The sequence below is a fragment of the Mixophyes fleayi genome, chromosome 3, assembly GCF_038048845.1.
Source record: "Mixophyes fleayi isolate aMixFle1 chromosome 3, aMixFle1.hap1, whole genome shotgun sequence".
In the NCBI taxonomy this organism is placed as follows: domain Eukaryota; kingdom Metazoa; phylum Chordata; class Amphibia; order Anura; family Limnodynastidae; genus Mixophyes; species Mixophyes fleayi.
This window is the reverse complement of record NC_134404.1, coordinates 160,875,170-160,947,258: the sequence shown is the minus strand read 5'-3', so window position 1 is coordinate 160,947,258 and position 72,089 is coordinate 160,875,170. Positions and strand designations below refer to the sequence as shown.

Genomic DNA, 72,089 nt, shown 5'->3' with positions numbered 1-72,089 from the left:
AAAGATGCAAGAGCTCACATTGGATTGTGGTGGTAAAAGAAAATAGTGAACAATGATATCAGGGGGTATTTTATTTAATTAAACTTTATTTAAGGAGTTTTAGGGACCACATTCCCATTATACTGCAATTGAGATGGCAAAGTCTAGTGGTCCTGATTTTTTTTTTTCTGTTACCCCGATACCCTCAGCACAGGGGTGCCAGGAAAACCCTCAGGACTTTTCAATACAGGGCTGGTAGTCTTTGGGAGGGCGAGGCCTGCTTTTTGCAGACATTCCCTATATAGGCTCCAATGCTGACCAGTCTGTTTTCTGATTCACATTATATTGGTCACCCCACACTGACTAGACTGAGTCTGGTTCATACTATGACAGGGGGACCCCGTGCTGTGGGTTTCCCTGTTTATAATGTGTCAGCCGGTCTAACCTTATGCGAATTTTGACTTAGTGGAACCAACCCAGGCTTTATAGCACTGATCCTGGCTATGGGTTTTATGGAGGGAGCATTCTTTTTAAAAAAGTAAATAAATATTTACTAGTGGAGAGTCTACCATTTATTTCAGTGGCCCATTCATGACAAGGGGGTTTCGACACGCTGGAATACCAATTAAAGTGAATGGGCTTTTGTCATACTGATAACGTCTCTATTTAATAGATTAGAATGTTTTGTGAATTAATGCACTTGATAGTGGTCCTATATCATAAGAATAATCCATCGTAAGGGGCATAGTATTCTTGCTCATAAGTATTGTAATCTCACGTTGGCAGAGCCATCTTTACCTTCTGTTTATTGTATGTAATTTGTTTGTAATATGATCCCCTCAAGTACAGCTCTGTGCAACATGTCAGTTTGTTTTTTCTGCTTTCCTCTCATGGTCCAAAGACAATACTGGGTTAGGTTAATTGACTTCTGATTAAATTGGCCATGATGAATGTGTGTGTGACCGTGGTAGGAAAATTACATTGTACGTTCCACTGGGAAAGGGACTAATGTAAATAAATAAAATTCAATATCTGTACAGCTCTGCAGAATATGTGTGTGTGTCAGTGGTAGGAAAATTGATTGTAAGTTCTATTGCGAAAGGGACTAATGTGAGTAAATAAAATTCAATAACTGTTCAGCTCTTCAGAATATGTTGTTGCTTTATAAATTAATATCAGTCATTTTGTTTGTTTTCCGTTAAATTTCGTATAACTGCCTTACTTTTCTTTGATGCACATATTGCTTTACTTCTGCAAAATACAAGTTTTATTACTCACCACTAGATGGCAGCATTACATATAGGATAAATTGGAAAATATGATCAATACGTCAAGATTTCAGGGGACAGAAAAAGACTGATGAAAGGTGTAGTAAAATGGTTTAAATTCTTAGACACTCTTAAATGGTCATAAAATGATCTATAACGCTTGAATATCTCTTGGGGCACAACAAAGAAACAAGATAGAACTAAACAGTTTATAGTTGTAGCACATTTTTCATTCTATAGCCCCCATGTACTACAACATCTTCCTGTTTTCCTACTAATGTGAGGAATATGCAGTTACTTTTTGCTGTATTCAGGAAGTAGTGTATGGTATTAAAAATACTTTGTATAGACGTTGAATGTACGGCAAATTTGCTTTAGCTGTTTTTGAAATTAGGAATAAAATTATACATGTTTATGTGAATTCTGTATTATTATTTTTTTAGCAGAATCTGTATTTTCTTTGGTAAATACAATCCAAGTCGGACAATTAAAATGTCTGTAAAAGGTCTCCAGGCAGTGGAGGGGGGCTTGACGGCCAAAATCGCGTCATTTTGGCCCCGCCCCTGTGACATCATGACGCAAACGCGTCATTTGACAGCGGGGGGACCAAACGCCACGATTCGTTTGGGATCTAATTCTGGCCACTTCCTAGTGAAATGGGCAGAATTCGGGAGATTGCCACACTCGCCCGGGAGTACGGGAGACTCTCGCAAAATGCGGGAGTCTCCCGGACATTCCGGGAGAGTTGGCAAGTATGTGGTAGGAACATGTCAGAAAAGTAGCACACAAAAATAATATAAAGGTATACTAAAGATTTCTCACATCAGAGAGCATAACAAAAAATATATGAACAAAAGTAGGGCATGAAATCTATACAGAGGGTGTTCATGGAAGTGGTGCAGCAGATTAGAGGTATACAGGTCTCTCAGTCTTTACTGATAAAATAACATGAGCAAATGAACAAACCAAAAAAGATAAAACCCCAAATAATAAAGTAGATTTAAATCCATGTTTCTGTAACACCAAATTTGTCACCTTTTTAACTTATTATAAATTCATGCTGTATATCTGAAATACATACAGCATGTTGTACTCTGAATTGATAGTAGTCACACTTATATGAGATTCTTTCTTTGAACGTCCGTGTAATGCAAGACTGGATGTTTTTAAGGCTCTATCCTTACAATGGTGGTAGAGATTGCAAATGATCGTATAAACAAGTATAAAATGTAGGAATGTTCCAAAAACTTTTAAAAATGTTGCTTTATTAAAAATAGAGTTTGATATCTTAGAGTTGCAGTATACACCGCTTGAAAAATTCTACAAACATACGTATAAATTATTTAATTAGCAAAGACAAATGTTGCTATTATAGCTTCTGTATAGATATAGTCAGATATAGTGGTATGTATAATTTAGATTTCAATACATAGCAAAAGGTTGTGGAATATAAATCTGTGTGGTCAAATTAGAACAGGATAATTTGCACAGGATTATCTCTTTCCTAGGCTTTTATCCTGTAGTTTTAGACATAACTACTGCTGACCTGCTCCTTTCTTTGTTTCATGTTAACCTCTGGTACAGTTGTATATAGTTTCAGTAAGCATTTCTAGGCCATTTCCTGATAAGAGACTCATAGGGGCACATTCAATTCTCGGCAGTTTCCACCGCGTAAAAACTATTACCGGTATTACGGCGCGAAAAGTACCGTAATACCTGTATTTACGCGCACTATTACCGTAATGACGGTATATATATATATATATATGTATATACAGAACAATAATAAAGTCCAAAAGGCAGGAGCTGCCAGGCAAAGCAGCATGCAATGCAATGGGCTTGCAAGTAGATCCTGACAATGCTCTTTGGGTTATGCAATGTCCCTACTGTTGTTCAAGGCTTTATGAATGAACTCTTTTAAGGCCTTCTGTATCAATTCGTAGTCTACTTAGAGGATATCCTCATCTTCTCCAAAGATTTAGTATTGCATTGCAAATACGTGTTGGAGGTCCTGTCTCGTATTAGGAAGAACCATTTATATTGCAAATTAGAAAAAGGTATCTTTGAACAGAAACAAGTCCCTTCTTTGGGGTATATAATTTCTGGTTCTGGACTGCAAATGGACCCCACCAAATTGAGGGCCATTCTGGACTGACCTTAGCCCTCTGGCCTTAAAGCTACACAATGGTTCCTAGGATTCTCCAATTATTACCGCCAGTTTATTAAACGTTACTCTACCCTAGTGGCACCCATCACTGCCCTGACCCGTAAGTCTGCGAATGCCAAAGTATGGCTACATTAAAATCTCTCTTCTCCTCAGCACCCATCCTCCAACAACTTGATTGTTCTCGTCCGTTAGTCCTGGAGGTGGACGCTTCCTCCGTAAGTACAGGAGCAGTGCTCTCACAACGGGATTCTGCTGGTAAACTTCGTCCTTGCGGATTCTTTTACCGTCTCTTTTTACCTGCTGAGAGGAATAATGGTATCGGCGACAAAGAGCTCCTGGCCATAAAATTGTCTCTTTTCGAATGGGGACACCTCCAAGAAGGAGCACATTTTCCCATTACCATCTACACTGATCACAAAAATTTGCTATATTAGCGTCTGCCCGCTGTCTAAATCCTCGGCAGGCAAGATGGTCCTTATTCTTCTCCTGCTTTGATTTTAACATCTTCCGTTCTGGATCTAAAAATATCAAGGCAAATGCTCTATCTCGCTCTTTTGATCCTGCTGACTCGGAACCCTTGGAGGAGAATAAATTTATTCTGGACCCTAGACGAATTTTGGCAGTAACACATCTCGAAAGGTTGTCCTCCGGGCAAGACCTTAATTTCTGCTCCACTCCGCATCAAACTCTTGAGATGGGCTCATCGTTCTCTCTTCTCCGGTCATACTGGCATTCGCAAGACTTGGGATTTGTTATCTCGCAACTACTGGTGGCCTTCCCTACTGGAGGATGTAAGAAGATTTGTCTCTTCTTGTTCTGAATGTGCCCAACACAAGACCCCTAGGAGGAGGCCTTATGGTCATTTACTTCCGCTTCCAGTTCCTGAATACCCTTGGTCACAGATCTCCATGGATTTCATCACGGACCTTCTTCCCTCTAAGTCATGTACTGTAGTCCTAGTGGTCAGGGATCGCTTTTCAAAGACTGCCCACTTTATTCCTCCTGAGAGGCCTTCCATCTTCCTCCTCCTTAGCTCATATTTTTATTAAAGAGATTTTCCACCTTCATGGTTGTCCTCATTATAATGTCTCCAATCGAGGATCCTAGTTTATATTCAAGTTTTGGAGATCCTTTTGTCACAAGTCTGGAATCAAGTTTGATTTTTTCTCCGCATATCACCCCCAGTCTAACGGCCTGACAGAGAGAACCAAGTTGGAGAAATTCTTAATAATATTTGTTTCAGCTAATCAAGAGAACTGGGTGGATCTCCTTCCATGGGCCGAGTTTGCCCACAACAACATTTCCAATTCCCCTTTTTTTGTCATTTATGGTTGTCACCCTAGACTACCCACCTTTTCCCAAATTTCTTCTTCCAAAGTTCCAGCAGTGGATGTATCTTTTCGTAACTTCTCGCACATCTGGGAACAAACCAAATTGAACCTTGAAAAGGCCACCATTCGCTCTAAAAAAGCCTACGATAGGAAGAGAAGAGCTGGCCCTAACCTGACCATCGGTGACAAAGTATGGTTATCAACACAAAATATTCGTTTAAGAGTTCCCAGCAAGAAATCCGCCCCCAAATTCATTGGACCATTTGCCATTTCTAAGATTATCAATCCAGTAGCCTTCAGATTAAGCTTGCCACGTTCTCTACATATACTAGACGTTTTTAATGTTTCCTTGCTGAAACCGGTGGTTACTAACAGTTTTCCACTCCTCCTTCTTCCGTTCTTGTGCAGGATCAGGGTGACTATGAGGTAAAACAGATTCTGGACTCCCGTAAAATCAGAGGTGCTGTACAATTCCTGGTGGACTGGAGAGGAACACTCCTGAGTAAGAGCTGTTGACCTTCATGCCCCCCCCCCCCCCGTCTACTCAAACTCTTTCATAAAAAATTTCCCTTGAAACTGTTACGAGCCGCGACTCCCCTGTCTCCATCCTGGCCGTCGCTATGGCGACCGGGACGTCACTTCCGGGGGCTTGTCAGACGTTGCCATGGCAACGGTAAGAAGCTCTCTCGTCCAGCGCCGCGTCCCGGCATTACAGAGCAGCCGGGCACGTGCGCAACAGCGGGGCAAGCCTGAAGGCTAATTAGAACAGCTTGTGGGCAATTAGAGAGCTAGGCTCTCATTGGTCTGCTTCAGTATTTAGGGCAATGAGGCCTGCTGCCTCATTGCCGGTTATAGCGTTCTGTCCTCAGTTCTGCTGCCTGCTTGTGCTATCCATTTTTGGTTCCTGCTACCTTAGATTTGATCACCCGTGTTTTGACCCCTGCTTGTTATTAGACCAGTGACCCTTCTCTTCTGACCTTGACCTTTTGCCTGGAAATCGGATTTTGCTTCTCTGCCTGTGAGTTTGACCCTTCGCTTGCCCTTGGATATTGCATCTGTGCCTGTGACCTTTTGACCTAGGATTCTTCTTATACTATAGTCCACCAATCACTCCTCTCCTGGGAACTCGTTTAAGTCAGTATACGTTACTCGACCCTTGGTCGGCCCGCAGCCCAGTCTGTCCCCACCACTAGGGGCTCCAGCGAACACCTGGCCTTCTGAGTAGTTCCCGAGTTTCACTGTACTGACTTGGGAGTTCCTAACAATATAACCGGCCAAGGAAGATTGGTATCATACGGCCATGGACGGAGAAGAATCGAATCTGTCCCCAGCCCAGATTCTGGCCAACCAGATACAGGCGGTTTCCCAAGTGGTGCAGACTTTATCCCAGCATCTGGCAGTCCAAGAAGGGGTTTCCAGAGACCGGCAGCTCCAGCAAGTTCCCGCTGGTGACGCACCGGAGCCTAAAATGAATTTGCCTGACCGATTCTCTGGAAGCAGGCCAGCCTTCCGTAATTTCAAAGAGAGCTGCAAGTTGTACTTTCGACTGAAACCACGTTTCTCTGGTTCCGAACAACAGAGGGTAGGGATCATCATCTCTTTACTCCAGGGCGACCCTCAGTCTTGGGCCTTCTCCTTGCCTTTCACAAGTCCAGCCTTACAGTCTGTGGATGCCTTCTTTCAAGCTCTGGGGTTATTGTACGATGACCCGGACAGGGTAGCCTCAGCTGAGGCTCATCTCCATACGCTAAGGCAAGGACGTCGCTCAGCGGAAGAGTATTGTGCGGAATTTCGGCGATGGTCCACTGATAGGGCCTGGAACGACCCAGCATTGCGAAGCCAATTTCGCTTAGGACTTACTGAGCAGATTAAGGATTCCTTAGTTCAGTATCCGATGTCCGACACGCTGGAGAACCTGATGCAACTTGTCATAAAAATTGATCGTTGGATCAGAGAGAGAAAGGCTGAACGGGAGTCCGCTGCTCCGATGGACGTTTTCACAAGCTCTGATAACACCTTGCCCGATTCCTCTGAACCTGTGCAATTGGGCGCTTATTGCTTGCCTCCGGAGGAACGCTCCAGAAGACGCTCAGTAGGTTTGTGTATGTATTGTGGTCAACCAGGCCACTTAGTCCGTTCATGTCCCAGCAAGCCCGGGAAACTCCAAAGCCTAAGTGCAGGTGAAGAGGTGCGCTTGGGTCTTCAGATTACCTCTTCAGACAATTCCTTATTAGTCCCTGGACGTCTAACTTTCCGTGGGAGATCCATGGACCTGAAAGCTTTTCTTGACAGTGGTGCGGCTGGTAATTTTCTGGATATGCATTTGGCTCAGACACTTAATATTCCACATATCAGGTTAGGATCAAGCATCACCACGTGTGGTTTGGATGGTAACCCCTTGCCTGGGGGAAGGATTCTCGCCAGGACTCCAATGGTTCGGTTGTCTGTAGGAGTCCTCCATACGGAGGAGCTCTCCTTTTATCTCATCTCTTGTCCCTATGCTCCTTTGATATTGGGGTATCCATGGCTTCGCAGTCATAACCCCCTTATTGATTGGAAAACAGGGGAGATTGTCCGTTGGAGTCCCGGGTGCTCTACGTTATGCTTGACCTTGCCTCTTAGAATTGTACAGCCTAGTCCAGAATTGTTGCCGGTACCCTATCAGGACTTCAGTGATGTCTTTTGCAAGAAGAAAGCTGATTCACTTCCACCACACCGGGAATACGACTGCGCCATTGAATTGGTACCCGGTTCTAAGTTGCCCAAAGGGCGTTTATATTCACTATCCCTTCCTGAAACTCAGGCCATGGAATTATACGTAAAAGAAAACCTGGAGAAAGGGTTCATCCGCCCTTCTAAGTCCCCGGTTGGTGCAGGTTGTTTTTTCGTTTCTAAAAAAGATGGCAGCCTGAGGCCTTACATCGATTTCCGTGGACTAAATAGTATCACGATTAAGAATATGTATCCGTTACCCTTGATCTCTGTTCTGTTCGATCAATTAAAAACAGCTACTGTATTCTCCAAAATTGACCTCCGAGGGGCCTACAATCTTATCCGAATCAGGAAGGGGGATGAGTGGAAGACTGCCTTTAATACCCACTCGGGACATTACGAATATCTTGTAATGCCATTCGGTTTGTGCAACGCTCCGACAGTCTTTCAGGATCTGATTAACGATGTATTACGTAAGTTCTTGGGAAAAACAGTGGTTGTTTATTTGGATGACATCTTAATTTATTCTGAATCCCTATCTCAGCATCGTCAGCACGTCCGCCAGGTTTTACTGAGATTGCGTGAACATCATCTGTACGCAAAACGGGAGAAATGCGAATTCGAGGTGTCCACAGTGGCATTCCTGGGTTATATCATCTCCTCATCAGGATTCGCTATGGATCCCGCCAAGGTGCAGGCAATTCAGGATTGGGTCCTACCTACTAACTTGAAGGCGATCCAAAGATTCCTTGGCTTCGCCAATTATTACCGTAGGTTTATTGGCTCATTCTCCTCGTTAGTGGCTCCTATCACTGCCCTCACTCGAAAAGGAGCAAACCCAGCGGAGTGGTCCGCAGAAGCACTGGCGAGTTTTTCAGCTCTCAAAGCTGCATTCATTTCCGCCCCAGTCCTTAGACACCCTGACCCAGGACTTACGTTTATTGTGGAGGTGGATGCTTCGGATGTCGGTGCTGGTGCCATCCTCTCTCAGAAAGACTCACAGAGTAAAAAACTACATCCTTGTGCATTTTTCTCGAGAAAATTTCTGCCAGCGGAATGTAATTATGACGTCGGAAACCGTGAATTATTGGCTGTTAAGTTGGCATTGGAGGAATGGCGACATTGGTTGGAGGGGGCTGCACACACCATTACCATCTTCACAGACCATAAAAACCTCCAATATATTCAGACTGCAAAAACTCTGAATCCCAGGCAGGCTCGCTGGGCCCTAGTCTTCACCAGATTTAGGTTCATCATCACATTTCGTCCAGGTGCAAAAAATATTAAGGCTGATTCTTTGTCCCGAATTTTTTTGGCTCAGCATCCTCAAACTCCTGACTTGCAGTCTATTATTCCTTCCACTTCAATTCATCTCGGACTCACCCAGGATCTGGGAGCCACTATCCAACACTTCCAGAAAATTGCTCCCGTTCAGACACCTCTCAACAAGTTATTTGTCCCGGTTCATCTAAGGAGACCTGTCCTCATAGAGGGTCACAACAACCGCTCTGCTGGTCATCCGGGAATTCATAGGACTATTGAAATCCTTTCTCGCTGGCTTTGGTGGCCCACCTTATCGGATGATGTGGAGACTTACGCTCGTGCCTGTCCTGAGTGTGCTAGAAACAAATCTGCTAGGAACCGTCCTGCTGGTCTACTGCTACCCTTGCCTGCTCCAAGCAGACCTTGGTCCCATCTCTCGATGGATTTTATTGTTGACCTTCCAGTATCTACAGGCCATAACACCATTTGGGTAGCCGTGGACCGATTCAGTAAGATGGCACATTTTATATCCTTACACAAACTACCTGATGCCAGGACTTTGGCTACGTTGTTCCTGACCCACATCTTTCGTCTCCATGGTCTTCCTGAAGACATCGTCTCGGACAGAGGATCTCGGTTTATTGCACGATTCTGGAGATCTTTTTGTAAGTCCATTGGGATCACTATCAGTTTGTCCTCAGCATATCACCCGCAGTCGAATGGACAGACAGAAAGAACCAACCAGTCCTTGGAACAGTTTTTACGCATCTATGTTTCAAAATTTCATGATAACTGGTCCTCTCTCTTGCCCTGGGCGGAATTCGCTTACAACAATTCCTGCCATTCCACAATACACACATCTCCGTTCTTCTGCAACCTTGGATTTCACCCGAAGTCTAACTCTTTCTCTACTGCTGTTCCCAGTGGGGATTCTGGAACACCTGCTTTTACGGCTAGGTTGAGATCTGTCTGGAAAAAGGTGCACTCTGCCCTGGGTCAAGCCTCGCAAAAATCCAAGGCTTTCGCTGATCGCCATCGTGTGCCATGTTCTCTGAAGGTGGGAGATCGAGTTTGGTTGTCCACACGCAACATCAGGTTACGGCAACCTTGCAAGAAACTGGGGCCCCGATACATTGGATCATTTTCAATCGAGAAAAAGATAAATCCAGTGGCGTTCAGGCTGAGACTACCACCTTCCTTAAAAATACCCTCAACATTCCATTGTTCTCTTCTAAAGAAAGCTGCGGCTCCCAGCAAATTCAGTCAGCCTTCCTCTAACAGGCCCAGGCCTTTGATTGTGAACGGAGACCAGGAATACATCGTCGAAAGGATCCTCGACTCTAGGATGGTTCAAGGCCAAGTTCAATTCCTAGTCCACTGGAAGGGTTACGGCCCAGAAGAGAGATGTTGGATACCACAGAAGCGTCTCCATGCTGAAAGGCTCATTAAAGAGTTTTTTAATAAGTTTCCCACGAAACCTGGATGTTGGGGTTCCTTGACCCCTCGTCAAGGGGGGGTACTGTTACGAGCCGCGGCGGTGCCCAGCCGCCGCGACTCCCCTGTCTCCGTCCCGGCCGTCGCTATGGCGACCGGGACGTCACTTCCGGGGGCTCGTCAGACGTTGCCATGGCAACGGTAAGAAGCTCTCTCGTCCAGCGCCGCGTCCCGGCATTACAGAGCAGCCGGGCGCGTGCGCAACAGCGGGGCAAGCCTGAAGGCTAATTAGAACAGCTTGTGGGCAATTAGAGAGCTAGGCTCTCATTGGTCTGCTTCAGTATTTAGGGCAATGAGGCCTGCTGCCTCATTGCCGGTTATAGCGTTCTGTCCTCAGTTCTGCTGCCTGCTTGTGCTATCCATTTTTGGTTCCTGCTACCTTAGATTTGATCACCCGTGTTTTGACCCCTGCTTGTTATTGGACCTGTGACCCTTCTCTTCTGACCTTGACCTTTTGCCTGGAAATCGGATTTTGCTTCTCTGCCTGTGAGTTTGACCCTTCGCTTGCCCTTGGATATTGCATCTGTGCCTGTGACCTTCTGACCTAGGATTCTTCTTATACTACAGTCCACCAATCACTCCTCTCCTGGGAACTTCTTTAAGTCAGTATACGTTACTCGACCCTCGGTCGGCCCGCAGCCCTGTCTGTCCCCACCACTAGGGGCTCCAGCGAACACCTGGCCTTCTGAGTAGTTCCCGAGTTTCACTGTACTGACTTGGGAGTTCCTAACAAACCCTTGTAGGTGTCCGGAGTCCAACTTTAGGGTAGGGGGTACTGTCACGAACTTACCTTATTTCGCTCCCCCGCCGCTCCGTCGGTCCCGGAAGCCGCACTTCCGGGTTCGGTGGTCACATGACCGCAAAACTCAGGGTGGGGAATTTGAACAGCGCTTCTATTTAAAACCCACTTACCTGATTCCTGGCTTCTGTTCCTTTGGATAATCCTTGTGCCTGCTCCCTGTAATGTCTCCCCTGTGTATCAGTCCCTGTTAGTCTCACCTTCCTGGATCTCCTGCTCTCGCGTTCTGACCCGACTTGCTGACCATTCTGATTGTCTGTGACCCTGACCTGGATTGTCTGACGCCTCTTTGCCTTCATGTGTACCTCTGCCGCCAGTCAGTGTACCGAACCTGGATTCCTTCACACTGCATCTACCCGCTGCTCCATCCGCTATACTACATCTTGAGGCAAGCCTGAGGACCACAACCTGCGTCTCCCGGCAGCTATGTCCATCCCGCCTTGCATCGGTTCTTGGTGAACACCAGGGAGTGCATTAGACTGCACGCCTCAGGTAAGCCAGCGCTAATCAAGATTAGTACTGAATCCAGCTAAATCCGTTACAACAAAACAGGACAAATTGGAAAATCTTACTCTACATGTCCCTACTTGGATGTCTTTGTCCGGGGTCTCCTGTGTAGATTGTTTGGTTTGTTTAGTCCTGGTAACGGACCATGCTGAACGTACTCCCATTCTACCACGTATGGAAAGCGGACGTGGTCAGTGAAACGCAGAAAAGTACGGTGGCCATCCAGTGTCAAGTGCAAATCTTCCAACGGGTTTCATCCAGTAATTCGGACTGTTTCAATGACAAATTGCCGTATACTGGTGGGGACCATATTACAAATCAAATACATGGCCCCCACCCCCCAAACAGCTTAAGCCAGCCTTACTGTCGATAATACAGAAAAAAAAATAAAAAATTAAACTCAATGTTAAAATAGCACAAATACATTCCCCCTTCAAACCATAGGACAAAAAGCACGTGGTTTCCCCCCGATTTTACTAGTACCAGCACTAGACTGACTTTATTTGAAATAATCAAAAAATCCTCTGTAGTACTCGCCTCTATCCAGGGTCTTCATCTGTAATCCATTCAACTATCCTTGCTTGTCCAAAACAATAAACCAAAATATATCCAAGGACTTCCAGCTTTGAAAATATCCCACCTAAAAACATCCATGGGATCCAGGCTCGGCAAAAAACTGGAGGATGATGCTACACTAGTGTGACTTCCGGCGCATAATTAACACTAGTGTAGCTTCATCCTCAAATTAGTTGCCTCCTGCTGACTAGTGCAACTATATACTGAAACAATACTTGCTATTGTTATGGCTCCCACTGGAAACTAGACAAGTTCTTAGAACAAGGAAATTAGCGGTCTTTACCTATAGCACGCTGCCTTTCCCGTAAAGAGTGATGTTCTTACAGGTACCAAGAAGTCCTGCGCTCAGAGTGTTAAGAGTTTATGTTCATAACCAGGTAGCAATGTATTATGGAGGCTGGGAGTAGTAGTACACCAGGTGGTATACACAGGAGAACCAGAACTGATGCATATGGTAGAGGGCGGGCAGCAAGCAAGAATAGTCCAATAACAAAGCCAAGGTGTCGAGACGGGCAGCAAACAAGGAGAATCCAGGAACAAGCAGTGGGTAGACAATCAGCAGGCATAGAATGGCATAGAACCTTTTCTGAGGTTCTCTTTGATGTACTCTTCCATGGCTTTACTCCCTGGAGAGGACAGATCATAAAGTCTCCTTGTCGGCAGTTTAGCCCCAGGAATTAAATTCATAGCACAGTCTTGGTCTCGTTGCGGAGGTAGTGAATTGTCTGCCTTTTTAGAAAACCTTAAGAAAGGCATGGTATGGATAAGGAAATCTTTGTGGGATAGACGGAGCATCTGAACAGGTAGAGGCAAACAGGTGACTGAACATGTAGACCCCCAAAGTGTGATTTCATCATTAGCCTAGTCGATTAGTGGATTATGGTATTGTAACCATGGATGACCAAGATTAAGAGATTCTGTTGATTAATGAATTATTATGATTATTATTATTATTGTATATTTGTAAGGCGCCACAGTGCTTTGCAGCGCCTTACTGTAGGGAAAACAGGACATGTCTAAAACAAGGATGCACAAGGCAGACAAAATAAATGCAAACATGAAAACAAATTGTATAGTGGGGTCTGCTCATTAGAGGGCTTATAATCTAAGTGGAAGAGGGCACCACTGAAACAAGTGGAGAGAGTGTGGCTTAGAGTGAACATTGGAACAGCTGTGAGGGTGTATTACAATAGTATCATCAGGGATAAGGTAAGCTTTAAAAAAAGAGATTGGTTTCTAGAGAACATCTAAAGACTTGAAGGCTTTGGGAAAGCCTGATTTATGTGGTGGGAAATTCCATAAGTGGAGAGCAGCAGAAAGTAAGTCTGGTAGGCGTGAGTGAGAGCTGGTTACCAGAGACGAGACAAGGCGCAGGTCAGAGGTAGATCTGGGAGGGAGAGTATTTTGAGATTTCAGATGTATGAAGGGGTGGTGGTGTTGAGGACTTAGTAAGTAAGGGTGAGCAATTTGAATTGGATTCTGAAGCACACAGGGAGCCAATGTAGGGATTTGCAAAGTGGTGCAACAGTTGTGGAGTGAAGAGAAAAGAAAATCAGTCTTGCACCAGCATTTAGGATGGATTGAAGTGTGGCCTTATGGGTGTTGGGAATGCAAGATAGCAGGAGGTTTCAGTAGTTAAGACAGGAGATGAAGAGAATGGATAAGAGTTTTGGTAGCATGTTAAGTAAGAAAAGGGCGTATTCTGGCAATGCTTTTATGGGAGAATCTTCATGACTGGGAGAGAGTCTGGATTTGAGGAATAAAGCAGAGGGCGAAGTGAGGTGTGACACCAAGGCAGCGGGATTTGAGGGGAGGTGGTGATTCTGAAAGGAGGGAATATAATAAGCTCTGTTTTGGATATGTGGAGCTGTAGGTAGCGTTGGGACATCCATGTGGAGATAGCTGAAAGACAATTGGTTACATTAGATAGTACAGAAGAGGAGAGGTCACGAGAAGAGATAGATTTGGGTGTCATCAGTGTAGAGGTGGTACTGGAGGCCGAATGAGCAAATTAGTTCCCCACATGAAGAGGTGTACAATGAAAAAAGTAAAGGGCCAAGAACAGAGCCTTGTGGGACCCCAACAGATAGTGGGAGTGCATGGGAGGATGTTCCAGAGGTAGAAACACTAAAGGAGGAGTTTGATAGGTAGGAAGTGTACCAGGAAAGAACTGTGTCATGAAGGCAAGTGGAGTGAAGGGCTATATCTTCCAACTTATGGGCCGATTTGCTGGATATCTTGGAGGGATTTTATTGTTGTTTTTATTGTTATTATATCTTTATATGTACTACCAGATATTTACTAGTTACATTGACATACTCATCAATTTAGTCCGTTTATAGCCACAATTTGTGATTTCATTTATACAGCTTTTAGTCCTAGTGTTTTTTAAATGTTTGGTTTCAGTTACCAATTTATGACGCCTATGTATTATATTTATTGAGACATTAAAAATATATATTTTTATATACTATGATCTCTGGTTTTATGTATCCTGCCATGGTTTTCTTTGATTTTTCTAGTTAAGGCCACACCTATGTATTACTATCCAGCGCTGCTTTTTCTTTTTGGTCTGCAGTGGAGTGAAGGGTGTATAGGAGAAGAGGGTGATCAAAAGTGTCAAAATCAGCAGAGAGGTCCAGGAGAATGAATATGGAGAAATGACCCTTAGGGCTAGATTTACTATCAGGCGTGATGCATGGCGGCTTCAATCCGCCATGCATCGCGGCGGTTTTCCGGCGGGTTTGCATTGCAAACAGCCGGATTTACTAATGGGCGCATTTCGGCTTCAATTTGAAGCCGCCGGCGATGTCACGGCGGAATGTAATGCTCAAATCCGCCGGCGGCTTTGAACAGAACATGGTGCTTTTGCTTTAAATGACGTCGCTTTTGTGTAAAGGCGGTTTTTTTGAAAATTACACCTGTCTCCTGGCCTGTTACTATTGGCTATTTTCAAACTCAGGAGATTTGACATCACAAGCCCTATATAAACCACTGGCCTGACACTTTTTTCTCTGATAGGGTTTAGAGGAGTTTTGTGAGAGGAGTTTGGAGGATAGTGGTTTGCTGAGAGTTGGTGAGAGTTGGAGTTTGGTGGATTGGTGGAGCGATATCTGATTGAAGTGTGAGTAGTCCTGTGGTTTTTTCCTGTTTTGTACATTTATTTTCTCATTTATTTTCTGTCTTGTATTTTTTGTATTTGACTTGTCCTTTGTCTGTGTTACTTGTGTGTGACTGTGTGGAGAGTGTGTCTGTAGGTAGTGTAGTTTGTTCTTTGTGTTTGTCAGTCCTTCAGTGTTTTGTGTTTTTCTGTCTTCTGGGTAAAAATGTCCAGAGATAGGAGGGGAGAACAGGCTGAGGAGAGGGAGATGGAGGTTGAGGGGTCAGAGGAGGGAGAGGGAGAGGTTGAGGAGACAGGACAGGGCAGGAAGACCAAGACAGGGAGGAATGTGCGCTTCTCACATGATGAGAATTGTGTGTTGGTGCACAACATCATTCCCTGCTACGAAGTCATCCTAGGGAACCTGGCAGCCCAGACTCCTCTAAGGCGGCGTCACCAACTGTGGGGGAGAGTCTGTGAGGCCATGAACGCGGTGGGCCAACTGAAGCAGACAGTGGCGCACTGCCGCAAGCGCTTCTCTGATATTAAGAGGAGGCTTAAAGAGAAGATGGCCCAGGAAAGGAGGTCTACAAGGCGCACGGGTGGTGGCCCCCCACTTTGTATGGAGTACACCACGTACGAGGAGGAGCTGCGCCAGTTAATGCCGGCTGAAATTGTAGAGGGCATAAATGTGCAGGACACAGATTCGCCCTCTTTTGGCCAAGTAGTTGGTGAGTTATTTGTTTTTTTACCCTAAAAGTTTTTTTAAGCTGCTTTTCTCTTTTTAAAACTGCTTTACTCTTTTTAAAACTGCTTTTCTCTTTTTAAAACTGCTTTTTTCTTTGCAAAAGTTTTTATTTTATTTGTTTAGCATTTTTTTTAGTTTTTCAAAGTGTATTTTTGACTCTAATAGTTTGTAAAGGGTTTTTTTTTCTCATAAAATAAAAAAAAAAATAATTGCAAACACATTTTTGCAATAAACAGTATATTTGGAAATTGCTTTTTTCTGGAAATACATTGTATGCTTTTTCTTATACATCCAGATTCGCCAGGACCGCAGGTAACTCCCAGTCCGAGGTCTACACCTCCACCTTCAATGAGAGATTCAGGCTCTGAAGAGCAAGCAGGTGCGTGGTCTCTGTTTGGGGAAGAAATAATGGAGTTAGATGTTTTTCTGTGCAAATGTTGGTGTTCAAGTTATATTTAGTGATTTTTATATGCTTTCCAATGAGAACATAGGGCTAGATTTACTAAACTGAGGGTTTGGAAACCTTGAGATGTTGCCTATAGCAACCTATCAGATTCAATTTTTTTTGTTTTTGGTACAGTTTCCAGAATTCAATTGACAAACATATTCGTTCCTATATACTTACCTTGCTTATTTCACCACAGGAACCTCATCATCTCTGCAAGGCCAGCGCCAGTCTGCGCAGATGTCACCTTCTGACGACACACAGGAAGACACAGTCATCACTTTGGAGATGGTAGATGTCCCCGTGTCTATGCGCCAGGAAGAAGCAACTGCCCCTGCGGAACAGTCATCCGAGCAACAAGCTGCAGCTCCTCGGATGGATACAGGGCGAGAAATGGCCCAATCCATTGCAAATTTCCAGGCACAACAGTGTCAGTTTATGGACAGCCAAACGAGACACATGTCACAAATTGCGGCCCATTTGAGGCGGCTACACCGCTCAAATAGTCAACTCCCTGCTGGAATCAACCGTCTGGCAACTGCTTTGGAACAAACTAATGTGCAGCTGGCACAAATGACTGGGGCTGTGGAGGCCTTACACGTACGTGAGGGGAATGCCAATGTCACCCGGCTGGCAGGGCAACTACATTCTGAACTTGTAGCCCGTTTACCGGCACCTATGTCTTCAGCCACCACCAGTGCCGCTAGTACGCCTACCACATCTCTACAGAGTACTCCTCCAAGGAGAGGTGCTCGCACCAGGGGTGGGCGAGGGAGGGGAGAGAGTGGCACCAAGCATAGCGATATGCCTGCAAAAAGGCTTCGCTAGTACAATGTTTCTTATTGCTTAATTTTTTGTCAAGTTTCTATAACCATTATACGTTATTATTTATTGTGTTCTGCAATAAATGCTGTTAAATTTCTATTGTGTCAGTCTTTCTTTTCTGCACATTAAACAAGAGTATACTGATTTTTTAACAACTATGCACTATGCTTCAGGCAGAATTCTTTTTTTTCACATGTGGATTGCATTAGCATTAAAATAAGGGTTAACTATGTAATGCAACAATTCCCATCCTAATTTCTTTGAGGCAACAGTATTCTAGTGGTTTTTTGGAAAGTACAAAACAACTAGAAAAGGAAAGGTGAAATGAGATTTTACTATGCAATCATACTGGGTGAAAAAATAATGGAGAAAAAAAACCCCAGTAACCTGAAATTTCATGACACTTTGGCCATTTTCTATACACAGTCCTAATGGGTCATTGGACATGAAATAGGCCTTTCTCTTATGGTCTGATTGCCAAAATACCTGAAACAGCACACTGTTTGAACCATCACGCCGCTCACAAGCAGCGCTTTCATTTTGGTCTTTTGAATGGCGGTTTTCCGGCGGCTTTATAAACCCCCTAATAGTAAATCTGGCTGTTTGTATGTTGAACATTGTTGAAACCGTCATGGCGCTTTATACAGAGGCGGGTTTGAAAACATCATTTCTGGTCGTTTGGACGGCGGGTTTAGCCTTAGTAAATCCGGCGATGGCTAAACCGCCGCCAAACCCGCCGAAAGTCGGCGGGTTTACAAACACGCCTGATAGTAAATCTAGCCCTTAGACTTTGCAGTTAGTAGATCATCGATCACTTTTGTGAGATCAGTTTCAGTGGAATGTTTGCGACGGAAGTCTGCTTGCAGAGACAATGGAATGAGAGGAGAGAAAGTGATACAGGCGTTTGTACACTAATCGCTCAACTAGTTTGGAGGCAAAGGGGAGGAATGAAATAGGACGGTAGTTTGAGAGAGAGAGGCTGGATCAAGAGATTATTTGTTTAGAATTGGTGAGATGTGTGCATATTTAAAGGAGGGTGAAAATGTGCCAGTGAAGAGAGACAGGTTGAAGAGGTGAGTTAGCAGTGGACATGCAATGGAGGAGAGAGAGCAGAGAGGTTAGGAGTGACTAGGGTCAAGGGGACAGGTTGTAGGGCAAGATGATGAGATGAGTGTCGATACTTCAGTTACTGGAGAGAATGAATTGGGCAATGTAGGTGAAGGTTGGTGGAGTGTGTAGAATTTGGCATGAGGAAATATCTTGTCGAATAGTGTCGATTTTTTTTCTTTAAAGTAGGTGGCAAAATCATGGTCTGCGATGGAGGAATGTGGAGGGGGTGCAGGTGGGCTGAGAAGTGACTTGAAGATGGCAAAGAGGTGGGTTAGATGTGGGTTAGAAGACTGGGTGAATAGTAGATATTTGAAAAATGTTTGTTTGGCAGTTGAATATAAATCAAATAATAGGACAAGCTTTCTGAATGCAGTGTTCTGATTGACAGATGAACAGGTGGGGTCTTGTTCAGAATACTACCGCCTACTAAGGGATTACTATCAAGAAAACAGACCATAATGACAAGGTCATTTTTAAATAAAGAAATTCTTAAGATTTTTGCAAAACCAATGTTCAGAAAATTTCCAGCTGTACTGCTATCAAGAAATGCAGACATCAGTAGAATGGGCATCAAAAAAAAATATGAGCATAAACAAGAAGATCTTTTTTGTAAGCCTAAGTGGACACCTTTCAAATTCACCAGGTTTGGTCTTTTCCCGGCTTATTGAGACAAGAGCGAGCCATGTGGCCTTTGTTCATATTGCGGTGGCAAAGTTCCATAGAGTGTCTCTTGGATTTCTGCTCTAGAGAAAGTCTTTAAACTGCAAACTGCATGGGCTCAGTGGAAAAGAGACTGCAGATTGGTTAAGGGAGATAATTCCTTTTTCATCTATGTCTCCTCTATGCGCATGTTGATCTTGATTACAAATTACATGGGTTTCTCCAAAGAACTGGGTACAGAACCAAAGTCCTGGATTTGTTGAGACAGAAATTTGCTGTGTAGTACTTTCCATTTAGATGAAGACTGTTCCATGGCCATGGTAATACTGGAGATAATGCAATGGATCCTGGAGCAATGTTTCACTCAATATCGGGACCAATAGACCGGCACATCCTAATCTGAAGCCTCTGCTGAAACCAGTACTCAATCCTCTTCAAAGCTTGAGGCATTACATTAACTTGCCAATCAAAAGCTAGGAACAGGAATAAAGAGCATAGTCATTCATCAGTAAAAACCTATCATGTTAAGGTATAGTTATTGCTTTCCAGCAAGGTTAGGGCTAGTGCAGAAGGGAGGGGAGAATTGGAAGCAATTTGTGTGCTGCAAGTAGCTATGTTTTCTAGTCTCTGGTTGACAGGATTATTCATTTTAAGTTGACCTGGCAGGTCCACTATGTCAAGCCTACCATAAGGTAGGCTTCACATAGCTGTTTTTGTCATGTGAACTGGAAAGACGGATGCTCATGTAGCAACTATTGATCATTAAGGCAGATGGTAATGCAAGGATGGGGACAAAGTATAGTATCTCTATTACATCATCTGTTTTGGAAAGGCAGGCGCCATGTTGCTCAGTGGAGAGCAATGATAAGTATATGTCCTCTGTTCATCTGTCAAAAACACAACCATGGGGAGACAGAATTGCCCATATGCACATAGCTCATTTCAGAAATTCACTTTTTTGAGATAGTTAACTATACTGTATATTTTGCTTTGTATTTGGTGATCTGCAAAGCAGAACAGTGTGTGATTTTTCTGAGAGAAAATGGGGTTTTAATTTGCACATTCTAAATATGATTTTTGTTCAGAAAATAAATAGAACTATGTTGTTAAACATTTTAGTTTAAATGATTAATTATTCTTGGCAATAAAATATTTAAATAGCATTGTTTATTTTTTTTCAAACTTAATTATTGGGTAATGTATTTTTAACTGAACATAACATAAATAAAATAACTGACGTACATTGCATTCAGTGCTATTAAAACATTTTGCAGTGTGTCTTCAACATATTTTTTTATGTGACAGTAGTTCTCACAGTAATGCTATGCTTGACTTTGCATAATATGAAATACTCAGAGATTGTACAAAATATATTAGAGTTATACTTATTATAGTAAACCACGACCTTTGTAGTAATGGAAATGGTGATAGGAACTAACTCAACCTTTGGTATAGAGTAGCCATGCCAATGACATGCAAAAAACGTCTGAAGATGTATTTTTATTAGATAACATTAGCATTTGAAATATAGAAGAGCTGGTTAGAAATCAAAACATAAAACTAGATACATTGTTTTCTCGTAAATCTAAAATAATAAGAATAACACATGGTAAGTAATTTCTGTCTTGACACCAAATCTGCACAGATTAATTCAGGTTAATTTAAGCAGTGGTGTAGCTAAAGGCCACTATGCTGGTCCCACTGGAGTTGGGCGTAGTGTCCAATGTACGGCTAACAAAGACACCCTTTGAAAATGGTGTTTTAATCTAGGTACGTATATCAGTTATGACTGTATTTCTTGTGTAATGGCAAGGGCAAATATTTCTTTGTATATTCAAAATGAGCATTCTAAATGTTTTCTCTGATAGTAAATACATATAGTCTAAAATAATAGATGAGAGTTAGGCAACCTATTGCTCCCCAGCTGTTGTGGAGCAGCTGGACGAGTATGGTGAAGCTTGTTGCATTATTTGGGAAGCAATTGGTTGTCTAACTTTGTACTAGAAGTTGTCAAGGCATTGAGGCACAAGAGCAAATGACAAGTGCCATTCATCAGGGTATGTGTTTCTGGGGTTACTTCTCATATCCATGTATTCTATAGTTGGGCTATGTAGAATATAGAAATAATTTAATAATATTAAAGTGATATATGATAAAAAAAAAATCCTTCTAGAGGGATAAGCTGTGTAAATCCAGTTGTCATCCTGCAGTGGTCAGCTTGGAATATGCTATGGATTTATTGAATGGAATGAGTTTAACACAATACTATCAGCACAGTCTATTCCATTGTGGAAGTCCTAGTAATGGTATGACCAAAACTGAGTTTAGTAAATTTTTCAAAGTGATATTGCAGTATTGCAAATGATACCAGGAACCTGAAAAGGTTAATATTAACAATTCTGATTTTCTTTTTTAAAATAATTGCAACTTTCTTCCTTTAAGAGCTGAAAATAACTTTAACATTCATGCAGTACTTCAGTTATTTTAATGAAGCAAAGTATGAAATTGATGTGATCTAAATATACAATATAAAATGTAGCTTAAATATTAGAGGTGTTTGCATAAAGCACATCAGCAGTCTTTAGTAATGTTGGCAGAAAGCTGATACAAGCAAATATGTATTATTGCAGGATATCGGTAGTCTCCATGTTATGACAGACTGTGCTCGTACGTGTTCTTCCGGGTGTTATGTTACATAAAAAAATCACTGCTTTTTGTTCGCAAGCCTATTAACAATGTTTGAGTATCCTAACAAACCACAGAGTCTCATCACGTGAGGCTCCAATGGAACTTCACACTTAATTAAATCTCTACCAATATTTTCAATTGAGTGCAAGGTTTTTTCTCATTTATTGCTTAAACTAATCATGAAAATAAAGGGACATCGGACTGTCTTTACTACATGTGAAACGTTAGTGTATTTGAAACTTTGATTTACATTGGGCAGAGTGGGCCAAAAGATGTGCTTCTATGCCAAAGTGCAACTGGAGGTCACAAAATGTATCCTATTAAAAGTATAGTTTAAGTGGCCATGTGCTTCTCTGCACACCGAAAAATGCCTTTATCTCATCTCTATAATCTCACTCTGTAAAATAACATATCACTTTTGCACTGCTTCACAAAACAAGATGCACTGGCTGGTGCATCTAAATGCACTTGCAAAAATCCAGGGACATTAGGTCTCGTGTGTCTTTTTTAAAAATATTCATTTTGTAAATAAAATGGAAGTAAAACATAGTTTAAAGACCATGATCAGCCTGCTTCTTGATTTTCTTAACGAAGTCTGATTCTGTATGTGTCATAAGTAAAAATAGCTTAATGACATAACATAATAATAGCCTAACAGGATGGACATACTGTTCCTTGAACTCTGTATACCAAACTAATTACATGCAGGAAAAAGGCTCAGGAAATCATTTGAATATTACTCATTGATTAACAGAAGTATGTCATTAATAGGGAGCTATGAATGAACTAATATTACAGTACATGAATTCTATACATCAAAACAAATTGCCATTTCAGAAATGCAAAATCTTATATTGCTATAAGCATTTTTGGGATTGCTACTCATTTTTCACCAAAAATGTTTCCTTTTTTGTTGAATACATAAAAAAATCTGTTGTGTCCTGTTTTTCACGTCAGATTAGACTTATCAACTTTTAGGATTTGGTGAGTATTATTTTTTTTTTTTATTAATTATGTTCTAAAAATCACACATCTGTGATAGGGTGTACTTTTTTTTTCACATGAGTATGCATACAGTGGAAAGAGGTGCATTGTATTAAACGTGCCTGTGCCATCCATCGATCCAGTAATGCAGTAAAGGGATGTAGTCACAAAGACATTGCACATTAAAAATATAAACCACTGTGTTAGATCCACTTTACAGTGAATCATTTGGTGCTTGTAAGAGGGAAACAATGTAAACAAATGTAAAGCAAAATATACAGCGCCTCATTTTTCAAGGAATGCAAAACGGACCTATGTGTGTTTTACTTGACACATGTGTACATTGGACATACGTATGTCCATATTCAACAAGTTGCGGATCTGAAGAAACATCTATTAATATATAGGTATTCAAGCTTATATAGGCAATACATTGCTTGTTGAATACGATACTAAATCACTTACGTGACGTAAAAACTGGTGCATGTAGCAGTGCGTTATTATTTGCCCCTCTAACTAATTCACTGGCAGACGTATCTTTGTGTTTGGGCAGAACGGCGGCTTAGTGGTTAGCACTTCTGCCTCACAGCACTGGGGTCAGGAGTTCGATACCCGACCATGGCATTATCTGTGTGGAGCTTTCTATGTTCTCCCCATGTTTGCGTGGGTTTCCTCCCACACTCCAAAAACATACTAGTAGGTTAATTGGCTGCTATCAAATTGACCCTTGTCTGTGTGTATGTGTGTTTATGTTTTTTAGAAAATTTAGACTGTAGGCTCCAGTGGGGCAGGGACTGATGTGGGTGAGTTCTCTATGCAAATTAGAGACGCTATATAAATAGCTGCTGGGTCATTCCATGTCAGTTCAACCAGGGTTGTGTACCACCCATCTCAGATTTCGATGAAATTTTTTGGGTTAAGAGAGGATGTCAACTATTTCTGCCAAATATCTCGACTGTCTGACAATTAGTTGATTAAATATTGATTTTTCAATTTATTAAATAATTTACTAATCGCAGCTTCTTTATCATCATCATCATCATCATCATCAACATATCTTTATCCAGTTTATTTGAAGTACCGTGGGTGTTTATTAAGGAATCGCCACAAAATTTGGACCCCTAAGGTAAAACTCCCATACAGGAAATGAAACAATCAGAAACTGATGGGAAGGGGATTCCCTTTAGAGAGACCAAAACTAAAACTTTCCAGAGAAAGAGAGGGAGACACAGAAAGAGTCAATTATGGCAGCTGCTCATTTGATAGTAATATGGCAGTCTGTATTTAAAAGACTATTTACTCAAAAACCATTAAAGTACATAGCTGGGACCACTTTACAGATGAAGAAAAAGAACTTTTGATTCTGAGAACTGAAGTTTCAAATGCAGTAACCAATGATCCTGAAACCTCAGTCTGCTACCATCATGAAAAGCTTCTGCTGCTAAGATATGAAGAATTTCAGGAAACATGCTATAATCCTTTCTTGTCTCACAAAAAAGGCCAGAAAAAGCTTAAAAGTTATGTCACTGAAGTGGACCAAAGAACATGTTGACTGTCAGCTTGTTGTATATTGTAGGTGTTACGAGCCACGGTGGTGCCCAGCCGCCGCGACTCACTCACCGCGTCCCGGCCGTCGCCATGACGACCGGGACGTCATTTCCGGCCATAACCCGGCCGTTGCCGGGGCAACCAGTAGACGCTTCAGAGCTGCGTCCCGGCAATAGGAGGAGGCCGGGCGCAGCGTTCTACAGCCTCTGGGCTAATTAATATGGGCAGATTATAGGAGGCAATTACAGGCATTAGCCTGCAACTGTGCAGACCAGGGGCAAGCCCTGATTGGCTCTGTTAGTGACTGCTTTATTAACCTGCAGGAGTGTGTTCAACCTGTGATTGGTTCAGCTGGGTATTTAAGGCAATGAGGTCTGCTGCCTCATTGCCGGTTATAGCTCCTGTGTTCCAGTCTGCTAACCTGCTAGTTCCTGTCCTGTATCCTGATATCTCTATTTGACTCCCCGTGTATGACCCTTGGCTTTGATTTGGACCTTGCTCGTGTTTCCTGTGACCCTGATCTCTGGCCTGTTTACCTGTTCTGCTATTTGCCTGTGACCCCTGACCTCAGCTTGTTCATCGATACTCTTGTCTGCTGCCGGCCCTTGACCTCTGCGTGGACCTGACTCCTCTTGCCTGGGTTCTCCCCAGCTGGTACGCACTTCACGACCCTCTGTCAGTCTGCGGCCCAGTCTGTCCCCACCATCAGGGGCTCCAGTGAACACCTGACTGGCAGAGTAGATTCCGGGTTGTGTTGTGCCGGCCGGAGGGGTTCCTAACATTATAACCGGCCCACTCACGGAGACAGGGTTAGAATGGATACAAGTGGATCCACACCGTCTCCGGCACAAACCCTAGCAGGTCACGTTGAGTCCTTGTATCAGATGATGCAGGGATTGGCTGAGCGTATGTCTGTTCAAGAAGAAGCCACAAAAGCTTCACAACTGACTCCAGGTCCCATCTGTGAACCCAAAATGAACTTACCAGATCGGTTCTCCGGAAATAGAACCCTGTTTCGGAACTTCAGGGAGAGCTGCAAGCTCTATTTTCGGATGAGACCCCGCTCCTCCGGTTCAGAGCAGCAAAGAGTTGGGATTATTATTTCCCTTCTACAGGGTGACCCCGAGTCCTGGGCGTTTTCTTTGCCGCAGACCAGTCCGGCCATGCAGTCCGTAGACTCCTTCTTCGAGGCACTGGGTCTACTGTATGATGACCCGGATCGAGTGGCCTCCGCGGAAGCTCATCTACGGTCCTTGAAACAAGGCCGACGGTCGGCAGAAGAATACTGCGCTGAATTCCGTAGATGGTCACCTGATAGTAGATGGAACGACCCTGCCTTACGAAGTCAGTTCCGTCTCGGCCTATCTGAACAGATTAAAGATTCTTTGGTGCAATACCCGTCTCCTAGTTCTCTGGAGGATCTGATGCACCTCTCCATTAAAATTGACAGGAGATATAAGGAGCGGAAAACTGAAAAGGAAACATCATCACCTCCATCCGCCTTCGTTCCTGTTTCCCAGGATGGTGAGGAGCCTATGCAATTAGGAGCATATCGTCTCTCTTCTGAAGAGAGAGACAGGAGACGTTCGCAAGGTCTATGTCTCTACTGTGGCATAAAAGGCCACTTCTCCCGTTCTTGCCCAAATAAGTCGGGAAAAGACCATGCCTAGGAAATGAGGGGAAAGTTCACCTAGGTCTGCAAATTATCTCCCCGAAAAATGCTGTATTAATCCCTGCACAGCTCACCTTCCGGGCTCGCTCTGTGGACCTGTCGGCCTTCATTGATAGCGGAGCTGCAGGCAACTTCCTTGATATTGGGTTTGCCCGCTCTGCCGGAATTCCGATGGTAAAACTCAACTCTGCCATTACTGTCTGTGGCTTAGACGAAGGTCCGTTGCCTGGTGGCAAGATTTCCTGGGAGACCCCGCCACTACAGTTGAAGATCGGAGCTCTCCATTCTGAGTCAATCACCTTCTTCCTGATCGATTGTTCGTCGGTTCCTATGATCTTGGGCCACCCATGGCTTTCCTGTCATAACCCTGTCATAGACTGGGTAAAAGGAGAGATTGTCAAGTGGAGTACTTATTGTACACAGTCTTGTTTGTCACTGTCTCTGCGTATGATTCAGCCTATTCCGGAGCGGCTTCCCTCACAGTATCATGAATTCTGGGACGTGTTCTCCAAGAAGGCTGCTGATACCTTACCGCCACATCGTGACTTTGACTGTGCCATCGAACTTATTCCTGGTTCCAAGTTACCTAAGGGGCGTTTGTATTCCCTTTCTGCTCCAGAAACAAAATCCATGCAGGAGTATATCGACGAAAACCTGGAGAGAGGCTTCATCAGGCCATCTAAGTCTCCCGTAGGAGCAGGATGCTTCTTTGTATCAAAAAAGGACGGAGGGTTAAGACCTTGTATTGACTACCGGGGATTGAATCATATCACAGTCAAGAACACCTATCCCCTTCCGCTCATCTCGGTATTGTTTGATCAGCTAAGAGGGGCTACTGTCTTCACTAAAATCGACCTTCGCGGAGCATATAATCTCATCCGTATCAAAGAAGGAGATGAGTGGAAGACGGCGTTCAATACGCACTCTGGCCACTACGAGTATCTGGTCATGCCGTTTGGCCTCAGCAATGCGCCTGCAGTGTTCCAGGACTTGATCAACGAGGTCCTCCGAGACTTCCTGGGTGGTTTTGTGGTCGTCTATTTAGATGATATCCTCATCTATTCCAAATCTTTACTCGCACATCAGACTCACGTCAAACAAGTCTTACAAAAATTGCGGGAAAACCATCTCTACGCCAAGCTGGAAAAGTGTGAGTTTGAGGTGCAGAAGGTATCCTTTTTAGGTTACGTAATCTCTTCTGAGGGATTTTCTATGGATTCAACAAAGGTCCAGGCTATTGTGGATTGGGTACAACCCAACAATCTAAAGGCGGTACAGAGGTTTCTGGGCTTCTCCAATTATTATCGAAGGTTCATTCACAACTTCGCTGACATTGTGGCTCCCATTGTGGCTTTGACCCGTAAAGGAATGGACCCAACTAATTGGTCGTCTCAAGCAGTAGCCTCATTCAAAAGTCTGAAAAAGGCCTTTATCTCAGCTGAGGTCCTTAAACATCCAGATCCAGCTAAAGCATTTGTTCTAGAGGTCGATGCCTCGGACGTCGGGGCCGGCGCCATTCTATCACAGAAGGATCCTCATACTAATCGTCTACACCCATGTGCCTATTTCTCCCGTCAGTTCTCTTCAGCAGAAGCCAACTACGACGTCGGTAATAGAGAACTATTGGCAATCAAGTGGGCCTTCGAGGAGTGGCGGCATTGGTTGGAGGGTGCTTCGCATCAGATCTCTGTCATTACTGACCACAAGAACTTGCAATATATACAGTCAGCCAAGCGTTTAAACCCTAGACAGGCCCGCTGGGCATTATTTTTTACCCGGTTCAATTTCCTGATCACCTACAGACCAGGTTCCAAGAATGTCCGGGCAGATGCCCTGTCCAGGAGTTTCATGGCACACCATGTTCCAGTTACTAACCCAGAGTCTATTATTCCTCCTTCCATAATCCATGCTGGGTTAACCCAAGATCTGAATGTCACACTGCAGAGATTCCAGAAATTAGCCCCAGATGCTACTCCGGAGCAACGACTTTTTGTTCCAGTCCACTTAAGAAAGGCGGTTCTTGTGGAAGCACATTGCAGTAGGGCTGCTGGGCACCCTGGAATTTCCAAGACGCTAGAAATCCTTTCCCGCACGGTCTGGTGGCCATCCATGTCTGCCGACGTCAAGAGGCATGTCCTCTCATGTGAGATTTGTGCTAGAAACAAAGTGCCTAGGATCCGTCCAGTAGGCCAATTAGTTCCTTTGGCCCCTCCTGCGAAACCATGGACTCATCTGTCTATGGACTTTGTAGTGGATCTACCACCTTCTGCAGGACACAACACGATTTGGGTCGTGGTAGACCGGTTCAGCAAAATGTCACACTTCATTCCGTTAACCAAACTACCTTCTGCTCGGGATTTGGCTCTCTTATTCATTCAACATATTTTCAGGCTCCATGGACTCCCTACTGACATCGTCTCTGATCGGGGTTCTCAGTTTATAGCACAATTCTGGAGGTCCTTCTGTACCCTTCTCGGAATCAAGGTCAGTTTGTCATCCGCCTACCACCCTCAGTCAAATGGGCAAACTGAAAGGGTTAACCAGTCCCTAGAAAAATTTTTGCGATGTTACACATCGGAGTTCCACGATAATTGGTCTTCCCTGTTACCCTGGGCGGAATTCGCCTGTAATAATTCCTGTCACTCAGCTACAAAAATCTCTCCGTTCTTCTGCAATTATGGTTTTCACCCCAGATCTAACTCCCTGTATTCACTCCAGTCCGTTGGTATCCAGGAGATCCGCTCCACTGCAAGAGATCTCAGAGTTATCTGGAAGAAAGTTCACTCATCATTGAGACAAGCCTCACTTGTGGCAAAAAAAATTCGGACCGACATCGTACCACCTGCTCCCTTAAGGTTGGCCAGAAGGTGTGGCTGTCTACAAAAAATATCAGGCTCAGACAGCCTTGCAAGAAGTTGGGCCCTAAGTTCATCGGGCCGTTTCCTATCATCAAACAGGTGAACCCCGTCGCATTTAGGTTAAAAATTCCGGCCTCGTTGAGAATTCCCAACACATTTCATTGTTCTCTGTTGAAACCGGTACTATTTCCTGGTCAAACCCAGTCTTCAAGTGTGCCTGGGAGAGGTTCCAGTGGACCACAAAAATTTGTGATTCAAAAGGTCCTTGACTCTAAAAAAGTTCAAGGACAGGTGCATTTCCTCATACAATGGAGGAATCGCGGATTGGAAGAGAGATCTTGGGTTCCGCGGAGACAACTCCATGCCCCAAAGAAACTGAAGGAGTTCTTCAAAAAATTCCCTAGAAAACCAGGATGTCGGGGTCCCTCGACCCCTCCTCAAGGGGGGGGTACTGTTACGAGCCACGGCGGTGCCCAGCCGCCGCGACTCACTCACCCGCGTCCCGGCCGTCGCCATGACGACCGGGACGTAATTTCCGGCCATAACCCGGCCGTTGCCGGGGCAACCAGTAGACGCTTCAGAGCTGCGTCCCGGCAATAGGAGGAGGCCGGGCGCAGCGTTCTACAGCCTGTGGGCTAATTAATATGGGCAGATTATAGGAGGCAATTACAGGCATTAGCCTGCAACTGTGCAGACCAGGGGCAAGCCCTGATTGGCTCTGTTAGTGACTGCTTTATTAACCTGCAGGAGTGTGTTCAACCTGTGATTGGTTCAGCTGGGTATTTAAGGCAATGAGGTCTGCTGCCTCATTGCCGGTTATAGCTCCTGTGTTCCAGTCTGCTAACCTGCTAGTTCCTGTCCTGTATCCTGATATCTCTATTTGACTTCCCGTGTATGACCCTTGGCTTTGATTTGGACCTTGCTCGTGTTTCCTGTGACCCTGATCTCTGGCCTGTTTACCCGTTCTGCTATTTGCCTGTGACCCCTGACCTCAGCTTGTTCATCGATACTCTTGTCTGCTGCCGGCCCTTGACCTCTGCGTGGACCTGACTCCTCTTGCCTGGGTTCTCCCCAGCTGGTACGCACTTCACGACCCTCTGTCAGTCTGCGGCACAGTCTGTCCCCACCATCAGGGGCTCCAGTGAACACCTGACTGGCAGAGTAGATTCCGGGTTGTGTTGTGCCGGCTGGAGGGGTTCCTAACAGTAGGCAAGATGATTGTGACACTTCAAACTGTGTGAGCCTGTGCGTTATTAGCGATATCCATGACCATGTAGCTATAACTGTGCATGTCTTCATTACGGTAGTTCTGAAACACTTAGCGAAACTATTGGAGTATATTTACTACTTTAGTGATGGTGCGAGTGCACAATACAAGAACTGCAAACTTTTTTAACTTATGCTTCCATAAGGATGACTTCAACATTCAAGCAGAATGAAATTTTGTGCCCACATCTCATGGAAAGAGTCCATGTCATGGCATTGGAGGGACAGTTAAAAGTCTAGCCACACGCACCAGTCTGCAAGCAGTGGAAACCCATCACATCTTGACACCTTTGGACCTGGGCAAATGAAAATGTACATGGCATAAAGTTTTTTTACGTGTCACAAAACGAAATACAAGACTGCAAACCCAAGCTGCATAGCCGTCTAGAAACAGCAAACACTGTGGTAGGAACACGTTCTCATCACAGATTTCGGCCTATTAGTAATAATGTGCTACAAATATATCGATTGTCATCTGATGACATAAAGACAGGAGGAACCAAAGTTAGTGTCACTATGACCATAGTCACAAAAAATGTGGGCAAAAGTTATCTGCAACCTGGAACATGCATAGCAGCAGTGTATGATAGCATCTGGTACATTGGGTATATCATTCAATGTAATGAGGAGGAACAAGATGTGCTGATACACTTAATTAAACGAAACCAATCAACAAATGTGGTGTCCTGGCCTTCAAGAGATAAGTGTTTTGTTCCTTTTATTCACATTCTCTGTGTAACGGAAGTGCCTACTATCCAAGGAAGTACTGGAAGGCAGTATACACTTCCTACTGACACTTTTAGGAAAATTACAGACCGTTACAAGTTCCAAACAAGGGAAAAATAATGAGATTGTTGACTCAACTTCAGTTAAGGACTTAAGTTATGTTAAAGGTTTTAAATTTCATGGTTTCTTGTGTTAATTATGTATGCGGTACAACAGTAATCGAACATCTACTTCATTATTTTTTTTCTCCACTATGAAACAGTACCTGGCTGATTTTTTTTTGTGGTAGTAATGTATACCTTTTTTAAACACCCCCCAAAAAATGGGATCCCTAATGTCAATTGAACCTAGCGTTTTTAATTCTATTCGAAAAACATGCATTTTTGCCGTAACGCAAAACATTTTGGTTTGGATTTTTGGATTCGGGAGGAAGAGTTACCTTAAGGGTCCAAATTTTGTGGTGATTCCTTAATAAACACCCACGGTATTTCAAATAAACTGGATAAACAAGCCGCGATTAGTAAATTATTTAATAAATTGAAAAATCAATATTTAATCAACTAATTGTCAGTTGAGATATTTGGCAGAAATAGTTGTTTTGACACTCTCTCTTAACTAAAAAAAATGTAAAAATAAATCTGAGATGGGTGATGGACATTTCATGTTTTTTGGGGTGATCTCATGTGGAATGACCCACCTGCTGATGTGTACAACATGCATTTGCATTGCCGATTGACAGAAGAACGACAAAAGAGTCGTGCAATTCCTTCCTTACACTCATTTTATTTTATAGTTATCATAATTTCATACTAACCCTGCTTATTAACCCTTTCTAAGATACTGTATGTATGCTGTTTATATGAAATTAAACTAGAGGAAAAAAGAAGCCCGCACTCTGTATATCCCATATTATATATTGTACCAGCTGCATGGCAATATAAATGCCCATATATGTATACAAAACAAAAAGATGGTTGTCAGCGCTTATCCTTTACACTGCATATCTGTGTGTATCTAGCAAATTGAAAACATGAGGTATTAGTTCAACACAGAGTCAAGCAGAGAGATCCACCACTAAAAATGTTGGCCCAGGGAGAAAAATAGTTTAATGTCTTATGTATATTTGCATGTGTGGTTTTGTGACACTTTTTGTTGTTTGGTTTTACCACATATTACACAAATTCGATAGAAAAAAATATGTCCTTGTTTTTTTGCCCATTTATGTTAAGCATTGCATATGAAGCAAAGCCCAAAAGGTACTTACAAGAAAACTATGATGAAATAACATATTCTTTATAGCCAGAATAGTCTTCTGAAACTTTGGAAACTGGAGGACTAGGTCGAAAGTCCACTCTATGTTCTCCATAGATAGTGTAGGGAGACGCACCTTGGCCAAGTAATCGTACATTTGAGTTGCAGAGTAATCCAGCTTGGAGGTGTTCAAATTAGAATAAAAAGCTCTAAACACCATGGCTATCAGTTCCGTCTGATAGTGTATGTCCCCCGACCAGTCAGTTATAGCAGAGATTGTGTTATTTTGTAGCTCAGTCCTGGCCAGATAAGCCATCAGATTACCGTTTTTATCCCTCTGCACATATATAGCGTGCCTGGAGAAGGGGAGCCGGTGGGAGGACTTGTCCACCAAATGATCAGTCCATGCCTTCTGTGCATGGAGTCAGACCAGTCAGTCTTCAGATGTATGTGTGGAAAGGTAAACCTGCTCTAAATCACGACATTCCCGTTCCAGCCTCAACATCTCCTTTCTCGAAAATTGCTTGCGGCCCTCCACCCAGTTGATCAGGGTGCCTTAAACTGAATGATAGGCCCAGCCAACCCATGATATCTTAAGGGCCAGAATTCGGTCCCCCACCAGGTGAATCTCCACCAAGCATGCTATATTAGAATTATATTTTTTCAACTGCGCAAGGACCTTTGTATGCGGTCATTAGGACCCCTTACATTCCATTCCATGATAGATATCTCATTCTCTCAACCCTTATTCCACTCGAAGCCATGAGCCATAATGTAACTGTGGGTAGGGGGCAACCTGCGTAGACTCCATTTGGATACTTATAGCAAAAGAGAACTTGTTATAACAAACGCATCCCAAGAAAATGCATGTTAGAGAATTAAGAAAAAACACTGACCTGCACAGTTGGGAAATATACTTCCATCCAGATATATTTTACATTTTCCATCAATATATATCAAATCAATTGTATTAATTTTTCTGGTTAAGATATCCAAGCATGTCCACTTTTAGCATATGTTATGATTTACACACAAGACAAGAAAAACTTCTAAGTAATAGGGGAGATTTTAATTTTCTAGTTGATGTCATTGGACAGGACTTTGAAAATAAGAAATGGATTGATCATTTAAATGACCATAAACTATTAATGTCCAAGCAAATTAAAACGTATTGGAACAAGACTATGTTCGACAATTACACACGTTACGATATAACACTTCGGGGCCTCAGACCCAAAATACACCCTGCATTCGACCTAGCTACTGAGGAACTTAAAAAGGATTGGGAATGCGCTCTAACACAATGTGCAACCAAACTAATTAACATTTTGGTCAAACACGACAATATCATCTTAGAACAATATAATAAGGAGATTTCCTCCGTGGGAGAAAAACTAAAAACTAAAAGAGTTTGAAAATATTGAGGAATTTCAAAAGGCTTATGAAAAAATTAAATCGGAACTCGATGCCTTTGAACAACAAATTATCACTAAAAAAAAGAATAAATTTGTTCGTGACCAAAAAGACTACGCATCCAATTAGGTTTTTAGGAGAAACACATGAGGTACTAAGAAATATAATACCCCTGCCTCTAAAATAGACTCTTCAGAGGGCGAATTGATTAGTTCATCAGTCATCAATTTCCTGGATTTAACCGTCCGTAAAACAGATATTTTCAGGAAAAAAGACCGCCACTAACACTATTTTAGACAACAAAAGTACACACTTCCCACCCGTCATCAATGGAATTCCTAAAGGCGAATACCTGAGAGTTAAACGAAACTGCTCAGATATTACAACATACACGAAAAGAGCAGGTGAACTTACAGAAAGATTGAAAAACAGAGGATATAGTAACAAGATGTTATGTGAAGCTAAAAATTCTGTGTCAAAGCGGAGTAGGGAGTCCCTTGTCTATCCCTCAAGAAATTTGGGAACCAAAGACTCTAAGATCAGGATGGTTGGCACCTTTTGCAATCAATGGCAAGAAATCAAAACCGTATTTCAACAACACTAGCACGTACTGCTTACTGACAAAGATCTAGAGAATAATCTTGATAAAACCATCTCTTTCAGCTGGAGAAGAGCCAAAAATTTAAAAGACAGATTTGTTCATAGTCACCTACAAAGAAAAGTTACGACCTTGGAAAGACCCAAAGGCTTCTTCAAATGTGGCACATGTAAGATGTGTCAATACAGGGCCCCCACTAAAACCTATCAAGATCAATATGGCAAGAATTGGCGTATAGAGGATTTCCTCAATTGTAACTCTACGGGGGTCATCTATTGTCTCTCATGCCCATGTCCAAAAATATACATTGGAATGACGACACGGCCGCTTAAAAAACATACTGTCACGGGCACTAGGAGTCTTTTCCCAGGGATCACCAGGTGATGGACTTACCAGAGCAGTATAGATGGTAATATGGTACTCTGTTAGTGGGGTGATCACGGAACAGGAGACAGCAGATGGTAGAGGATGCTCGTGAAAGTCTATGACTAGCAGCACTGGTAATATAGATGTAATAGTACACGAGGAACTGAATGGACAAAGGAAACGTGAGGGTAGTCAGTGGTCTGCGGTAGCAAGTTCTACCACTGCTATATGGAGGGATACTGGAACAGGAATCAGTGGTCTGCCTCTAGCAAGTTGTACCACTGAAATATATATGTGAGGAGGAGCACGGGGAGACAAATGTAATGCAGAGTAGACACGGGCACACTGAACTTGATCCCACGATGATATGCACACAGTAGTAATAACAGAGCAGCACTGCACAAATATACAAAGTCTCAGGAACTATCCAGACTAAAAGATAACACAGTCAAATGATGGCAATAGTCTCAGAGGATAGGCAACTTCAGAGAAGAACAACTCAGTCCAGCAAGGTATGCAATACACGGGCACAGTCAATGATAAGTATGCATACCGTGGTTCAGAAGAGCAGGCTGTCAGAAGGGAGTGCAGAGATACCTGAGTGGCAGGAGGCCGGCAGGATGCGAAGTCCCAGGGAAATGGAAGCGGCATCAAAGTAGGTGCAGCGCACAGGTAGGTAGACCAGCACGATGAAACAATACTCAGGAAGCCGTAGTATATAGGACTGGTCACCGGGAGATCACTGAAGGGTAGTAGCGGTATCCAAATAGAGGACAGCAGCGGAGCGTAGATCCAATGCAGACAGGCGAGTTGACACGGCAGGAACACTGTAGAAGCACGGAGAGCGGATCAGCTGGCTGCAGACACGAGTAGAACTGAAGGGTAGCGGCAAGCAGGACACTGCAGGTACACGGAGGTAGCGGATAGGATTCAGCAGGTTCAGTCACGAGGAACACGGGAGAGTAGAGGTGAGCAGGAACTGTTGAGCACGGAGGCAGCGGATAGGAATCAGCTGGAGCAGACTTCATGAAACACGGTAGAGTTGAAGTGAGTTGATAACTAGTGCACGGAGGCAGCGGATAGGAATCAGCTAATACAGTCACGATGAAACACAGGAGAGTTTGACGTGAGTTGATAACTGTAGTGCACGGAGGCAGCGGATAGGAATCAGCTAATACAGTCACGATGAAACACAGGAGAGTTTGACGTGAGTTGATAACTGTAGTGCACGGAGGCAGCGGATAGGAATCAGCTAATACAGTCACGATGAAACACAGGGGAGTTTGAAGTGAGTTGATAACTGTAGTGCACGGAGGCAGCGGATAGGAATCAGCTAATACAGTCACGATGAAACACAGGAGAGTTTGAAGTGAGTTGATAACTGTAGTGCACGGAGGCAGCGGATAGGAATCAGCTAATACAGTCACGATGAAACACAGGAGAGTTGAAGTAGTCTGGAAACCACAGGAGAGTTGAAGTGGTCTGGAAACCACAGGAGAGTTGAAGTGGTCTGGAAACCACAGGAATCAGCTGAGCTGAATACACGAGGAAACACAGGAACACCTTCAGAGGCTCATGGGGAATGAGACTCCAAGATCAGGCAACGAGGTATAGACAGCAGGTGCTTTAAATAGGGAGTGTTGCCTGATCAGCCAATTAACTAAAAGGAACAGGTACTGAAGGTTTGAAAGGGCTGCACATGCGCAGACCCTCAGGATGGTGGACGGCCACGGTTCCTAAACACACGGGAAGAAGCACTCACAGTCTGGTGAGTGACACGTATATCTGAACATATATACAATATTAAAAACAGCGTTAGGGATTAAGGTAATTTCAAAACCCTGACCACGGTTGCAAAACATTTCATGCTCTACCATGATAGCAATCCGAAAGTCATCAAAGCATATGCCATGGAAAAAATTTATATGGGGATACGAGGAGGTGACATCCAAAGGGAACTACTAAAAATGGAAACCAAAAAGATCTTCCTGATGGGAAGTATGGCCCCTAAGGGTCTCAACGACTATATTAGTTACATGGCCTTTTTATAAAACTACAAAATAATAATTAAAAAAGTTTTCATTCTTATCAGTCTACATTATAAAAGCTATCATCTCTCACCATTATCATTACATATACGATTCAATTTGAAATGTTCGTTATTATATGTAGACATTGTATTTTTAGGGAGATACTATTGGGAATGTACTATTCTTGAAAGAGTTTTATGCATCATTTTCCCCCAGAAGGGACGTCTTCCTTCCTTCACAGCAAGCGATTTCCCCATGTGAGATAGAGCATAACGAGGTGACTTCTAACACTTCATGCATAGGGCTATTTTTCTAAACAGGCCTATCAATATTTATGTTAACCAATGGACCATTGTCTCCATCTTCTCCCTCTTCGACTAGGCTCATTTGTTATGGGGTCATCACCTACACCCATCTCTCCCATCAACTTCTAGCTATTTGTTTCACTTTTAATAACATATATATATGATTATACCACTTGAACTCATCAATCCAATTATGAATGTAAAATAAGAGGGAGTGTTATCCAATTCTTACAATGACAGACAGAATAGTAGTATATATTTTCCTGCCTGTTATATATATATATATATATATATATATATATATATATATATCTATATATGTATCTATATTAATTTTATAACTAAGGCCGGCTACTAAATATCTTAGTTTAAACTATTTTACTTGTTAACCGTTCTCGGTGTACTCATTGAATCAGATCCTTTTAAATTGCAATTGGATTCTGAATCAGTGATTTCAATTGACACAAGTACCCTGGGAACAATCTCTTATCGTACATAATAATATACAAACATTTTGTTGCTACTTACATCTCAATAATAATCCCTTGTGAAATTATGTAGTCAACTTTCTGTCATGAGGAAATCATTACTTTACACTTACGATTGCACAGATTTCCCCGTTACTAACGTTATACTCTCCCTATTGGCCACAATTCTATGTCAATTCTATGTCAATTAAAGGATGGTCCTGCTCTCCAACTTTGATTGGACCATACAGAATTACGTCATTAAACACACCCATTTTATCCGCTATTTAAGAGCTGTCATTATGCCCCCGCTGCAGCCTTGAGAAAGCCACAGAGCAAAATGCGCGTTGGCGTTTTGCCTTGCTACCCTTCTCTTTTCCAGCTAGTAATTGTCTCCCTCTGATCGCTCACCAGCTACAGATCTAGGTAAGGTTCATCACAAATACCCGCGATCACAGGGAGTCTGTTAATTCACTCTCTCCATATATCGTTTGTGATGCTGCCATTAAGGGATTGAAGCGCCTCATACCAATGGGAATATTCTTGGGCTATTCTGACCCAAACGATAATCTCAGCATCTTTGGAGTTTGTATTTTAGCTGGGAACTTGTAGGTGTATTTCATATACCCACGATTACAGGGAGCTAATTAATATTTCTTTTTTTTTTTCCCCTATTCCTTACGATGCTACCGTTACCTAGTTATAATGCCTTATATTGAAGGATATACCTTCGGGCTTGTTTAAATTATATGGTAACCATTGCATCTCTAGGGCTTTATTATAGCTGGAAACCTTTTGCACTTATTAAGGTGCATTGTTGATGAGTAGCAGAGGCATTGCAAATTAGATTTGCATTTTAATTCACTACCACACCTGTTTGTCTTTATATGTGTTTTTTATTATTTCGCTCTTATCTTACCAGGATCAATTTTAATGCATACCCAATAAACTTTTGTATTTTATTTATAGACCTAACGGAGTGCCCCTCTTATACACTTCTTTCTCCTTCCTCTTGTTCAGAGAATTAAGATACTCAAAAACTGTACGTTGCAAAAATGGAGAACATGTCAGCATTTGTGCATTTGAAAACAAGATAGAATGCAGCATAATATCCGATAGGAAAATTGGAACTGCATTTAACAATCTAACCTCTAACCCCTCTCTCCCCCACCCTGTATAAATAACACAAAAGCGTGGTATACTTAATCCCATAACTAACCCTTACTTAAACTATCTAACTGAGAGCTATTCTACTTCTAACTTGTATCAGGAGGCTCTCCAAGCATATTATTTCCACACACTGTAAATAAGCATTTTCATAAATCTGTTGTTGCAAAGAAATATAACCTTCAGTCCCTTAATCTAAGAAATAAAGCCTGCACTATATTGCAGTAGCATTGGGGCTAGCTAGAGTTCGTCATTATCTCATCTGTGAGCCACACGAGGTCTTCCGTCCAGCCAGTACGAGGCCTCTCATGGGGTAGAGAATAAATGCGTGCAACCACCCACCAGCACTCTCAGCCATGCAGGAAACAGCATCGAATACGGCAACTGAAAGTACCGGAATCTACGCTTCACCTGGGCTAATTGGGGTCTGCTCTTTTGAACTTCAACGGCAAAGTCAAGGAAGACCAATGTTGGTTGTGGTATTTCAGAGGGCCCTTGGTCCGGACCAAGCGAAGCACAGCATGTCTGGCCTGATAGTGTAACATCTTGGCTATGAATGTGCGGACCATAACCCCAGGCTGTGGAGGAAGGCAATGAGCCCGTTCAACTGCAAATTGTGTGGTGAAGGTGTCCCTGCCAAAGGCCAGGATTCCAGGAAAATCTCCGCTCTCTCAGGTAGGCCCACATAACGTAAATTGTTGTGGCGTAGGCGCCCCTCAAGGTCTGACAACTTTTGCTTGCAGAGATTAACTTGAGGAGTCAGCTCAATTTCTCCCCAAATGGGTGCAGTAGCAACCTCCAACACAGATATACGTTGTTCTACCTCCCCAACCTGCTCTCATATCTTTTGCACATCTTGCCGGATAAGGGAGAGGTCCACCTGCACCTCCCCAATAAGGCAGCATGTCTCTTCTCTGAGGAGCTACTAGCCAGAAGAACCTGTTGTATGGAGGAAGAATCCTCCGACTGGGGAAATGGCAAGGGTGGGGGTGGGGTGATTTCTTGGTACCGGCAGCTTCCGCAGCAGCAGCATTAGGCTTTCCCGTGGTGGTTTATATGTGAGAGGAAAGTAGAGTGTGGAGGATAGGGCCCCCGAGGGTATGGGACAGAAGTCAACAATTCCCAGGGGAGAGGGAGCGGAGCAAGTATATCAGTCCAGCAACAGCACCACTTGTTGGCAGCACAGCTCCTCACCCCGAGCCCATAGGAACTTACAAATATATAGAGAAAAATAAGGTCAGGTTGTTCTTCCAATATATATCTTTGGAGTGTAGCAGGGCTTATGTCCATCAGTACTACACAGAATAGGGACACAGCAGATAGATATAGATATTGATATATATATATATATATATATATATATATAAACAAATACAATAGATAGTACAGCGCGTAACTCTGAGAAGATAAACAAGTTCCAATTCAAATATTGTCCTTTGGAAGAAGTGGATATCCTATGTTCAGGAGGCTGCCAAAGTTCCCACAAAGCCAGTTGGTGGACTGGAATAATCTAAAACAAAATAAGTAGGAGGGGGCGCCACATAGTATAATACTGTATTCAGCAATACAGATAGGTGTACCGCAAGCCAGAATTTAAATCACCAAGTGGACATAGGCACTCAGGTATTAGAAGTGAATCAGTAAGGATAAAAACACACAGAGGAGGAAATATTTCCAAAACCACCAACACCATACCAATATGCGTACCAGATAAAAGAACTTTAAAGCTTATCTGTAGGTATAGTCGGTCCCTTCATAGATAGAGTAGCTTTGATTCCCCTTCAGGTTGGTGGAGTGTTATTCTCAACACTTACGGGAGCATGAACAGACACTTCAAATATCCTCAGTGGTAGCCACATTTATATAGAGGAAAAAATATATAGGAAAAATATATATATATATATATATATATATATATATATATGCACTTCAGTTGCAACAGAAACATCACCAGGTGTCAGTATTACTAGTCTCCCCAAGTTAACAGAAGAAGCTGGGCTCTGTGAACAGTGTTTTAGTGATGCACAAGGCTAGCAGAGGGCAGCACAGCTCCTTGCCCACAGCCCAGGGGAGCTAACAGAAAGGGAAAATGATAAATAGTCAATAATACAGGTGTATCTGAGCCAGTGAACCCACGCAGCTCCTATATTCAGCAACTCAGCTCCACTCCCACGCCCCCAGGAAGCTTACAGGAAGCAGGAGTCTTCAGCCGCAATCTCAGGTCACCAGCAGTGTTGCAGTTGATAATTGGGTGCTGCTGGAGAGGTTTCAGTATTTCCAGAAAAAGTCTCAGATCCACACAAGGAGCATCACAGACAATAAGCTTTATGGATCAGGCACAAAAATCAGGCACTGTATGGGAGGGAGGAGTAGTCGCCCTTTGTACCCTAGCTTTGTGGTGGGGGGGGGGGGCAGCTGATCAGGTGTTAATAGCACCAGCAAAATCACTGGTAGTGAGTCTTGAGTCTCCATTTGTCATGCTCGGCAAGTATCTCCCTCAGTCACCACCTCAGAGGGATAGACTTCCCCACCCCAACCGCAGGTGAAATGGGCGCCTTTCGCCTCAAAGGACACCGATTATCGGAAGTGTGTGGGTGGGGGACAGCAAGCAGGCTCTCTCTGTCAGGAGATGGATTGTCGACGGTCAGCTCCCACACAGAATCGCGCAGTGGTGGTTGTGGGGGGAGCTTAGAACCGGAGCTCAGCAGGGACAGCAAGCGACAGTGCTCACCACCGACTGAGCTCCACAGTAGCCGGTAGTCTGTCCACAGCTGGGACTCAAACGAAGGCAGCCCGATCACAGTGCCAATGTGTGCAGGGGCATGAGACTTACTCCATGCACGGTCAAGCCACGCCTCCCAAAAGTCTACTCTATAAACGATGTGGTGGATGTATGCGCCGACTTGTATGATACTTCTTGCTCTGTGTGTGGATTTAAAAAGGGAGTGAGGAGCCAAGGGCGGAAAGGGTACGCGTTGTCTTCTATAAAGCATAACAAGAAAGAAAACATAAAATTATTAGTAATTTCTAAATAAACATACAAACAATTAGGGAGATCTTTAAACATTATATAGTGTTATTGTAATGCTTCATGGTTTAATTGATTCTGCAAGTACACCATAGTGCAAATAGTGTTAATATTTTGCAAAGGTGGTAGACCTACCATTTATGACTATAGTGTATACCAATGTATTTAAGACAACAAAGGGTTACTTGTAAATGTGCTAGAAAATAATAACTAATAGTCATGCATCACCATGTGACTGTGATTGTCTGTCACAATCTGCGCCACATGCCTGATTACCTGAAGGCAAATGAGTCATGGATGCTCCCTGGCCATCTAGCAACCAGCCATCGAATCTGGAGAGATGCATCACATATATCCTGGACATATATCAAGTTGAAATGCTTTGTATTCGAATAAGTAGAAGCATTTCCACCCAACAGGACCATGAATACATGTGTATCATCTACTGTCCCTATAATGTGCTGCAATCCAGCTATGGTAGCAAACTCGCTTTTGGTCACAAGGGACTCCTCATCGTTTTGCAGATGGATGAAGTACTAGATGTGCGACAGGAGAGCCCTTAGCGCAACCTGCAGCGCAGAACTGAAGGTGACTTTGGACATTCCTGCCTCGACACCCACTGTAGTCTGGAAAGATCCAGATGCACAGAAATGCAATACCACCAAGAGTTTGGTCAGCGGTGATATTGATGTTGGGATGTTATACAAAGGCTCTTGGCACAATGCGTAGGGTGTCCATGACAGACCACCTCAGCAGCAGACATCTCAAAAAGGCTAACACATGGCCTGAAGACATGCTCCTCGAGCTGGCGAAAGTGTACTAGACACTGGTTTTGGAGGGAACGACACCTGTCATTCTCCATAAACAGGCTTCCATAGTGCCCATGCCTGGGTATGTGTAAGGAAGATGGAGGGAACAAAATACCTAATGCCTTGCAGATTTTGTAGTTTCATTGTGCATTATACATTTTAGACATACAGCGAGCATGAATCTATTAATGCCGATTACTAAGTTTCTGTAAAATTGTCCAAAAATACATACAAATATGCATGACATGAAATTTAAGAAGCCTGACAATTTCATAAAGTTATTAAAAAATTACGAAAACCCATTACATTTGTATGGTACATAGTAGACGACATAAACAAGGCTTTTAAGGCACACAATCACAATGTATGCAAGTGTGTAGGAACTATACAACACGCGCATAACATTTTAGAACACAAGCATTGGTAATGTTCATACTCATATGTTAAAAATTTATAAAATGAATTTGAATTTTTAATGTGTATTAAAAAAGTTTATCATATGGAAAATCTAAAGAAAGAATAGCCCTGTGAGTGATAATCCATTTTTTTTTATAGAATTCACACCAAAATGATTGTTCTTAATATAAATTCTCTTTTATTTTTTTTTCTTTCATTCCTATTGTGGACTTTATACAGTAGCAATGTAGTAATCATCTGTTCTATTGTAATGGAGTAGTGATTATTTAGTGTTCCTCCAGGCAGTCCTTTAAAAGATGGACTGAACACTAGTAATTGGTGTTGAAGTAACATTGTTAATAGAAATGATTGCCTTCAAGCTTACAGACTATAGCTACTGATTCATTTATATTGGGAGAAACAGAGGTGTAATGCAATTATATGCTGAAGAATAAGGAAAGAGAAACAGAGAAGTGCTGGTTATTGCTTAAAGTTGAAGAAGAATCAATAAGATGTCGGATGTATGTGTCTTGGCCAACATTGGCCCAACACACTTAAAATATTCAACTTAATTGAACGTTAAAATATGTCACAAATAAGTAACTATTAAATGGCATGTTAAGCATGTTTTAAGCATTAACCTTAGCTGTTCTTCAAATCATTGGCTACTTTTACAAAATCTCTCTGGATGGGAGTCCAGTAAGGGTGCCAGTTACAGACACACAGACTTGCAGCTCTCAGCATGTCAGGTCATGGTAGATGAAGGAGGAGGAGTGGGTGTCCCCTGCCTATCTGCTCACTACATCATGTGTCATGTGGCTATGGTAATTACATGATTCTGCAGAATGATAAATTATTGATAGCAGCCTGAAGAAACAAACCAAGGAATATGGAGTGCATTTAATGTAGGGAAAGGTTACCAGTGAAGTACCCCGGGATCTGTATTTAGACCAGTGCTTTTTAATATCATTATTTGTGGCCTTCCAAATGGTACTGAAGGGAAAGTATGGCTTTTTGCAGTGACACAAAGATATGCAACAGAGTAGACACACCTGGAGGGGTACAAGAAATGATTGGTGATCTAGGTAGACTAGAGGTATGGTCAAGAGTGTGGCAACTACAGTTTAATGCCAAAAAATGCAAAATCATGCACTTGGGTATCAAAAACCTAAAGGTTAAATATAGTGTTAATGGCACTCTAATGGAAGCTACTGAGGGGGAAAGAGATCTAGGAGTCACTATTTCAGGTGCTTAAAAGCAGGTAAGCAATGCAACAAAGCAATGAGTAAGACAGGTCAGATGCTTGCTTGCATAGGGAGATGAATCAGTAGCAGAATATTTAGTGCTTTGTAACTTCTTAAGCATAGACAGTCATATATTTTTGTGCTGAAATAGTTGACAGATTAATAAACTGTAACAATGTTCTTTATAAATACTTCCCATTCAGTTTACCATCAGCAAACAGTACACAGACTCTACAACATGTACCATGGACATACACATATGATGCAACATGCTCTGTGGACATGCACAGATGTTATAACATGCACCATGGACATGCACAAATGTTACAACATGCACCATGGACATACATAGATGCTACAAGATACACCATGGACATAAACAGCCACTACAAATCAATGATTATTACAAAATTCATGATGAAATGACATTATTATGAGGGGGAGGTGATGGGGTGAAATTCCTTGGGTGCATAACTATGCTCCTACTACCTAAAGGCTTGTTTTGCGATTTCTAACTTTTTACTCATGTCATATTCCATATGAAATGAGACCCACGAAAAGCTATTTTAAAATACTGTAAACATTGGGACAATAAATCCCCATGTCTGCATGTGTCTCTCATATTATTTTTAAATAAAGTATTTTTATTAAGATTTTGAGTTACAACACACAAATAACATCCCATCTAACTAAGCCCGATCCCTGCCTAAGTCTCTATAAACATTGTACAGTGGTATCTTGTGAACCTTTAGAACGAGAACATCATAATAACACTTTTAATCAGTAATGCATTGACAGGATAAGTACCATAAGTCCATCAGATTTTCTCCAACTCTAATATATGATAAGAGAAAATACACTCCAGTTCAGACTCATTGAAGCCATGCAGGGTTGACAACTAACTACCAACTAACCAACCCGGCGAATCCATAAACCCACCATATCATCCTGATGAGGGTGAATAACATAACTTGATTCATACCAGTGGTGCCATACCTTGTGGTATTTATGCATGGCTTTCCTACTTTCATACATGAACCGCTCATGCCTCCAGACTTCAGTAACTAGCTTGATCCAATGAGGCACACTAGGTGGCTCAACCGCCATCCACCTCCTAGCTATAATTACGTTAGAGAGGCCAAGATAAATATGTATTTAAAGAGTGGGTTACTCAGATTTTCTTCTAGTGTGGTGTTGAACAGATACAGGCCCTTATTTTGGCCCAGAAAGATTGGACAGCTGGGTATGATCAAAGAAGATGCCAAAAAGTGCCCCAGGGTTACCACAGGGGCACCCTGCAGAGGTGCGCCATCCCATTGCGTGCAGCCTAGCCAGTGTTAAGTATACTCTTTGTACCATGTAAAAATGGACCTGCTGGCAACAATAAGGCATAGAGCACAGATATAGTCTTACACGACCCCACAGATCGTAATACATTTTTAACCAGAGAATCTGAGATCTGAAGCAAACCCCCAGGAAACTGGGCACTCAGGGCATGTCCGAGCTGTAGATACTGGAAGAACCGGGTAATGGGAAGGCTGTTTTCAATTGTTAATATGTGGCTAACTGATTGCCTATATATATTTGACCAATGGTGTGAACTCCCACCCTTCTCCACAGCACTGAACCTTCCACCTCTGCCAGAAACCAGCATTGGACCACAAGGGAGTGTCCGGGTCCAGCCCTTCACCTCCCATGAGAGCATGAGCTGTTGCCCAAATCATTGATGCCTGTCGTATTACAGGGGCCACCTCACTAGGTCTGTGCTTAGATAACAAAACCCGCAAAGCTCCAAGGGAGGGGTCTGTCTGCTCACCCAAAAAGTGTCCTAGAGTGATGTCCTGGGTAGCGCCCAACCAGGAGACTAAATGTTTAAGCTGAGAAGCAAGGTAATAAATTCTTAGATTGGGCAGGGCCAGTCCTCCTGAATTTTTGGATCTACATACTGTATTAAAGTGCACCCTACCTTTCTTACCACACCAGACAAGGGAGATGAGATGTTTATTAACATTTTGGAAAACCTTCAACGGTAGTTACACCGGGGAGTGCTGGAAGGGATATAAATATTTCAGTTGGATCACCATTAGGTTAATCCTTCTTGTGACTGTGTGAGGAGGGTTACGCCATGTGTGGCTTTTGGTCTTTAAATATTTCTTTATTGGGTCAATATTTAAAGCAACATAATCAGATGCATGGGCTGTGATCCAGATACCTAAAAATTTAAATATGTTAATCCTCAGAAGTGACTGAACACAGCACCCGGCAGAGGTTATTCATGAAAATGGATCAAACAGGCCAGGGGCCAGGCCAGGCTAAAGTGAAGAGGGTAGGAGATAATTGGCAGCCCCAATATAGCTATATATATATAGCTGTATTGTGCCCAAAATTCTCCTTTATGTTTATGCTGACAAAGTGATTTTAAAATTTTGTTTGTTTCTGAGCGCCGGACAACATTTTTCTTTTATTAGTTCTGTCGAGGTGTCTCATATTATTACTTATATTGCAGTATTCTTTCTCTATCCATTTTTTTCACTATTAGGTTGTTATTAATTTCTTTATTAGCTGTTCTTTCAGAAGATTATTGTATGCTTATAGCAAAATCATTCTGTTAAGAGCCGATAAAACTATATACAATACTATATTTAAAATTGCTCATTACAAAGGAAGATGGCTGCTTAAATTAGGAGCTTCTGAACTGGGTCCCTAAAAGCTTACTTGATTAGAGCAACAAATGTACGCAGCCAAACACAGCAGTTCCAGATGCAGCAATTCCATTACACAAACGATATTTAATAGGTGCCGCCAAAATAGTTTCACTTTAAAAACTATACATGTGGGAGAATGACAAGGGAGACGAGCGCTACCAAGCTTCAGGCTCATAGCAACTGCACACACTGATACTATGTTTTTCAGCCCTGTGCCTTCTCCTTCCTGATTGGCCCATCATAGTATTTAAGGCACCGAGGGCTTAGCCTTGCTGCCGATTATAGCGTTAGTGTGCTGCACAGATTGCTGACCTGCTGTTGGATACGTTTTCTGTCCTTAGATTGTTATCCCATTGTGACCCTTGGCTTATTTATAGGACTCTGCAAATACACGTGTGTGCCTTTGACCTTTGCCTGTTTCCTGGATTCCTCTGTTTGCTGCCTGCACTGACCTCTGGCCTGTTTCATGACCTTCCTTGCTTGCTTCTGACCCACGACCCTGGCCTGTCCCTGGTACCAACCTCCAGTATTTCGATTACCTCCATCCCATACCGCGGTAATACTAATAAGCCTTTACTACCCTAGAGCCTACGTTCTGGGGCATCTGTGTACCTCAGAACAACATCACTTCTATGGGAAAGGCGGCTGCTAAAGGTGAAGACCTCTAATAGCTTGGTTCTAAAGGCTCATCTACTAGCCGTGGTCCTAACGTTATAACCGGCCAGTGAAGATTTTGAAGAGATTCACTTCATGGATGACAGCACAACGAACCCTTCTCCAGCTCAGGTTCTGGTGGCTCAGATCCATACCTTGTCTCAGATGGTCCAAGGCATATCGTACCAATTGTCTGCTCAGGACGAAGCCTCCAGAACTTTGCAAGCTCAGCATTCCTCTCCGGTTGCAGAATCCAAATTGAATCTGCCGGATCGATTCTCTGGGGATAGAGCTTTATTCCACAACTTTAAAGAGAGTTGTAAGCTTAATTTTCATTTAAGACCCCGTTCTTCAGGTTCAGAGCAACAAAGGGTTGTTATCATAATCACGCTTCTCCAAGGTGACCCTCAGTACTGGGCCTTCAATCTTGCTCCCGTGAGTCCTTCCTTACAGTCTGTTGATGCCTTTTTAATGCCCTGGGTCTACTCTATGATGATTCTGATCGTGTGGCCTCGGCCGAGTCTCATCTCGGGGCCGTGAAGCAAGGCTGACGCACCGCTGTAGAGTATTGTGCGTAGTTTATGCGATGGTCCACTGATAGTGAGTTGAATGACCCAGCGCTTTGGAGTCAATTCCGTCTTGGGCTCTCCGAACAAATCAAAGGCTCCTTGGTGCAATATCAGATACCAACTACCTCGGAGAATATGATGCAGTTGGTAATCAATATTGATCGAAGGATCACGGAAAGAAGAACATCTGCCTCTTCCGGCTCTCCGCCAACTTATGCTACATCATTGGACATTCCTGAGCCTATGCAGTTAGGTGCCTATTGCCTCTATTTGGAAGAATGCTCCAGGCGACGCTCCCTGGGTCTTTGCATGTATTGTGGCAACAAGGGCCACCTACTCCGTGCTTGCCCTAACAAGTCTGTTCCTTGTGCTCCTGGTTCACCTGTTCCCTGGGATTTCTACCTGTTCACCTGCATCAGATGTGTTCCTGTTATTTGCTTTCTGCATCTCCCTGCAATCCCTGTTCTATATCTACACCATCCGGTTTATACTGCATTTTTTGGAAACATCTGCAATAAATATTGTGTGTTTCACCATATTCAAGGCTCCTTAGCTGTGATTTTATGCATTGTAGCATAACAGGATTGGACGGTAACCCTACAATTGGGGGCAGGATTTTTGCTAAGACTCCACTTGTACTGTATCTGTGGGTATCCTTCACTCTGAGGATCTCTCTTTTTACTTGATCTCGTGTCCTTCCGCTCCTTTGATTCTTAGCTTCAAGGCCATAATCCTCACATCGATTGGAAGAAAGGTAAGATCATTTGTTGGAGTCCGGAGTGTTCATCCACCTGCTTGACTTTGCCTCTTCGAGTCCTTCAGCTTATTCTAGATCCTGTTTCTGCTCCATATCAAGATTTTCGTGATGTATTTTCTAAAAGAAAAGCGGACTCTCTTCCTTCTCATTGAGAATATGACTGCGCAATCAACCTTATCCCCGGGAATAAATTACTTAAAGGATGTTTATATGCCTTATCCATTCCTGAAACCCAAGCGATGGAGCAGTATGTAGAGGAGAATCTTCGGAAAGGGGGTGATTCGACCGTCTAAGTCTCCGGTAGGAGACAGGTGTTTCTTTGTAACTAGAAAAGATGGCAGCTTGAGGCCTTGCATTGTCTTTCGCAGTTTGAGCAAAATAACGGTCAAAAACACTTTACCCGCTTTCTCTCATCTCTGCACTCTTTGATCAACTGAAATCAGCTACTATCTTCTCTAAGATTGACCTTTAGGGCGCCTACAACCTGATCCGGATTGGAGAAGGATATAAGTGGAAAACAGCATTTAATACCCACTCAGGGCATTATAAATATAGGGTTATGCCTTTCGACCTCTGTAACGCTTCGGCAGTGTTCCAGGATTTAATTAATGATGTCCTGTGGGAATTCTTAGGTAAATTTGTTTTGGTCTACCTGGACGATATTCTAATCTATTCACAGTCCTTGGTTCAGCACCGTCATCATGTCCATGAGGTACTCCTTAAACTCCGCCAGCACCATTTTTATGCTAAGCTCGAAAAATGTGAATTTGAGGTCACTCACGTAAGTTTCTTGGGTTATGCCATCTCCTCCAGCCGGTTCTCAATGGATCCTGTCAAGGTCCGGACAGTGCAGGACTGGGTGCTTCCCACTAACTTGAAACCATTCAGAGATTCCTTGGCTCCGCTAATTATTATCGGAGGTTCATCCGCTCATTTTCAGTACTAGTGACGCCTATTACTGCTCTTACTCGAAAAGGTGCTGATACAGCTAATTGGTTGCCAGCAGCCTCGGCATCCTTTTTAGCCCTCAAGGATGCTGTTACATCTGCTCCAGTCCTCAGACATCCAAACCTGGAACTCCCGTTCATTTTTGAAGTGGATGCCTTAGACGTGCGGGCTGGTGCTATTCTTTCTTAGAAGGACTGTCATATGCCGAGTCTTCGGTCTCACTAAACCCAAGACCCGGCTCACTTACCTGACCACCGTTATTCTCTCTCCGCTCCGGCCAGGCGCCATCTTCATTGCAGACCCGATTTCTCTTGAAAACTTTGTCTAACTTCCTATTGGTTCTCAATTAGCTCTCCTACTATTTAAGGCACCTCCTCCATCTACTCAGTGCCTGTTCTTAAGGTCTACTACCTGCCCGAAGTAGGTTGTGTATCTCTCATCTCCACCATCCCAGTGGTAATACTCTGTAGCCCGCAGACCATCGCTCTCATCCCCACCATTCCAGTGGTAATACTCTGCAGCGCACAAACCATCGCTTTCATCTCACCATTCCAGTGTTATGGCCACCAGTGCGGCATAAACTCATAGAACAGGTAGAAGAGGTCTTCACCTTTAGCAGCCGCCTTTCCCGTAGAGACTGGTTTCGCTCACAGGTACTCGGATGCCCCCAGGTCTTATGCTCAGAGTAGTATGAGTTTATGCTAACACGGCAGTGCACAGGTACAGGAGGTAGCACATGGTGTGGAGGTAGGCCAGAGATTAGCGGACTGGACAGAGCACTAGAGAGTATGTCAGGTACAGGCAAAAGGGTCAAAGTCACATGCACAGGTTCAGGATCCAGGGACAGGCAATAGGTCGGGGTCACTAGCAGAGGTTCAGAATCCGGGTATAGGCAAAGGTCAAACACGGGTAATCAATCTCAGGTTTCAACACCAAACACAGGAACAATAGCAGGCAGCAGTACTGGAACAGGACGCTATAACCGGCAGTGAGGCTTAGACCTCACTGCCTTAAATAGTACTAAGAGCCAATAAGGACAGAGGAGAACAGGGCTGACAATCAGCCTCAGGAGGCTGCTAATTAATTACTAGCTAGAACTGGCATAGGTAATAACATAAACCAGGAAGCATGTATAAAAATATAAATGAACCAGTTTAAATCATATGAGAGCTCCCCCTGGAGTTGGAGGATGTCCCTACACTCTCCTACATCTATGTCACAAGGATAATAACAGAGCATATAAACTAGAGCACGCGCCTGGCTGCCAGTTCACGCCAGATTGCGGCGTACCGCCGCGGCTTGTGACATCCAGTGGTAATATTCTACAGGAGCAGACCATTGTTCTCATCTCGCCATTCTAGTGGTAATACTCTGCAGCCCGTAAACCATCGCTCTCCTTTCCACTATTTCATTAGTGAAGCGCTGCAGCCCGCGGACTGTCCGAGTGATTTCTCTTCTGCCATCCGCAGATCCTGTCTTCTTGAGCCTGGTCCTGTTCTACATTTGCCTGTGCCCTGTTAATCTCGCCAAGTACTCCCAAGAGTGCTTTGACCTGCGTAGTGAAACCAGCTAAACCCACACCTTCTTGCGAGGGTCTCTGGAGAAGACCAGCCGCTACGTTAGACTTCGCGCCTCTGGTAAGAGTAGCCTCAAACTTGGCAGATCAGTATCCGAGAATCCTAGGCATCGTGACAGTAAGAAAAGGCTTTGTCGGATCCCGCCGGGGATCCTTCGGCAAAATACTTACTCCAACATCTAGTCAATAGAGTGGAACAGCAGGATGCCATCTAGCATCAATTGTTACAGTGTTTTTAAGCCTTGGTCACCCATGTGGATTCCTTGCAGGTGGCAGCACCACCTCCTGCTCAGGATCCCCCAGTAGAGCCCTCATTACCCGAACTCACCGTTGCTTCTTCCACCTCTACCTTACATTTGTCCTCTCCCTCCAAATTCGATGGAGACCTGAAATCCTGTTGGGGCTTCCTTAATCAGTTCTCTACTCAGTTTGAGCTCCAGCCTCAAAATTTTCCTACACGCCGCTCCAAAGTGGCAAATATAATATCTTTGCTCTCCAGGCAGGTTCTGGCGTGGGCCTCTACCTTTTGGGAAAGAGATGATCCGCTTCTTAGCGACAGTTTAGCCTTCATTGTCGCATTCTGGAGAATATTTCATGAGCCTGGCCGGGTCACTTCTGCTGCCTCCAGCATCCTCCGACTTTGACAGGGGTTTCGTTCAGTGGCGCAGTACATCATTCAGTTCCGCACATTATTTTCGGAACTTCAGTGGAACAATAATGCCTTAGTGGCCGCTTTCTGACAAGGGCTATCCGACAGAATCAAAGATGTTTTGGCCTCCCAAGAGTTACCCTCTACCTTGGATGCATTAATTTCTTTGTTTAATCATGATGACTTGAGGTTTCGGGACAGATCTTCAGAAAAGGAGCTCACTCATCGCACGCCTGTCAAACCGGCACCTCGATTTCAACTTCCTGTTCCTTTGGTAGAACTCATGGAGTTGGGCTGATGTCGCTTAATTCCTGAGGAACGAGATTGAAGATTGAAAAACAAATGATGTACTTACTGTGCCGATCCTGGACATATGCTTAATTCCTGTCCTAAGAAAACGGGAAACGCCAAGACCTAACCTGTTCTGGGGATTGTCAGGCTGGGGTCTTTCGAATCCTCTCCAATTTATTCAGATTCAAGAACTTGCTCCTTTCTTGTCACCTTACTTGGTTCTGCAGAGCCTGTCACATCCCGAGCTCTGTTGGATTCTGGGGCAGCCTGGAATTTTATCTCTCGTTCCCTAGTTTTACAGTGGTCCATACCAGTTATTCCTCTGGAGAACTTCGTCATCATCACTGCAATAGATGTATCTCAAATCGCTAATGGAACATCACGGAACGCACCAAGCCCCTCACCTTACAAGTAGGTGATTTGCATCAGGAGCTGATTTCCTTTTAATTTTATCATCGTCTACCAGCCCTCTCATCCTAGGCCTACCCTGGCTTGAGCTCCATTCCCCAAAAGTGGACTGGTGCACACCTCAAATTCTCTCTTGGGGTCCAACTTGTCTCCAGAAATGCCTTAACCATGTTCGCCCTGTTAAATTTGCTTGTACATCCTAAAAATCCTGTCCAGCTGGTCTTCCTGCTCAGTATTCATCTTTCACTAATGTGTTCAGCAAGCCTCGCTCGGAACACCTCCCACCTCAACGACCTTGGGCATGTCCCATAGACCTACAGCCTGGCAAAATACCTCCTAGAGGTCAGATTTATCCACTCTCCTTGCCCGAGACCTAGGCTATGTCTAACTATGTTAAGGAAAATCTCCAGCGTGGTTTTATTAGACCTTCTACATCTCCTGCCGGAGTGGGATTTTTCTTTGTAAAACAAAAGGGACATTGCGACCCTGTATTGAGTACCGATGTCTCAATGCCATAAAAATTAAGAACTGTTACCCCATTCCGTTAATTACAGAACTTTTCGATCGCATCAGAGGAGCCCCAATCTTCACTAAGCTGGATCTCTGTGAGGCCTATAATCTTATTAGGCTCAGGGCAGACGATGAATGTAAGAAAGATTTTAACACGCGGAACGGAAATTGTGAATATCTTGTAATGAGTTTTGGCTTGTGTAACACCCCGGCCGTCTTCCAAAGTTTAGTGAATGAGATCTCACGAGACCTTCTCTATGTGTACGTTGTCGTCTATCTGGATGACTTTTTAGTTTTTCACAGGATATTTTTTCACATCGACAACAAGTGGGAGAAGTGCTTTGTAGACTGCGGAGGAATCAGCTGTTCTACAAGTTGGAGAAGTGCTTTTTTCATGTAGCACACAAATACTTGATAGCTTATTTGTACACTGAAATTTAAAGTTGATATTTGTGTGCTACATGAAAAAACAGTCAGTATTTATCTTATGTGCAAAACAGAAAACTAGCTTGCACCCCTTGCATTGGTTTTGTCCAGGAGACTGAAATAAGATACCTCTTCATTTAAGATCCTTAATGAATCAGGCCCAAGGAGCTATTAGCCATGAAAGCGGCTTTGGAGGAATGGCAATATCTTCTGGAAGGAGCCCGTCATCCCATTACTATCTTTACCGACCATAAGAATTTACTCTATCGTCATTCGACTCATTGTCTGAATCCGCGGCAAGCCCGATAGTCACTGTTCTTCTCCCGTTTGGAACTTGTTATTACTTTCAAACCTGCTTCTAGAAACAAAAAAGCAGATGCTCTATCCCAAGTCTTCACGCCTACCTCGGATTCCGAGAATCCTCAGAATCGTCCGATTATAGATCTGAAATGTATCCAACTATCCACTGCAACTCCAGTTACCCCGTTTCCAGGTAAAACCTTTGTACCCTCTCAGCTCTGGAAAAAAACTATCTCCTGGTACCATTCCTCTTGCTTTTCGGGTAATGCCGTAGTTCGGAAAACCTTAGAAATTATTTACCGAGGTTATTGGTGACCTAGTATCTGAGGTGACGTTAAGGTCTTTGTAGCTGCTTGTGATACATGCGCTTGTTTCAAGTCCTCCCACCAAGCTCCTGCACAGCTACTTCGTTCACTTCCTATTCCTTTCAAGCCTTGGACCCATATCAGTATGGACTTCATTACTTACCTTCCACCTAGCAAGAAGTTTAACACTATATGGGTAATTGTGGATAGATTTTTCTAAAATCACTCATTTCATTCCTCTTGTTGGTCTTTCTTTCTCTCCGGGCTTGGCAAACCATTTCCTTAAGGAAGTCTTCCGACTTCATGGATGTCCCTCTGAGATCGTGTCGGACAGAGGAGTACAGTTCGTCTTCAGGTTCTGGTGGTCATTATGTAAAATTCTGGGTATTCATTTGAATATTTCCTCTTCGTACCACCCTTAATCTATCGGACAAACTGAGAGAGTCAATCAAGACTTGGAGATGTTCTGAGAATATATTATCTTCAGCGAACCAGGATAACTGGATGGATCTTCGGCCATGGGCAGAGTCTGCCCCCAACAATGCCTTCCATGAATCCACTTCTGCCACCCCATTCTCAGTTGTATATAGGCTCCATCCTTCTCTCCCAGAATTCTCCTAGGTCTGGCAGTTAATTCTTTGTGGCACAGATTTTCATCCATCTGGACCCAAGTTTAGACCTTCCTTCAGCTTAATACAAGTTCTTCGCTGACAAGAAAAGGTGGGCCGTTTTCGATTTCAAGATTGGAGATCGAGTTTGGTTATCCACCAAGAATTTTCGTCTTAAAGTACCTTGCATGAAATTTGCTCCTCGGTTCATTGGACCCTATAAAATTCTACAAATTATTAATTCAGTCTGTTTTAAATTACAGTTACCAAACAAGCTTCGCATCTCCAATTCCTTCAATGTCTCATTGTTAAAACCTCTAATTATTAATTGGTTCTCTGCTTCTTCCTCTGTCTCCCCTTCCATTCAACTTCAGCAAGAAGAGGAGTTTGAAATTACCCAGATTCTGGATTTTAAATACTCCAGAGGAGGAATCAGGTATTTAGTCGATTTGGAAAGTATTTGGGCCCGAAGAGCGCTCTTGTCTGCGCTTCTGATATCAACATACCTGCTTTGCTGATAAAATTTCACACCAAGTTTTCTAATAAACCATGTCCACCTGAACCCTAGACAAGCCCGATGGCCTCTCTCTTTTTTATTTGTTTCAAATTCTTAATCACCTTTCGACCAGGCTCTAAAAACTTCAAGGCCTATGCACTTCTCGGACCTTCATGTCCTGTCATGCTCTGCCTCTTGATTCTCGGCCCATCATTCTGTCTTCCTCAATTCATGCTGGTTTGACCCAAGACCTTGGGGTTACGCTTTGTCAATTCCAAAGAATTGCCCCATCGGAAACCCATACAGAGAGGTTGTTTGTTTCATTTCATCTTAAGAGAATGGCACTCACTGAATGACATAAGAACAAACTTTCTGGACATCCGGGAATATCTAAGACCACTGAAATTCTCTTACACTGGGTCTGGTGGCCCACTCTGTGCTCCTATGTTAAAAAAATATGTTCTTTGTTGTGAAGAATGTGCCAGAGGCAAGTCCTCCAGGAGTCGTCCTTCGGGTCAGTTATTACCCTTGTCCACTCCAGCTAGACCTTGGACACATCTCTCGATGGACTTCACTGTAGATCTATAAAATATAGGATAGAATCTGAAACCCCTTCAAGTGTGATTAATATCTCCTATAAAAAAGGGAATACTTATATTTCAGCATGATGATTTTTTTATGTGTCTGATGTCAGTAAATCTCCCACAGAAGAGCCATATTCACATAAAAAAAGAGAATTGGCATAAGTATAGTATTCTAAAGATTATATAATGTACACTCTGATTACAGACAGAAACAACAAAAAAATCACACAAAGTCCAATTATATGAGCAGTAATCCCCAATTTGTTGCCCCTTAGTGTCAGGCTACTCATAAGACGATATTTAAATATAGGCCTTGGAGACAGATCTTTAAACTTCTTCTGTTTGTTTCAATACCACAGTCATGACATCAAATATAGTCTCCAACAGACGTCATACATAAAAATAAAACAAAAAATGGGGTATCTAGCGTGATAACGTTTTAATAAATGAAGTATATATAAAATCACATATAATGCACTCACATTGTCATAAATGGTTAAAAACATAAATATTCAATGAGCATATTCACTCCTAACAGAGAGGATGCGGGTATATAGCAGTGCACAGAGATATATCCACATGGGCCCTGGGATAAGTCCAAGCCACTGGAAGTTCCCCACATCAATGATGGTAAACAGGCAGGGTGTGTCTCGCTACAAAGGTTGATAGGGTTAATGTTCAGCTCTCCTGCTCCAGCATGTTTCGACTCATAGGAGTCTTTTGTCAAGGTGCATGGAGAGCCTGTAGAATAACTCCTTTAAATACTGGCATTAACCAATCATATTTAGATTGCATACGATATATTTGGCAATACTTAAAATCTGTAGAAAATCTTTGGAGATTATCAAGTGTCTTGAGCACACCCACCAGGGAAGTTAATCACATATAATTATAAAATTCAGATATAGTCAAACAGGAAGTCCCTTATTCGTCAGTTGAAATGCACTGTGAAGCGTATCATCACTTCCGCGTTTTCTTCGTAACGTCACTTCCGGCCTCGGTTGCCAGGGAACAGATAGTAGTCATTCATACATCGATCTCATTTGTACTTGTAAACACTAGTAGCAGCATAATATAACTTAACACTTAGATCAAGTTCACTGCTTTGTGCATTCTGACATTCAGAGAATCATATTAATCCAGCAGTTCCCAAAGTGTGCGCCGCGGCTCAAGCGATGTCACGTCCGACAGTATCAGTGAGGAGCAGCAGCAGAGAGGAACAACAAGAAGGAAGACAGAAGAAAGTGAGGAAAGAAGGTAAGTAAAGGAACAGAGAGGGAAAAGCAATGGAGAGACACAGAATGATATAGTGAAGTGGGACACAAAGTGATTTATGAAGGGGGACACAGAAATATTTATGAAGAGAGACACAGAGAGTGATTTATGAAGAGGGACATAGAGAGTGATTTATGAAGGGCGACACAGAGTGTGATTTGATGAAATGGGACACAGAGTGTGAGATGGTGAAGGGGAGCAGTGTGATATGGTGATGGTCCGCAGTGGTATGATGAAGGTGCACAGTGTGATGGTGAAGGGGCCTAAATGCTACTTAAGTTATTTTGACCCAACTGCTTAAAAAAATGGGACTACCTGGTTAATATTTTGGCTTAGGGGTGTCTTGGAACAATTATGGAGACCCTAAGGCAATACTATTTGGGTAGTGGTGGATAGATTTTCGAAGATGGCACATTTCGTTCCTTTGACCGGTTTACCTTCTTCATCTACTCTGGCTGATTATTTCATCAAAGAGATCTTCCGTATTCATGGATGTCCTTCCGAGATTGTTTCAGATAGAGGAGTGCAATTCGTTTCCAGATTCTGGCGGGCCCTTTGTAAGACCTTGGGTATCCGATTATCACTCTCATCCTCCTACCATCCTCAATCAAACGGACAAACCGAAAGGGTCAATCAAGATCTTGAGACTTTTATAAGGATGTTCTCTTCAGCCAACCAAGACAACTGGGTAGATTTGCTTCCATGGGCTGAATTCGCTCATAACAACATGTATCATGAATCATCTTCTAAAACTCCATTCTTTGTGGTTTACGGTCACCATCCGTCTTTTCCGGAGTTTCCTGCCCTCCCTCCCACCCAAGTTCCTGCTGTAGAGACTGTTTGTCAGACCTTCAAAAATATTTGGTCTCAGGTCAAAACCTGTTTAAAGAAGACATCTGCCAGATATAAGTCTTTTGCAGATAAAAAGAGACGGGCTATTCCACCACTTAAAATCGGAGATTGTGTATGGTTATCAACCAAAAATATTCGTTTGAAGGTCCCATCTATGAAGTTCGCTCCTCGTTTTATTGGTCCATATAGGATCATTCAAGTGATAAATCCAGTTTGTTTCAAACTTCTACTACCTAAGAACCTTCGTATTTCCAATGCCTTTCCATGTGTCTTTGCTCAAACCTCTTATCATCAACTGTTTCTCGGTCCCTCCTTCAGCACCTCGGCCAGTTCAAGCTCATCAAGAGGAGGACTTTGAGATTACTCATATATTAGATGCAAAAATTTCGCGAGGAGTTCTTCGTTTCCTCGTTCATTGGAAGGGCTTTGGTCCTGAAGAGCGTTCATGGATTAAAGCAGAAGATCTCAATGCTCCAGCTCTTCTTAAGAAGTTTTATTCCAAGTTTCCGGACAAACCCGGTTCCATGTGTTCTGTGCCCACCTTTAAAAGGGGGGGGTACTGTCACTCACCGGACTGTGAGTGCCATTTCTCCTGTGTTCAGGAACCGTGGCCGTCCGCCATCCTGAGGGTCTGCGCATGTGCAGCCCTTATGAAACCTTCAGTACCTGTTGCTTTTAATTAATTGGATGATCCGGCAACCCTCCCTATTTAAACCACCTGTGATCATTACCTAGTTGCCTGATCTTGGAGTCTCATTCCCCATGAGCCTCTGAAGGTGTTCCTGTGTTTCCTTGTGTATTCAGCTCCAGCTGATTCCTGTCTTCTACGATTGTGGTTTCCAGACCACTTCTACTCTCCTGTGTTCATCGTGTATGCACTTAGCTGATTCCTATCTGCTACTGCTGTCGGATCTCAGACCGTCTCAACTCTCCTGTGTTCATCGTGTCTGCACTCAGCTGATTCCTATCTGCTACCTCTGCCGGATTCCAGACCGCCTCAACTCTCCTGTGTTCAGCGTGTCTGCTCTCCGCTGCCTCCGTTACTACTGCCGGGTTCCAGACCGTCTCAACTCTCCTGTGTTCATCGTGTCAGCTCTCCACTGATTCCTATCTGCTACTGCTGCCGGATTCCAGACAGTCTCTACTCTCCTGTGTTCAGCGTGTCTCCCCTCCGCTGCTTTCGCTACTACTGCCGGATTCCAGACCGCCTCTACTCTCCTGTGTTCAGCGTGTCTCCCCTCCGCTGCCTCCGCTACTACTGCCGGATACCAGACAGCCTCAACTCTCCCGTGTTCATCATGTTTCCAGTTTTACTTACTACTGCTTCCTGAGTATTGCTCCTTTGATTACCGGTTACCTTTCGTGCGCTGCACCAACCTGATTAGCGCTTCCATCCTCCAGTGGTCTCTCCTCCTGCCGGCGTTCAGCCGTTCAGGTATCCCTGCACTTCTCCTTGACAGCCTGCTCTCCTGAACCGCGGTATGCATACTTTCCATTGACTTTGCTATTGTATTGCATATCCATCTGGACTGTGTTGTGTTCATCTCCGGAGTCTTCCATCTACTGAAGCTATTGTTACTATTGACTTTGTTTCCTATTACCTGGATCTCTATAGTGACTTTGTATACTTCAAGCAGTGCTTGTCAGTTATTATTGTATTGTGGTTATCATCGTGGGATCAAGTTCCGTGTGCCGCCCGTGTATCCTCTGTATTCCATTCATCTCCTCGTGCCCCTCCTCACATATATATAGCAGTGGTACAACTTGCTGAACGCAGACCACTGACTCCTGTTTCCCATTGGCACCAGTTTCAAGTATCCTTTCACATAAGCAGTGGTACAACTTGCTGTACGCAGACCACTGACTTCCCCGTTACCTACTTGCACCTGGAACCCATTCCTTCACTATAGACAGTGGTACAACTTGCTATACGCAGACCACTGAATTTCACTACCTCCTCTCTACTCCTGGACATTCCTCCTCACTATAGCAGTGGTACAACTTGCTGTTAGCAGACCACTGACTCTCCTCACGTTTACTTGTCCATCTGGTTCCTCGTGTTCATACATCTAAGTCATTACCAGTTGCTGCTAGTCATAGACTTTCCTTGAGCATTCTCTCACCATCTGCTGATTCTCCTGTTCCGTTGTCACCCTGCTACCAGAGGACCATAGTACCAGCTATATTACTCTGGTAAGAACATCATCTGGTGATATCCTGGGCAAAGACTCCTAGTGCCCGTGACAATTATTACAGTAAGAACTCAGCGGCTCACGGAGTATTGTCGGGGGGGTGGGGGGTTTCCCCCCGCCGACCCAAAAAAAAAAACCCCCAGAGAAAGCTGCTGCGCATGCGCAGCAGCTCTGTTTCACCAGCGCTGTCCTATACAGTAGCCGTGGCGCAGTCTAAGAAGTGTCTGCGGCGGTGCTGTATACAATACAGCACCGCCGCGGACGCTTCTTTGACAGCTTCTTTTTGTTGCTGCTCAGGATTTGGAATGGGAGATAGGTGAGTTAACTGTGTTGCCAACGTGATTAACAATGTAATAAAAGCAACAGTGGAGAGTGGTAGTATTAGCAGAAGGAGGATTTAGGGCTTTTAGGCAACAAATTTTTTGGTACAGTTTGAGAAGTGACTGTTGTGTATATATAGAAACAACAATGCTTTTTATAATAAGATGCATGTGCTTGATAACTAGAGGTTGGAGTCTGACGAATGCAATCTTTAAGGGGGTGGGTTGGCCTACAATATTTCATTGCACCTGACTGTTTGCGTTGCCAATAAACAACCTCCATTTATTTTCTATAGCTAAATGTCTGAGGAGACTGGAACCAGCACCGAGTGACCGCCAGGGCTGCCCACACGCAGATGCCTGAATTTCACAATCGCAGAATTAGAAATCCTTGTAGAGAAGGTAATAGCGAAATTTCATTCCGGACAAGAATCAATTGCAGGTTCTGAGCGAGCCCAGAAATGGGCTAGAATAACTATGAAGATAAATAGGGTTTCGCAATGTCGGCGAAAAATCGGTGAATTCAGAAAAGGTACAAAATAACTTATTGTTATAAATCACTTTTTTTGTTTGGATGACTGTCACCATATTACTAGTTAGACACCTGTGAGCGTAACACATCCTTGTGTCTGTGTAAGTCATTTCTCTAGCAAGGCCTTAGTTAGACAGCGAAATCCCCATGGTACTTTTACACATAAACATGTTCCGTTTTAGACATTATCCACACTTGAAAAACCACACAAATTTCACTGTGTATTGGTTTAGTCATTTTCTGTGTAATTTGTAAAAGGACACTATGAAGTAGGGATGTGCACCGGCGACTTTTGAGGTCTCGTGTTTTGTGTTTTGAATCCGGATTTTCTCGATGTTTTAGGTTCGGATTTGTTTCGCAAAACACCTGCCGAAAGGTTTTGGTTCGGATTTAAGGTTTTGGATTCGGATTTTTTTTGAAAAAAGCATAAAAAGTTAAAAAATCAAGTTTTTGGGCTTATTTTCACTCCTACGCTATTATTGACCTCAATAACATTCAATAACAAGCATTTCCACTAATTTACCATGTATTCTGAACACCTCACAATATAGTTATTAGTCCAAAACATTGCAACGAGGTATCTTTCTGGACTGCGTAGTGGAGTGGTCCCCACAATATAATAAGAAAACCATCAACTGGTCTTAATCGCACCAAAACATGTACCTGGACTGCGTAGAGTAGTGGGTCACCACAATATAAATTAAAAACCCTGAACTTGTATGATTCGCACCAATAATGTACCTGGACTGCGTAGAGGAGTGGGTCACCACAATAAATATAATAAGAAAACCATCAACTGGTATGAATCGCACCGAATAATGTACCTGGACTGCGTAGAGGAGTGGGTCACCACAATATAAATTAAAAACCCTGAACTTGTATGATTCGCACCAATAATGTACCTGGACTGCGTAGAGGAGTGGGTCACCACAATATATATAATAAGAAAACCATCAACTGGTATGAATCGCACCGAATGATGTACCTGGACTGCGTAGAGGAGTGGGTCACCACAATATATATAATAAGAAAACCATCAACTGGTATGAATCACACCGAATAATGTACCTGGACTGCGTAGAGGAGTGGGTCACCACAATATATATAATAAGAAAACCATTAACTGGTATGAATCGCACCGAATAATATACCTGGACTGCGCAGAGGAGTGGGTCACCACAATATATATAATAAGAAAACCATCAACTTGTATGATTCGCACCAATAATGTACCTGGACTGCGTAGAGGAGTGGGTCACCACAATATATATAATAAGAAAACCATCAACTGGTATGAATCGCACCGAATAATGTACCTGGACTGCGTAGAGGAGTGGGTCACCACAATATAAACTAAAAACCCTGAACTTGTATGATTCGCACCAATAATGTACCTGGACTGCGTAGAGGAGTGGGTCACCACAATATAAATTAAAAACCCTGAACTTGTATGATTCGCACCAATAATGTACCTGGACTGCGTAGTGTAGTGTTCCCCACAATATTATTTAAAAATTTTGCAGCAACAGTCAACGTTGTTTAATATCTGATACACCTCTATCTGGACTGCATAGTGGAGTGGCCCCGGTACCCAATTTGGTACCGGGGCCACAATACCTCCTCCAACCATGGTACAGACCATTCGTCATTGAGATCCCATCAAGTATGTTAAAGACAGACAGGGTCAAAGTGTTATTGGTTGACTTTGTAAACCAAAAAACTGTCCCTGTTGCACATAGTCGTGCAATGAAGACTGACTTTTTCATTTAAAGGCACCATCTTTCAAGTGTAGTGTTTGTAAGTCATATTATACTTTTGGTAAAATTTGTTTATTTTGTTCCTCTTTATAGTAACTACTAATAGAATTAAAGTATTAAATAGAAGCGGCAGTTCCTCTTTATGGGAATTAGTAATAGAATTAAAATATTAAATAGAATTAAAGTATTAAATAGAGTGGTATAGAGTGGTAGTGTGGTATAGAGTGGTCCCCACAATATAATAATAAAACCCTCAACTGGTCTGAATTCCACCAAACAAGTATCTGGACTGCGTAGTGGGGTGGCCCCAGTACCCAATTTGATACCGGGGCCACAATAAAATAAATACACCCTCAACTGGTCTGAATTCCACCAAACAAGTATCTGGACTGCGTAGTGGGGTGGCCCCGGTACCCAATTTGATACCGGGGCCACAATACCTCCTCCAAGTTCCAAGTGTAGTGTTTATATTATAACATCTTAACACTACACTAATTCTAGCACGTCAAAACCTCTTGTTTTTAATAATGACAGGGCATTTAACTTTTGATTTAATTTATTGAATTTGTAGGCATTTTCTTTTACTTTTTGAACATGGCAAACGACTGTTGAATGGTCACATAATGCCCAAAAAATAGTTGCAAGATGGAATTGTCCTTGGGCCCTCCCACCCACCCTTATGTTGTTGAAATAGGACATGCACACTTTAACAAACCAATCATTTCAACGACAGGGCCTACCAAACAACTGTGGCTGAAATGATTGGTTTGTTTGGGCCCCCACACCAATAAAACAATTCATCTCTCCCTGTACAAACTAAACAGGCTCTACTGAGGAAAGATGTCGTCCTCATCCTCAACCTCTGATTCCTCTCCCCCTACAGTGTGTACTTCCTCCTCCTCACACATTATCAATTCGTCCCCGTTGGACTCCACAACCACAGGTCCCTCTGTACTGTCTGGAGGGCAGTGCTGTACTTCATTGAGGAATTGATTATTCATTTTTATAAACATCATTTTTTCAATGTTGTGAGGAAGCAACCTCCTTCGCCGCTCACTGACCAGGTTCCCCGCTGCACTAAAAACTCTTTCCGAGTACATACTGGAGGGGGGACAACTCAGTTAAAAAATAGAGCCAGTTTGTACAGGGGCTTCCAAACTGCCCTTTGGAGTTCTACCACGTCACTACCTCTAGTTAATTTAGATTGCAAGACTTGTAAATATAAATACTTTGAAGATTAAAAAAAAGCAGGCTGCACAGACTGTGGAGCTAGAAAGTGAAATTAAATGGACCACGTTACTTTGGTGGCTATCTATGCCCCCCCCCCCCCCCCGCCCTACACTTGTAGTTGAATATAAATAAAGCAGCCTGCATAGACTGTAGAACTAGAAACTCAAATATACAAAGAAATGGACAAAGGCAGTTTGGTATTTGTCTTCATCAGATCCCCTCTCCACTAGGAGTAAAACAGAAAACTTTTCAGCTGTTATATAATCTAGAATATAAATAGAAATTGAGAAAGGCAATTTGGTATCTGTCTGCATCATAATCATCAACATCCTCCTCAGCGCCAGCTACATCAATGTCCTCCTCCCGGTGTACAACATTCACACCTTCATTAGCCAAATCTGTAACTGGACTGTGGGCAGTGTCGGACTGTTCAGGCGGGGGTCGGGGTATCCACCGGTAGGCCCTGATGCCAGATAGCTGCGCCCTCTTCTGTGGTGGGGCGGGGCTAAAAAAATTATCCCTCTGCCCTTGACTAATTGGTGGCAGTGGGGGCCGGGTGCCAGGTGTCGCGTGGGGGAAAGTGGGGTCAGTGTGGCAGTGGGTGGCTGATCCCTCATCAGGGACCAGCCACTTTCGATAAACAGGAAACAGGAAGTAGCGTGCGTTCCACTTCCTGTTTTGCTTTTGATTGCACAGGGAGCATGGAGCGATGCAGAGAGGAGGCTCCAGCAATAAGGTAAGTGTGAATGAAAGCGGGGGCCTGCTATTTGTGACAGGGGAGAGGGGGCTGCTATCTGTGTGAGTGACAGTGGAGGGGAGGGGGGGGCCCTGCTATTTGTGCTAGTGACAGGGAAGGGGGACCCTGCTACTTGTGCTAGTGACAGGGAAGAGGGGGCTCTGCTATTTGTGCTAGTGACAGGGAAGAGGGGGCCCTGCTATTTGTGTGAGTGACAGGGAAGGGGGGCCCTGTTATACTGTGTGAGTGAAAAGGGAGGGGGCTGCCATAATGTGTGAGGGAGTGTTTTTTTTAATATAATGTATGATATGAGGGAAAGAAGTGGGTTTGTCTTATTAGTACATGGGTGGGAGGCAGGCTATTAATTTAATGGTAGAGTTTAGGTGGGGGCTAATTATTTAATAGGTGGTATTTTATTTGTGGGGTGATGGTGGGGCAATTTAATTTATTGGTGGGTTTTTTAATTTAATAGTGGGGCCTATTCAATTAAGATGGGGTGACAGGACCTTTAATTTAATGCTGGGGTGGTTTGCTGCTATTAATTGAATGTGGGGCTGTGTTTGGTTAGGAATATTTAATGTGAATATGAATTATTTGATGGCGGGGATGGGTGTGGGAAATGGTTATATTAAACATAAATGCTGTTAATTTTTTGCTGGGGCTGTTTGGAGGGAGAGTAATAAGTTTATTTGTTAAATGGGAATACTATTAATTTAATGTTGGATAGAGGCCTAATTATTAAATGTGGGTGCTGTTGATTTTATAGGGATGGTTGGAGTTTTCTAAATTTCATGTACCCATTTTTGTTTTCAATAGGGCCCCCAACATTCCAGGATCCAGACAAGCAGAAACTGATCTAAGACACCAGCATCCACAGGTGGTGAAATGAAAAGAACAGGTAGGAGAGACCAGGACAGTCTGCCAACTGTCCTGAATCTGGTGGGGCAGTCCCAAATTTTTGTGGCTTTCTTGCTTATTCAGGATTTGGTCCAACTACAAGGACAGTTGAGAGGTATGTCCTGCTTCACACTATACTGCTCATGAAGGCAGAACTGCATGCACTTAACAATAGTGCACACAGTTATGCCTGTGTATTTGTTTAAAATGATAACCTCCTGTCTTGATAACCTCCTGCTTTGCAGCACTATATGGTATTAGGTGGGCCCCAGTCATTGGTTTCCCCGGTGGGCCCTTCATGTCCCAGTCCGACACTGACTGTGGGTGATTCTTCCAGCATATGCAGAGGGCGTGCTGCAAATGCTGGATGGAGTCACCTCTTCCCATACAGTGATGTGAAGGTCAGGGTTCACAACCAACAACACCCTTGGACTCGCCTTGGGGATTTGTGATCTCATCTGTTTAGAAGGCAGAGTTCTTTGCTGTTTTGTTGTTGTTGCTGACAGCATAACTCTCTTAAATTTTTTGTAGGGGGGGAGGAGGAGGGCTTAGATCCTTGGGTAAAGCTGGACCACTAGTCATGAACACGGGCCAGGGCCTAAGCCGTTCCTTGCCACTACGTGTCGTAAATGGCATATTGCCAACTTTACGTTTCTCCTCAGATGATTTTAAGTTTCTCTTTTTGCTATTTTTTGAGAACTTGGGCTTTTTGGATTTTACATGCCCTATACTAGGAGATTGGGCATCGGGCTTGCCAGACGACGTTGATGGCATTTCATTGTCTATGTCATGACTAGTGGCAGCAGCTTCAGCATTAGGAGGAAGTGGGTCTTGATCTTTCCCTACTTTATCCTCCAAATTTTGGTTTTCCATTATATGTAGCACAAGAGAGCGTACCCCTAAGCCACACACACTCGGCAAAGCCTTTAAAAATTATATGCGGCACAGGAGAGTAGCACTGGACTTATACTGCTGAATCAGTGAACTTTGTAATAGCAGTACCACTGGACTTATACACTGCTGAATCAGTAAACTTTGTAATAGCAGTACCACTGGACTTTTACTGCTGAATGTGTGAACTTGGTAATATTGCAGTACTAATGGGCTTATATACTGCTGGATTGGTTTTGCAAATTTGGTTATAATTATTTTTTTTTAAAAATTTTTATTTAAATTTTTTTTATAACTTTTTTTTTCTTTTTTAAAAACTTGGGAATAATGGGGAAATAACTATGCCCTTAGAAGCACAGAGCACAGGACACAGCACCACTGGACTGAACAGGACACAGCACAGGACCCAGCAGCACTACTGAACTCAGCAGGACAGAGCACAGGACACAGCACCACTGGACTGATACTGCAGAATGTGTGAACTTTGTAATATTGCAGAACCACTGAAATTTTACTGCTGAATGTGTGAACTTGGTAATATTGCAGTACCAATGGGCTTATACTGCAGGATTGGTTGTGCAAATTTTGTTGTAATTAAAAAAAAATGTAATTAGTTTTTTGTATTTTTTTTCAATAACTTTTTAATATTTTTTTAAACACTTGGGAATATTGGGGAAATAACTATGCCCTTAGAAGCACAGAGCACAGGACACAGCACCACTGGTCTGAACAGGACACAGCACAGGACCCAGCAGCACCACTGACCTCAGAAGGACAGAGCACAGGACACAGCACCACTGGACTGAGCACAGCACAGCACAGCACAGAACTTAACTGAACAGCACAGAACTTAACTGAACAGCACGAGATATAGCAGGACAGAGGACCACCTAACACACCCTCCCTCTACCCTGATCAATGCCCGAGTGAAGATGGCGGCGACTAGCGGGGAATTTATAGGATCCGAGTTTCGCGAGACCCGACAACGGGATTATGAGTCAGAGCCTCAGTTTCAGATTTGAATTTGGCGCCAATACCCGGATCTGTCTCGGATCCGACTCGGATCGGCAACGTTCGGGTGGGCTCGGATTTCATAAATCCGAGTGCGCTCATCTCTACTATGAAGTTGCATTTTTTATACTATTCTGCTATTTCATGTCATAATCTTTGTCATTTGCACAGATGGGCAGACTATAAAGGGTGGCTAAAGGCAAAAATTAAAAAATCACACCAACATGCCCAAGGCACTGGTGGGGGCCCTTCCCTGGAGGCAACATTAACACTCCTAGAGGAGCGTGCAAGTGTGGCCATTTCAATGGTGGAAATCGTTGGGATGGGCGACATAGACACTGGCTCTAGCCCAGCCCGAATAGGAGAGCTCTCTCCCCTAGGAACATAATGAGTTTCATTATTTAATGTCTGTTAATGTTTGTGTTCGGTATCTGCACATGTGACAACTCTCAGGATGTGTCTTCTGTTAAACTTTAATGTATCAATGTGTTTGCCTATCACATAGTAGGAAATGAAATGTACACACTGAAGACAAATTGTCTTAATATGTTGGTGTTTTTGAAAAACGTACCAACATACGTGCCTATGGCTGCTTTTCAGGAGTGTCAAGGCCTGTTTGTTTGCAAATTCCATGGAAGCTTACACTTATCAAATGCTACATGTGTGTCCAAATGTTTACAAAGAAAACCTTTAGCATTACAGTTTGGATATAATATATTCTCTTTTTCTTTATATACAGAACGTGAACACCAGGCTGCTGGCGAGGTGGAGGAGGAAGCTGCCCTTGATGTGGAGAAGCCTCAGAGTTAGCAGGCTGAACTCGCAAGGGTGTAGGCACTCTCACTCGCATCCCAAAGATTTGAAGCCATCACTGAATCAATGGACACTCACGTTGCACACATAGCAAACACTCTACCCCACATGGAACACCAACTCACCACTTTCTTTAGCACATTCACCACCCAAATGGCTACACTAAATCCCACCATGACTACTATTGCAACACTCCTAGGTGATCTTTTGCATGCCCACTCCCAACGCACCTCCAGCACATTACCTTCACCCATTTCTGATGATCCATTCCCCAGCCCCCAACACCAGTCGTCTGTTGTCTCCTCCCTCCCTGCCCCGTCTGTTGCCTCCTCCCTCCCTGCCCCGTCTGTTGCCTCCACCCTCCTTGCCCCGGCTGTTTGCTCCCCCCTCCTTGACCCCTCTGTTGCTTCCACCCTCCTTGCCCCAACCCTATTTTCTATGACCCTTGTCCATGCTCTTGCCACCCCTCTTGTCAAGGCTCCTGCCACCCCTGTTGTCCATGCCCCTGCCACTCCCCTTGTCCAGGCCCCTGCCACCTTCCCTTGTCCTGGCCCTTGCCAACCCTCCTGGCCATGACCCTGCACCTTCACAGCGTTGGACACATTCTGCTCCCCTTGTGAGTTCGGATGCTTCCTCTGAGCCCTCCACATCACTGGTAACCAGAAGTCAGGTCCGGCGTGTTCCTGAAGCAAAACCATACAAAAAGCCAAAAAATAAGTGACTTATGTTCTTTTATTTTTTTTATTTTTACATTTCATTTCATATTTGTTGGGAAGTTTTTTATGTTTATCTTAATTACAAATGTAAATACTACTGAAACTATGTGGCTGGTTTTTTTGTTTGGCATATTTTAGTAATGATGTAAAAAAATCAGACTTTTTAACAAGTCTAAGGACATTTTTATTTCAGAACACAGAGTCTACATTCCTTAATTTAATTCTTGCAACGTGTCTTACAAGACATTTTAGTGTAAAACGGTATGTTAAAATCGTGCAAAAGTGTCATCCTATGTCTATTTGTGTCAAAGATTTAGTGGAGGTAAATCATACACATACCCAAGCATTCACCCACAGCAAGCCAATAACCCAAGCCTCAAAGGTACACACGTAAGTACTTAAAATTCTGTAGGACACTCAAATAGTTTGTTCCACAGGTACTAGTGTATAATGTCACAGTAGACGACAATCTGTCTAAGTGAGGATCATGGATGCTTAATGTATACATTTATGAAAAATAGCACAATATCGAGACCTCTCTGCCCCTTATTGTGTCTACCTGAGATGTGTGTGCAACTTAACTGTAGTGGAAGGAATTGTCCCATTGTTCTGGGCTCTGTGTTGCATGTACATGTTTTGTTTCAACCCTGACGGACCTAAGATAGGACTTTTAAACTAAATGCATGTTGAAATTGTTCATACAAAGTTTGCCTGGTAGGAACTGATTCCTTTAACAAATTTGTCCCGACATTTATTACTGAGGTGTCCAGGAGTAAACCATGTTAAAATGGCAATGTGCCAAAATACACATAAAGTACATTTTGCCCCTAGGTTCAATACTGTTTGTAGCACACAAATGTCAAGTCTAAATTTCAGTCTCTTTCCACTAACTATTTAGTGGTGTCATACATGACAAAGCAGCTATGCATGAGAATAATTTCTCCATAGTCAGCACATTGGTAAATATTGTATTTAAACATGGCTTGGATCGGGAGAATAAAGTTATAAATGTCTGCACACATGTACGTCACTAATCAGGTTTTTAATTTTATAAAATGTAAAATCGCGTTGTGAATGGCAGACACATTCGGTGCATTTTATAAAAATCTCATACTGGGTATTGGCTTCAAAATGCAGACATATTTTACACCAGTTGCAGTGTCTCTTGCTTTGTGTGAGTAAATGGTGCCTAGCAAAGGATTTTAAACCTACAGTGTTCCTTGCTAGCTATGGAAATACCTCAAGCCAAGGAGATTTACTTATTTTAATATGTTAGCTCTCAATAATGTGACACCAATCACAGGTTCAAAAGCAACTAATGGACAAGTTTAATCCATTTAAGGTATGCACCAAGGGAATGCATCTTAACTTCAAATATGTTCCGGTCTGATTATGGGCAAATTTACAATATGTACGAAGGCCTTAACCTTTAATGATAGTGCAAATGCACAGTGGGTGGCACCCGGCCACTGCTTCACAAAACAACTAACACCAATGGTTATTCCTGTCCTTATAGCAATAGGCACATATTTCTGCAAAGAGCCTAAGGCTGTAGTGTTGTGTGAACTGTCTGCTGTGTGTCTGGATATTAATGTTTAGTAATATAAGACACAGGGAAGATTGGTAACTATTACCTCGGACAAAGGATTGGTAACTATTACCTCGGACAAAGAACCACACCCTGTTATCCTAGTAAGTACACGACAACATATTATCTAGTTTGACTAGTTATGGATGTCCAAGAGCTCATTTGTCTCAATAACTGAACTACCCGCAATGATGTAATAAATCACAATGGTCTGAGCCTGGCCAAACAGTCAAAATCTATACAAAACGTCAGTCAGTATGAGATTTGTCCGATTCTGGCCATTGTGTTTGCTTCTGAACACTTGCATGTATACAATTTTACAGAGGCCAGGTCAGTAGACAGACGCTCCCCTACAGTAGTTGATTTAAATTAAGCTAATTCATGGTAATTGAAATTATGGCCAACCCGATAAAACATTTCTTTATGTCTGTTTGTATTGTTTGATAATTCACAGACAGTTACCCATTTAGCAGTAAGGTAAACTATGAAGCCTCACAATACCATTCAAACATTATCTATAGTGTATTTTTTGATGTTACAGTGACTCCTATCGAAACACAGTATGGTGGTGAGCACAGATCAGAGATTGTGTTGCACCCAGACATTAAACATTCAAAGGACTATTGTGTGCTAGGGCAGACACTCTAGGATGAGATGGGGATCCAAAGAACATCTTACATGGGGCCTAAATCATAAAGGAAGTTAAATTAAGAAGTTTCTAGTTTAAGTCTCCTGGACAAAACCATTTTACAATGCAAGGGGTGCAAATGAGTTTTCTGTTTTGCACATAAGTTAAATACTGACTGTTTTTTCATGAGGCACACAAATACTTGATACCTTATTTGTACACTGAAATGTAAAGTTGCTATTTGTGTGCTACACAAATAATTTTTTTGTGCTATAGTAGCTCTTCCCTGGGATTGGGCCAGACAGGCTAGCCTTTGCTCACCAAACACATCAATGAGCCTTGGGCACCCATGACCCTATTGTCGGTTAACCAGTTGTCCTTCCTCAGAGCTGGTAGGTACTAAACACTGCATACCGGGAACATCCCACAAGACCTGCCATTTCAGAGATGCTCTGAACCAGTAGTCTAGCAATCACCATTTGGTCTTTGTCAAATTTGCTCAGATCCTCACGCTTGCTCATTTTTTCAGCCTCCAACACATCAACTTCAAGAACTGGACCCATGGACAAATGGAAGAAGGTGGCCTGGTTTTGACTCTAAGTCTCAAGGGATTTAATTGTACTTATTCCCCTGGTGCTGCAAGATATCCCTGGAGACCTCAGATCATCATCATCATCATTTATTTATATAGCGCCAAAATATTCCGTAGCGCTTTACAATTGGGGAGAAACATAATAAACTAATAAACAAACTGGGTAAAACAGACAGAGAGGTGAGAAGGCCCTGCTCGCAAGCTTACAATCTATGGAACAATGGAAGATTGACACATGAGGTTAAGTCTACATTTTGCATTTTGGCCCAGCCAGACTGCAAAGGTAAAAGTGACTCATAAGCTAAATGATCCTGTCACACAACAATGTTGGTCAGGGGGTGGTTGTCTTGTGTGAAATTGTGTAACAGGCGGTAACAGGCTAAAGGCGGTGAGGTTAAGAGGGTGGTTGAGTTATATTATAAGCTTGTCTGAATAGGTAGGTTTTCAGAGAATGCTTGAAAGTTTGTAGACAA

The 72,089-nt window shown here is 43.1% G+C and overlaps 1 protein-coding gene across 1 annotated transcript; it reads left to right on the top strand.

Moving 5' to 3' along the window:
• Positions 1 to 15,818: 15,818 nt before the first annotated feature.
• Positions 15,819 to 47,699, top strand: LOC142142519 (uncharacterized). Its single transcript, XM_075200406.1, has 5 exons — positions 15,819 to 15,927; positions 16,240 to 16,323; positions 16,589 to 16,993; positions 26,652 to 27,236; positions 47,515 to 47,699. The coding sequence occupies exons 1-5, from the start codon at positions 15,819 to 15,821 to the stop codon at positions 47,697 to 47,699; spliced, it is 1,368 nt and encodes a 455-aa protein (XP_075056507.1).
• The last annotated feature ends 24,390 nt before the right edge of the window (positions 47,700 to 72,089 follow it).

Bases quoted from the DNA above. Each gene is read 5' to 3' on its own strand.
- LOC142142519 (XM_075200406.1), top strand. From the start codon at position 15,819: ATGGAGTACACCACGTACGAGGAGGAGCTGCGCCAGTTAATGCCGGCT. The intron at 16,324-16,588 runs GTGCGTGGTCTC...ATTTCACCACAG, and splicing joins AGGCTCTGAAGAGCAAGCAG to GAACCTCATCATCTCTGCAA. The intron at 16,994-26,651 runs GTGAGGGGAATG...ATCATATCACAG, and splicing joins TGTGGAGGCCTTACACGTAC to TCAAGAACACCTATCCCCTT.